Source organism: Perissodus microlepis, chromosome 16 (assembly GCF_051167445.1).
Source record: "Perissodus microlepis isolate ML-2025 ecotype Zambia chromosome 16, ASM5116744v1, whole genome shotgun sequence".
In the NCBI taxonomy this organism is placed as follows: domain Eukaryota; kingdom Metazoa; phylum Chordata; class Actinopteri; order Cichliformes; family Cichlidae; genus Perissodus; species Perissodus microlepis.
Genome location: NC_140476.1, coordinates 550892 through 622980, shown reverse-complemented (window position 1 = coordinate 622980; position 72089 = coordinate 550892). Strand labels below are relative to the sequence as shown.

The window sequence follows — 72089 nt, the reverse complement described above, 5'->3', positions numbered from 1 at the left end:
TGGATAATTATATAAACGATGGTTGCAACCAACACATCACCCAGCTGTTTTTGTAAAGTGATCATAAACTTTTCACAGACAAGTAGTCACAAAGCACTATACAACAAAACAGAGTAAAACAAGTTGGATTAAAATATAATAGAAAATTAATGTGCCGTTAACAGCCATACAAAAGCACAGAATAATGTAAACAAGCATTTTAATAACAGCAACTATCAGTAAAAGTCTCAACTGAAGACCTGGTTAAGCAAAGTCTCCAGAGTCAGATAAATGTAATTGTAGAGGCAGACTGCTCCATAACCTTGGTGCCACAAACTACGGAGCTCTGTTGCCCTCAGTCTTTACCCTTGTACAAGGAAGAACTAACAAACACTGAACCTGTGATTGGAAACTGTAAGCAGCAGCGTGCTTAGTAAGAAACTTGGATAGAACATCTTGGTCCTGGCTCAGGTGATCTGTAGTAAATCTACTAGAAAGATCTACTAAGACCAAGTGTAGAGAATTTAAGAAAGGAGTACCTGTGCTTGCTAGGGTTACCAGGGCCCCACCCTGGAGCCAGGCCTGGGGAGGGTGCCAAGCCTTAGTCCATGGGGCCTGGCAGAGGACAGCCCGAAAAAAGGATATCGGCCCATCCTGCTTCAGGTCCACCACCCACAGGAGGCAGCATAGGCGGTGCGTTGTGCTGGGTGGCGGCCACTGGTGGACCGATCCCTGGCTACCAAGGCTGGCAATCAGGACATGGAATGTCACCTCTCTGGTGGGGAAGGAGCCTGAGTCTGTGCGTGAGGTTGAGAGGTACCGAGGTACCTAAACGTATAGTGAGGGTGCGCTGGGAACGCCTTGCAGAGGCCCCGGTCCACAAGATCTTCAATGCACAGCTCCACCAGAGCTTCCACATTCTGAGGGAGACTGGGGATATTGAGTCCGAATGGACCATGTTCAGCACCTTCATTGCAGAAGCTGCTGCACTGAGCTGAGGTGAGGTGGTTGGTGCCTGTCATGGTGATAACCCCCGAACCAAATGGTGGACACCAGAGGTGAAGGGAGCCACCGGGCTGAAGAAGGAGTCCTATCGGGCTTGGTTAGACTGTGGGACTTCAGAGGCAGCTGAGAGGTACCAGGCCAAGCTGAACGCATCTCAGGAGGGGAAAGTGGTGTTCTACCTGCCCTGTGTACAGTGCAGGTGAAGCACTGCTGACTTCGACTGAGAAAATTGTCGGGCGGCGGAAGGAATACTTCAAGGACCTCCTTAATCCCACTGGCATGTCTTCTGTGGTGGAAGAGTCTGGGGACGTGAGGGAAGACCCGCCAATCTCTGGGGGCGAGGTCACTGAGGCAGTTAAACAACTGCTTGGTGGCAGAGCCCCTGGGGTGGTTGAGGTCCGCCCTGAGTTCCTGAAGGCTCAGGATGTTATAGGGCTGTCCTGGTTGACACACCTCTGCAATGTTGCGTGGAGATCAGGGGCAGTACCTCTGGATTGGCAGATCGGAATGGTGGTTGCCATCTTTAAGAAAGGGGACTGGAGGGTGTGTTCCAACTACAGGGGGATCACACTCCTCAGCCTCCCTCCCTGGGAAAGTCTATACCAGGGTGCTGGAAAGGAGAGTCAGTCTGTTAGTCAAACCTCGGATACAGGAGGAATAATGCAGTTTTCGTCCTGGTCGTGGAACAATGGACCAGCTCTTCATCCTCTCGAGGATACTTGAGCTTCATGGGAGTTTTCTGAACCAATCTTACATGTGTTTTGTGGACTCGGAGAAGACATTCGACTGTGTCCCTGAGAGATGTTCTGGGAGTATACGGTGTCTGGCCCATTGCTACGGGGGATACGATCCTTATACAACCGTTGCAAGAGCTTGGTCCGCATAGCCGGCAATAACTCAGACTTGTTCTCGGTGGGTGAGGAAGGAAAAACAGGGGGCCAGAAAGTCCAAAACACAGTTCTAGGGTTCAGCCTAGTCATGGGGAAAGCACAGGGAACCGGACACTTTAGGGGCCAGCCAGGATGCCAGTGACATAGACACAGCACCTCAATGGACAGGTCAAGAGACCAGCAAGCTAGACCCTCTAGCGACTTGCCTGGAGGTTGGTGTTGGCAAAGGTTACAGGAGACTGATGATGATGATGGCAATAAAGACCTTCTGGTGGCATGACCAGCGAGAGATGGCAGAGCGCCTAAGGAGGCCAGACAGGATGCCGCAGCAGTGAGTGGGGTTCTTCAGGAGGTTTGGGAGGTTGGTGACAGATTTGGCCCCTCAGGATGCATGTCAGGATGCAGGCAACGGCATCAAGGGAGGAGACCCTCTGGATGCTTGGATTGAAACTGTTGTAGGTGGAGGTGACAGGACACCACTGGTGGCTTAGCTGGGGGTCAATAACATTGATGAGGGCCCTCAGAAGACTTGGCACCAGGCAGGCAACAACAGAGGAGGTGGATGTAAGTCTATGTAGCAGAGGCCCAGAGGTGACACAGGAGCCATTTGCTCTGATTCAGGCAGGGCGGGAGTCACTCGTTCTGGACTTTTTGGATTGGTTTGGATAAATGCATTTATTTGTCGGTTGCAGTTGTCTGCAACTGAGATGACAAACCTTGCTGACCGTACATACAATACACAACTTCACACTGGGGCATCAGGTCAGGCTAGGTAGCAAAAGGAAAAACAATGAAATGTGTAAAACTGAAGGTCAGATCAGGAGAAAAAAGAATTTCTGCTCATAATGATCCTTAAACGGAGTCAGCATGAGGAGAAGACAAAAACTCCAGCACATATCATCACATCATAACACCCTAAAAACACAAGACAAGCAACATACCAAAGGTAGCCGAATGAAAGATGATGGATATGCTGTCTTGTTGAAAATGTCATTTATTGAAAATACTTTTGGCTAGCAGCAGAAAGGCCATAACCCGAAGATGGCTAAAGGCTGACCCTCCAACTCTGGCCCAGTGGTTTGGGATAGTGAAAGACATTTTTGGAATGGAGAGGCTTACCTTTGCCCTTAGACTTGAGCTCGAGAAATTCAAGAAGCTCTGGGAAAATGGATTGTGTATTCCCTTTGTATTGAATAATTAAATTTTACCATGATGTATGTAGATACTAATGTGGAGACTGTGTACGTCTTCCATGCTGACCTAATGTTTTGTATTCTCATACTGTAAATTAATAAATAAAAAGTTATAAAAAAAAGAAAAAAGGATATGCTGTCTTGTTGAGAAGAGGGTGTCAATTGCATTAAGGGACCAGTTGATCAAATCCATAGTTCTTCTTTAGGTTTTAGCTCTGGTGAAGAGGGACCCAAGAGCTCTGGACCCTCTGGTTCAGGCCCAAGCTGCTCAGCAGGGCCCATGGAAATCTCTGGCCTCTCTGCATTCTCGGGACACTGAAGATTCAGGATGCGGAGGCTGGGACTGCTCAGCACACTCAGGGTGCTCTTGGTGCTCAGAGGACTGTGGTTGCTCAGCAGGGCAAGAAATCTCTCTGATGACTGAGGCTGCTTAGCAGATCTCACAGCTGACTCTGACAACTGGGACTGGCAGAGCTACAACATATACCATATACAAACAGTATCTGAGCCATGTACAGCCTAGGGACCCACCTAGAGGTCTGGGGTGGTGCTTCTGCACTTGCAGACTGGGGTGGTGGTTCCCATCTTTAAGATGGGGGACCGGAGTGTTGTCTCCAACTACAGGGCATAGAAATACAAATAAAATTTAATTCAATTAAAATCTACGTTCCTACCCCTCACTTCTGGAGAGGAAAGGTCATCCATAAGTTGAACCTTGGATATAAGAGGAAGAATGCTGTTTTTATCCTGATCACAAAACACTGAACCAGCTCTTTATATTCCCAACCAGTCTACATTTGTTTTTGTAGCCATTTGATCCTTCAGAGTATCCCGTGGGGGGTACCTCACTGTTAAGAGCCATTTGTTCCCTTTATAGTGCTGGACTCCTCCAGAGCTGCCCTGTGTCACTAACTCATAAGTCTTTGTGCATGCGCAATCATCCAGGTAGCATTTTCAGATGAACAGAATCAACTTTCTGGGACTCTGTTCATAGTTTTTAGGCTTTCACTTTGTTGGCCTAAAAATCACACAGCTGCTTTTTGGAGATGATGTATTTCTGCTAGATTCAAGATTCTTTATTTGTCACATGCATAGTTATACGAGTACAACACGCAGTGAAATGTATCCTGATACGCTCCTCGACTGTGCAAAACCAGATAACATTATATACATTAAGCGAATAGGAGGACATTATATAAGTGAATTATGTACTTTAAGTGAATTAAATAAAATAAGTAAATCTAGAAACAATCTAGAATTTCTAAATGAAAAATCTGAAAAATGTACATTGTGCGGGTGGGATGTACTAATAAGTCCTGTCTCTGACACTTATGGATGCTGTGTGTGTGCGAGTGTGTGTGCGTGTGTGAGTGTGTGTGTGTGCATGCATGCGTGTGTGTGAGTGTGAGTGTGTGTGTGTGTGTGCGTGTGTGTGTGTGTGTGGGGGGGTCTCTTCTCCATAGAGAAGAGACCTCAGGACACACTGGAGAGATTTCATCTCCCGGCTGGCCTGGGAACGCCTTGGTGTTCCTATGGATTAGCTGGAAGAGGTGACCGGAACAGGGAACTCTGGGGTCCTTGATTAGGCTGCTGACCCCGTGACCCGTAAAAGGATAAGTGGAAAAATGGATGGATGTATATCCAACTATGATCACCAGCTTTCCAATGTTATTTTTATGTATCTGTTTTGTTTAAAATACAACTTTTTGCATTGCAGATTCTTTATTTTTCTTCTATATGTTTTATCAAGTGATTTAACATCTTTTAAAGGCAAATAGCAGCAGTTTTAAAGTCCGTAAGTCTAACAGAGACCAGAACTCAGGATCTGGTTCGGTGGGTCAATCAGCTCTCTGGCAGCCCAGCAGCCTCCTCAGCTGAGCCCTGATCTCCGTCACATTTAGGCCATACACCACCGGGTTGAACACAGTCGGGATCATCACCTGGAGGATGGAGGTGAGGACGGAGGCTGTGGGCTGACTGCCGGCCTGTAGGCGGCGCTGCAGCACCTCCACCCCGGAGCTCACGCTGTAGTTACAGAAGACGAGCAGGTGCGGCAGGCACGTGCTCAGTGCTTTGCTGCTGAAGCTGCGCGAGCGCCGCAGGCAGACGGACAGGACGGCGCTGTAAGAGAAGAGCACAAAGATGGCGGGCAGCAGGACAGTAGCTACGGTGACCGAGAGGTTGTAGACTTCGCTCAGCAGTGTCTCACGACCACCACAGCTCAGGCTGACCAGGCTGTAGATGTCGCAGTAGATCCTGCTGAGCTGCGAGCGGCAGAACGGCAGGCGGCTCGCCAGCAGCACCGCAGTGCCGACCAGCCCGACAGGCAGCAGCCAGCAGAGCAGCAGCAGTGCCAGCACTGTGGCTGGAGACAACACAGCGGTGTAGAGCAGCGGGCGGCAGATGGACACATACCGGTCAAAGGACATGGCTGCTAGCAGTAGGAAGCTGGAGGTGCCCAATGAATATAAAAGCCAGGCCTCACACATGCACCCACGCAGGGTCACCTGCACTGAGCGGACCCCTCTCAGCAGGTCCACCAGAAGTTTGGGGTAAAACACCGTGCTGCCCGCCACAGAGTTCATCAGCACAGCCGTCACAAACACAAACATGGGGCGGTGGAGGCTCCGCTGGGAGCAGATCACGTAGACCACCAGGCTGTCGCTGCACAGCATGAACAGGTAGGCGCACAGGAAGAAGAAGAAGAAGAAGAGCCGCTGATTGGACAGCTGCGCCAGGCCGTCCAGGGTCACTGATGTCACCGGGATGGGCAGTGAGGTCACGTTTACCCCTGCTGACATCATCGGGGGAGACACAACAATCTGAGGGAGGTGTCAGCTGACAGAAAGCTCTGGAACAGCTGCACACAAGTTTAAACCATCAAATCAAAAACAGAAGCAGAAAAATATTGTTTCAATATCAGATCATCAATTTACTTATTTGACTCAAAAACATATAAAATGTTACCATTCAAATGATCATTGTTGAAATACTGAAAACTGACACTTAAATCAAAATCATCAGAGTTTAAAATGTGTTTGAATCATTCAGACTGAACTGTTAACATTTTATCATTTACATGATCAGGATCATATAATCATTACAGAGCGAACGATCAACTAAATCAACATTTGATATTGTAATAATAACGTTTACATTTTGAATTTCACATTACTGCTTTTCAAGAAAACATTTAAATCATCAATATTAAAAGATCAACATATAAAATCAGATGCAATGACCCAATTACCATCAACACTTCAAGAATTATTTCTCAGATTTTGGATTAGGAATGTCTGAAGAATAAAAATATAAATTATAGACTTTAAAGAAGCAGAGATGCAATCATCAACATTTTAAATTGTAGTGTTTATATTGTTATCATCAGTATTAAAAAGAATATTTAAAACAATAATCCAACTTTAAATGATCAAAAGTAAAATCATTGTTTTTAGGTGTTTAGGTCGTTAGAATTATCAGTGTTTATATTAAAGTCATCATTTAAATGATCAATGTTCAAAATATTCAAATGATCAGTGTTTAAAGTATCAAAGTGATCAAAGGTTAAATTATTAACATTGAAGTTATCAAGGTTTAAGTCCCTGTTTTAATTATGCAAATGTCTAAATGTCTGTTTAAATGTGTAACAATAATGTAAATCCTTGTTTTAATGATTAAACCTTAAATTATGAAAGTTTGTACAGAAACGATCACTTCAGTCATCATTTATATTCTGAGTGTTTAAAGTATCAACATTAAAATGAGGAACAATTAAATTATCAGCATCATTGTTTCACGACTGTTTAAAGTTTAAATTGTGAGTTAAATAATAACGAACAGAAACATTTGGGTCGTTGTCACGTTCAGCTGAACAGAAACAGACACAGGAGCTCCCACACCTGGATCATGTGGGCTGAACCCTGAGAGCTGTTTTTATCATCCTCTCGCCTCAGTGGAGCTCATTAACTCAGCCTTATCTGCAATGATGCAAATAAAGTTTAAAGTTTGGATTGTAAATTTTTGAAGAATCAAAATACAAAGGATAGAATTTTAAGGAGTGTTTGTTAAAATCATCAATCTCTGAATGATCACAGTTTAATCTGGAACAGATGGATCACAGTTATATAAATGATCCATATGTCATTAATGAAAATATGGGCAGAATCATTATCAGGTACAAACTACATGGAGACATCACACAGATACAAGTACCTGCCAGTGCTCAGTAATTCAATTCAGTTTTATTTATACAGCACCAAATCACATCAACATTCGCCTCAGGGCACTTTAAATTGTAAGGTAGACCCCACAATAATACATACAGCGAAAAACCCAACAATCATATCAGAATCAGAATCGTGTTTATTGGCCAAGTATATGTGCAGACACATACAAGGGATTTGGTTCCGGTAGATGGAGGCTCTCAAGCACAGCAATGTAAATCACACACACACGCACACACACACTCACTCACACACACACACACACACACACACACACACTCACTCACACACACACACACACTCACACATACACACACACGTGTCTATATATACCTTACACATGCGTACACATACATGCACAAAGCTGTGTAAACCAACTATAAATAACTAATCTAAACTTATATACATAAAATACAGAAATGAAATGAGGTGGAATGAATACTACAGAATGTACATAAGGTGCAGTTGCAGTCTGGCAGTGGGAGCAGTGTGACAGGTCAACTGTTTAGGGGGGAGATGGCGAGTTGAAAGAAACTGTTCCTGTGTCGGGTGGTCCTGGTCTGCAGGCGTCTGTACCGTCTGCCAGAGGGCAGCAGATCAAAAAGTCTGTGTCCAGGGTGTGATGGGTCTGTGATGATTTTCCCTGCCCGTTTCCTGGTTCTTGAGAGGTACAGATCCTGGATGGAGGGCAGGGGGGCGCCGATGATCCTTTCTGCTGCCCGTACAGTCCGCTGCAGTCTGCTCCTGTCCTGTTCAGTGGCTGCACCATACCAGACTGTGATGGAGGAGCACAGGACAGACTCAATGACCGCAGTGTAGAACTGGATCAGCAGCTCCTGTGGAAGACTGTACTTCCCCAGTTGTCTCAGGAAGTACATCCTCTGCTGGGTCTTTTTGAGGATGGAGTTGATGTTGGTCTCCCACTTCAGGTCCTGGGAGATGGTGGTACCCAGGAACTTGAAGATCTTCACAGTCGACACAGGGCTGTCTGATATGGTGAGGGGGAGCAGAGTTGAGGGATGTCTCCTGAAGTCCACTGTCATCTCTACAGTTTTAAGAGTGTTCAGCTCCAGATTGTGCTGACTGCACCAGAGTACCAGCCGCTCAACTTCCTGCCGGTATGCAGACTCATCACCATCCTGAATGAGGCCAATGACGGTGGTGTCATCTGCAAACCTTAGGAGTTTAACAGCCGAGTTCTTGGAGGTGCAGTCGTTAGTGTAGAGGGAGAACAGTAGTGGTGAGAGGACACATCCTTGAGGGGCACCGATACTGGGGGACCGAGTTTCAGAGGTGATCTCCCCCAGCCTCACTTGTTGCTTTCTATCTGTCAGGAAGCTGGTGACACGCTGAGCTGGGAGAGTTTGGAGGAGAGAAGTTCAGGCACAATGGTGTTAAAAGCCGAACTAAAGTCCACAAACAGGACCCTGGCATAAGTTCCCGGGCGGTCAAGGTGTTGCAGGATGTAATGCAGCCCCATGTTCACTGCATCATCCACTGACCTGTTTGCCCGGTAGGCAAACTGCAGAGGGTCCAGCTGGTGGCCTGTAATGTCTTTCGGATGGGCTAACACCAGTCGTTCGAAGGATTTCATGACCACAGACGTCAAGGCGACAGGTCTGTAGTCATTCAGTCCTGTGATGGTGGGTTTCTTGGGAACAGGGATGATGGTGGAGCGTTTGAAGCAGGAGGGAACTTCACACAGCTCCAGGGATCTGTTGAAGATGTGAGTAAAGATGGGAGCCAGCTGTTCAGCACAGGTTTTGAGGCAGGAGGGTGAGACGCCGTCTGGTCTGGGGGCTTTCCTAGGCTTCTGTTTCTGGAATAGTCGGCTCACATCCTCAGTGTGTATTCTGAGTTTCAGGGAGGAGGAAAAGGGGGTGAGAGGTGTGGTGGAGGTCGTTGAGTCTGGATTGGGGAGGGTGGGGGTGGTCGTTGAGTCTTGATTGGGAAGGGTGGTGGTGGTCGTTGGGTCTGGATTGGGGAGGGTGGTGGTGGTCGTTGGGTCTGGATTGGGAAGGGTGGGGGTGGTCGTTGAGTCTTGATTGGGAAGGGTGCTGGTGGTCGTTGGGTCTGGATTGGAGAGGGTGGTGGTGGTCGTTGGGTCTGGATTGGGGAGGGTGGGGGTGGTCGTTGAGTCTTGATTGGGAAGGGTGGTGGTGGTCATTGGGTCTGGATTGGAGAGGGTGGTGGTGGTCGTGGGGTCTGGATTGGGGAGGGTGGGGGTGGTCGTTGAGTCTTGATTGAGAAGGGTGGTGGTGGTCGTTGGGTCTGGATTGGGGAGGGTGGGGGTGGTCGTTGAGTCTTGATTGGGGAGGGTGGTGGTGGTCGTTGGGTCTGGATTGGAGAGGGTGGTGGTGGTCGTTGGGTCTGGATTGGGGAGGGTGGGGGTGGTCGTTGAGTCTTGATTGGGAAGGGTGGTGGTGGTCGTTGGGTCTGGATTGGAGAGGGTGGTGGAGGTCGTTGGGTCTGGATTGGGGAGGGTGGGGGTGGTCATTTAGTCTTGATTGGGGAGGGTGGGGGTGGTCGTTGAGACTGGATTGGGGAGGGTGGGGGTGGTCGTTGAGTCTTGATTGGGAAGGGTGGTGGTGGTCGTTGGGTCTGGATTGGAGAGGGTGGTGGTGGTCGTTGGGTCTGGATTGGGGAGGGTGGGGGTGGTCGTTGGGTCTGGATTGGGGAGGGTGGGGGTGGTCGTTGAGTCTTGATTGGGAAGGTTGGTGGTGGTCGTTGGGTCTGGATTGGGGAGGGTGGTGATGGTCGTTGGGTCTGGATTGGGGAGGGTGGTGGTGGTCGTTGGGTCTGGATTGGGGAGGGTGGGGGTGGTCGTTGAGTCTTGATTGAAGAGGGTGGTGGTGGTCGTTGGGTCTGGATTGGGAAGGGTGGGGGTGGTCGTTGAGTCTTGATTGGGAAGGGTGGTGGTGGTCGTTGAGTCTGGATTGGAGAGGGTGGTGGTGGTCGTGGGGTCTGGATTGGGGAGGGTGGGGGTGGTCGTTGAGTCTTGATTGGGAAGGGTGGTGGTGGTCGTGGGGTCTGGATTGGGGAGGGTGGGGGTGGTCGTTGAGTCTTGATTGGGAAGGGTGGTGGTGGTCGTTGGGTCTGGATTGGAGAGGGTGGGGGTGGTCGTTGGGTCTGGATTGGGGAGGGTGGGGGTGGTCGTTGAGTCTTGATTGGGGAGGGGGAGGGTGAAGGGGGGAGAGGTGGAAGGTGTGTTGGGGGTCAGTGTCTGAAGCAATGTCTCTGGGGAGGGGATGATTCAATGCAGAGAGGTCTGTTAACACATAGTGAGTGAAGAAGAAACACCCAATGCATCATGGGAATCAGCAGCCTACACCTATTGCAGCATAAGGGAGGGTCCAGCCCTAACTATATGCTTTAGCAAAAAGGAAAGTTTGAAGCCTGATCTTAAAAGTAGAGATAGTGTCTGTCTCCCCTTCACTAAACTGGAGCTCAGCCTTCTTGGACAGTCTGCTCGTACAGTGACCTTCAGGTAAAGCTAGCAGTCAGCTAGCAGCTACATCCACCTGTGAGTCAAAGAGACCACTCTCCTATTAATGCAAACTGTAAGTCTTAATACTATTTAAACAGGTGAGTTATAAAACTGTAAAGCTGCTGTGAAAGTGAAACTTATCTACACAGACCAAACAGTTTGTGTATCAGGCTGTAAAAATGTTTAGTTCTCCTGTAAAATTTTAACATGGGAGTCTATGGGGACTGATTCACTGCTGCCTCTGGTGGACGTCAGAGGAACTGCAGTTGATGCTTTTTCCTGTGCAATAGACTACTTGCACAATCACTTCCATGTTCTACTGGTCCTGCACAACTGTTTCTGGTGTGGTTAAACAATGGCGACGTTGTCCACCTGCTGCCGACAAGAGTTCCCAAAATTGAACATCACTGATCTTCATTAGATTAACAGGGTGACGACAACCCCCACCAGAAAATTAGATAAAGCATTTAAATTATGTGCTGCATCACACTGTGTATACACAACTATGAAGGTAAGAAAATGGAAATTACCTGACAAAGTAACGTTATGTTACTCCTCTACACAGCAAAGCCGGCATGTCCAAATTAACACTGTCGGATTTGATTTCAACACTATTAAAGTGTCTATATGGGTCCACACCAGAGAGTGTTAATTTAACTCTTTTTGGAGAGTTGGTACGTTAACTCTGATTTAGTGTTAAACACCAAATCTGTCTGGAGTTGATAATTTAACACTTGGTGTTAAGAGTTTATATATTAACTCTCAAAGAGTATTTTAGTTTAACTACATAACAGTTATCTTCTAATTAATTCTAAAAAGCGGGAATTTTCCTGTTCTGAACTTCTAGAAATTTCTTTTGGAAATAAACATTTACTAAAAAGACAATGGTTTTTGAAAAACATTTATTCTGAACTGTGCACCACAATTTCAAAACATTTTCTGAAAGATGTAACAGTGTACATGTTCTCACTTTCATTAGAATTTTGTTTATCAAAAGGTCTGGCATAGGTGAGCTGGTAAATGCAAATAACAGCATTCTCATCACTTATTTCTTCAATACATTATGCTTGTCCTTCATTCATCACTTTGTGGAACTTCAACGCACTTCTGCTCTCCCCCATATTCCATCTTCACGAGCATATCCTTTGTGGAGATTGAATAAAAATTAGTTGACACTAATTAATGGCACAAATAATCCAGTAATCAATTGCAGCAAAGTAAAAAAAAGGAATCCTTTTTGAGCCATTACTTGTGTAAAGTATTTTCCCAAAAGACAAGGACACAGGCAACAGGTAATACTGAACTAAATGTAAAACCTCAACCTTTTTCATGTTTACCTAAACCGTGTGCACAAAACTCTGGAGGGTTCTAAATGCTAACGTAGACCCCAGTCAGGACGTCTGCTACTGCTGTTTGCTCGTTTTTTTTTTCATGGGAGATCGTTTTCAGGCTTCAAGTAGCACCATTATACCAACATTTCACATTCTAGACATTGTTTTAGGTGTATTTGACCAAAAGTTTGACTGAAAATTCACATGCAAGCTTTTTTTCAAGGCTGTGGTATTTGCCCGCAAACAATACCTTTCAGCTAGCTAAAACAGAATATTATGCTATCACCGAGCAACATGGCTAATGCCTTTCACACAGCTTTGTCTCAACTCCAAAGAGCCACAGAAGTAAAAGCTAATAATAATAATAATTGAAACAATCTTTGAAAAAATGACTTACCAAGCATGGCAAACAACTCAAATATGTAGAGCAAAATGTTCTGAAACGGCTTCACTTCAGCTTCGATTGGAGCCTATGGTGCTGGGGGCGGAGTCTGTGAATTTACTCTACTGGTGTCATAGCCCCTGTAGGAGTTCAGAGTTAAGAGATCAAGAGTTAATGTTTCCATTGTAACACCTCCAGATTTGACATAGAAACTCTAATTTTTAACACTCGGTTTTAACTACTATCATTTTACACCTCAGAGTTACATTAAAAGAATGTGACTCTACTTAGAGTAAAATTAACTCTACTTTTGCAAGAAGACTACTAACACCAAAACATTTAACACTTTTGAATTTGCTGTGTATGTACTTATATTACATATTTTCTTAAACAGTGTTTTATGTTGTCCTGAACTATAGCTGGACTTTTCTTAACTAATGTCACTCTTGTTGTTAGACACCTTTAAAGTAGCATTAGTTAGTTTTCTTTTGAGATTGGTTGACATGATAATACAATAATGTAATAATGCGGCTCACTGTGGACTGGTGTATGTTGAATCAATGTGCCAGATCCTGCTCCTTCAAACTAACTGACAGGAAAACCAGGAGAAGAAAGAACTTGGCTGTTGGCTGATTGGCTGTAGCAGCTGCCTCTGGAAGGTTAAAACAAAGGGAAAATGTTACTCTTAATCTAGGAACTAGTAACATTATGCTACTTTCCCTAAATGTTTTGTAATGGTTATGCATACCATACTGTACCATGGGCTAAACAATGAGCTAATGTAGTACACAGGTGTATGTATGTAAATGATGATGAGGAGGTTTCTTCCTGTTAAAAGGGAGTTTTTCCTTCCCACTGTCGCCAAAGTGCTGCTCATAGGGGGTCATATGATTGTTGGGTTTTTCTCTGTTTTCTTTGTATTTTTGTAGGGTTACAAGACCTTACAATGATTTGGTGCTATATAAGTAAAATTAAATTTAATTGAATCTTTTAAAGGCCCATGGTCCTTCAATCGTGCCTCTAAAAATATGAACAATAAAAAATACTAACTCTGAAAGTAATTTGAGCTAAACTGATGGTGAAAAATTTTAAACCAAAGCTATGTTGAAATAAGGAATAAAACACTTCGGGAACTAAGCAAACTCAAAGTTAACCTAAATTTAACATTAAAATGTGAGAAATGCAAATGTGTCTGAAAAAGTTCAGATTTATTCTGTGGCTTCGTCAGCGTAAGGCTACGTTCACACTGCAGGCGAAAGCGCATCAAATCCGATTTTTTTGACCCTGTGCGACCCATATCCGATCATGGTGTGACAGTGTGAACGGCACAAATCCGATATTTTCAAATCCAATCTGGGTCACTTATTTACATTATTATGTAAATAACAAAATAACTTCAAGCAAAAATTGGGAAACGTAAAGTCCGAAGTCTTTATATTAAGGGCCATCAGTCAAACAATACTGTTTGCTCTGGGTCTAAACAGAGCGCGTTGTGTGTGACGTCTTCTTTTGCGCATGCGGCCGCTTTGAGCGTTCACACTAGAGCGCGTTTGCTGTCGCATTTTATTTGTAGTGTGAACAAGCAGACAAAAAAATCGGATTTGATCAAAAAATCGGAATTGAGCATTAAGACCTGCAGAGTGAACGTAGCCTAAGGGAACAGCTGGAGTCATCGTCAGCTCAGAACACTGAGCACAAAACAAAGTCAACGAACATCTGCTGAACTTTATCAGTTTGAGTTTAAACTACAATAGACGGTGTGCGTGCGTGCGTGTGTGTGTGTTTTGGCTGCTGGTCAGTGTTTGTCACAGTTAATGAGGTCACCTGAGAGCACCTGGTTAATGGCCTCTCATTAGGAGCAGCAGCTCGTTAGTCCGTCTCTCAGGACAAACTGCAGCACAAACACTGTTACATCATCATCTGATGTTTATACCTCTTTGACCTCTGACCTTCCCTCTCCTGGGCTCACAGGTACACACGGCAAGTGGATCCATTCAATACAAAAACAAACAGCATTTTTTCATCTAATACTTTATTGTTTCGTGATCATGTTTGACAGTAATAAATGATACAAATCGATTTTGTGTCTGATCTTGTATCTGAGGAACATCTCTGTAGATACAGATCTCTATCTGTCTTCATAGAGATGTCTGACATGTTGTCCACAGCTCCCCTGTCCCTCAGTCCTTTCTGCACTCGCCAGTCAGACTGTTTACTGTTCTGTTATTATTAGAAAAGGAAAAGTGCAAGTATTTAAATAATTATTAAAACTCTTTGCTGATATCTGAAGTTTTGCACATGAGATTTCAATTTCATAATCTTTGAAATGTTTCTTCACCTTAAGTGCAGCCCTAAAGACTCCCAGAAGCACTCTGAGCTCCATCAGACAGGACCACGGTGAGATGGGGGCACTTTATGGTCATTCTAGAAAATGTGAAGCCTCATCTTAAATACTCTAGGAACAACAAGTAAGTAAGATTTTTAGGGCTGAGTAACACAATTTTAGTTTTATCAGAAGTTAGAAGCAAATAAGCCATTCCTCTGCAGATGATCTGTTAGCTGTTTGACAACTACTCTTTCAAGGATGTTTGATATAAAGGAAGGTTGGAGATTGGCCTATAATTAGCTAAGACTGCTGGGTCTAGAGATGCTTTTTGAGTAAAGGTTTAACCACAGCCAGCTTGAAGGCCTGTGGTACATAGCTGATTATTAGAGATAGGTTGATCATATTTAAGATCGAAGAATTAATTAATGGCAGGACTTCTTTGAGCAGTTTTGTAGGAATGGGGTCTAAAAGACGTTGATGGTTTGGAGGAAGTAATTATTGAAGTTAACTCAGAAAGATCAATTGGAGAAAAAGAGTCTAACTTAACATCAATGGTACTAAGAGTAGCTGTAGATAATATTACATCTGTGGGATGATTACTGGTAATTTTTTCTCTAATGATTAAAATGTTATTTGTGAAGAAGTTCATGAAGTCATTACTAGTTAACGTTAAAGGGATGGTTGGCTCAACAGAGCTCTGACTGTTTGTCAGCCTGGCTACAGTGCTGAAGAGAAACCTGGGGTTGTTCTTATTTTCTTCAATCAGTGATGAATAGTAAGATGTTCTGGCTTTGCGGAGGGCTTTCTTATAAAGCAGCAAACTATTTCTCCAGGCTAAATGATGATCCTCTAAATTTGTGACACGCCATTTCCTCTCCAGATTACGAGTCATCTGCTTTAGGCTACGTGTTTGAGAATTATACCACGGAGTCAGGTACTTCTGATTAGAGACCTTAGTTTTCACTGGAGCTACAGTATCCAGAGTCGTACGTAGTGAGGAGGTGAAATTATTAACAAGATAATCGACCTCTGTTGGAGTAGCGTTCAGGTAGCTGCTCTGCTCTGTGTTGGTACAGGGCATTGAAGATGATAACAGTGGGTGGATTATATTCTTAAACTTGGTTACAGTTAAAAACTTGGCTGATGGACTCATTTTGTTAGGCCGGTCACTGCAGTGAACATTCAGCACTGTTCCAAGTTTTCTCTGTGTGGATATCGGCTCTCGCTGTGGTTCTCTGGAGTCCCACAGCCTCAGAAATGTCTCTAACTTTGTCCAGACTGATCGATGTCACTGACTTTGTTCCTCATCACATGATGTGCTGAGATCTTTGTCAGACAGGTCTGGCAGTCATCAGGCTTTGGTGTAACACTGATCTCAAGATTTTCCAAAAAAACTGGAGCTCATTCATGAGGGGTAGCGATAGCTCAGTAGGCAGAGTGGTCGCTAGAATAGGAAGGTCAGTGGTTCCACGAACGGCTACCCTGAGGTACCCTTGACTAAGGTACCGCCTCTACACACCACCCACTGCTTCACTGAGTGAGTGGGTTAAATGCAGAGGACAAAATATCCCACGTGTGGGACTCCAAAGGTTTGGAGATAAAAATGATTTATTCAGAGACTCTGAATCAATCTTCTATGTAACGTGTTCTGTTAAAAGGTTTGGAAAGGGTTCATGCTTTAAACAGTTTTATTTCTGTCTATATGTGCAGATATTTAAAATGTCTTACAGACTCTTGCCTGTATCCATGGAAAGAAACAGTTTTTAATGCAGCAACAAAAGTCTTAACCCTGAACAAATCACAACAATCTGGTTTTGTGATAAAGATTTATTTGGTATCTGTGAGTAACTACAGTCGTAGTGTTCTCATACATGTCATCTGCAGTTCATCAAACTGATATATATTTATAAAAATTAGAGAAATATAATCTACATACATCTAATACAAAAACAATCAGCCTAAGAGTGAAGTCACTGCTGGTCTGAGGTGAGGAGGGTTTAATAACCGTGAACAACATTAAGTGCAGGCGACACCTTTAAGAAGACAGATGCTCGAAAGATAATAATAACAAATCTGTGCATTAAATAATCTAAAAATAAAACATTCTGGAAACAAACCACCAAACACACAAACAGGTCAAAACATCATCGAGACAAAATCACACACAAACACACCGGTGACTTTTCAAAACACGTCTTTGGTTTCAGACTGAAACTTAACGAGGCCGTAAAGCTTAAAGAAGTGGATTCACCAACAAGCAAACAGCTGGAATGTGCAACAAAAGTCACGACTTTGACGCAGAGGCACGAAGATCAGCCGGAGACGGCGCCGCGTGCTCACACGCGTTTATCTGCTGGCTGCTGTCAGGACTGCGCTGCACAATCAAGCCTCGGCAGGTCGGAAAGATATTTCCATCTTTAAGGCGTCTCTGATGTAGACTCTTTCCTTATGTTACTAATCAGAATACTTTATGATGTAGAGATCTTTAACTTTTGCAGATGGAAACAACTAATTTGTAGAAATATTTATATAATCTCATTTTGGCTGAGCTTACAATACGTGGAGATGTATCTGGTCCAAAATCCTGCATTCAGGCAAAAATATGAACATTTACAGGATAAAATGTTTTATTGTGACACAGTGAGATAAGTACGATTATATCTGCAGCTCATGAAAAAGGCTCAAATCTTAAATTGTAAAAAATCAGATTACTGTTGAACTTATGGTTCGATCTTCTCTCATCTGTGGGACTAAATGTTGCTTTCATTGGTTGACACCGAGGTAAAATCCTCTCAGCTCGTTGTCGAAGCTCGCAGCAGGTTTTGTCCCTCGGTACGACAGACGTCAGCAGATAAAAAAATCACTCCGGCTGCTGTTCAGAGTGACGACGCTCTGAGGCTCACAGCGTAAGGCCGAGTCGATTTGAGCCCCCTGATGTCTTTTGTTGAAGCCTGCTGTCAAAGTCGCAAATAGAAAGAAAAGGAAGAAAAGTGCTCGAACAGAAGAAAAGAGCCGAGCTGACAGATTCAGCGTTTCCCAGCTGAACGCATCGGCATCCTCAGCCTCTTACTCACAGAGCTGCTCACGTCAGTGTCGAGGCATCTAATGACACAACTGAAGGACTTCATTACCCAGAAATCCTCTGGGGCAAAGTGTTTACTGAGCTCCGATTAAGTATGAAAAAGTGGACCTTTTCTACTCGTTTCCAGCTTTGTATGATCTGCAAGGTTCACAGTTCATAATAATCCTTCTTTAGCTTACACTGGGCTGCGGCGCAGCTCTGTCACCTGCTGTTTCTTTAAGGCCTCCCTCCCTAAAAGCACTTCTGATTGGCTAACTTCTGGAAGCCTGCAGAGGGGCAGCTGTGTATAGAAATGAGTGATGAGATCAGCTCAGTGTGGCGGCAGAAAAAAAGGACATTGGTTTGTGAACCAGAGCACGCTGAAGTGTTTTTACACGCCTGCTGGTCACAAACCCTGACAGCGCGTCGGTGGAAGGGAAAACCGAGGAGGTCCTCTTTAACACGGATGATTGATCAGTATCATTTTGGCTGGCCAGCTTCAGCACCAACACCTTCAGCTGTCATGCACCAGCAGCTTTTATTCACAGTTCGCCCTCCACTGTGGTGCAGCTCTGTGAGTATTCGGCTCATCTCCGCCTTCCTGCTCTCCACCAACTGCCTCATCTTCTCCCTCCCTTGGACTCCCACAGGGAGTGGGTCTCACATGCACGACCTCATGGTTGACTTCAGCTGCAGGAACTAGAGCTGCCACGAGTCTTTAAAATATAAGCGTGTTTATAAGGACTGGGATTAGAACGCACTCTTGGTCGACGTTTGTGTCAAACAGAGCTGAAACACAGTCCAGGCTTTCTGGCCGTATTCTCACAAATTATTTAGGAAACTGTGAATAATTGTAGCAAACGTCACTGGCAGAGTGTTGCAGTAACACAGCTGCTGTGTGACAGCGAGCATCATGTTTCTGCCTGTTGAACAGCAAGAAACCACCACTGTGTGTGTGTGTGTGTGTGTGTGTGTGTGTGTGGCAATCATCAAACATGAAATCATTTCTCAGAGCAGACAGGAAATCACAGGCATGAGTCCATGTATGCTGAGAGGGCGGAGCCTGTGTTCTGCCTGTCTGAAGGAGGTGTGGTTTAGCACAATATGGTGCGAGGCTGAAGTGGGCAGTTTGAAAAGTATCAACATTCAGTGAGTGTTTACCACAAAGTTCTTATATGGTTCCCCCCACGGATCAATAAGCCACACCCACACAGATTTAACATCCTGAGCCCGAGAAAAATATATAATCTGACATCAGAAACACGCGCAGCGTAAGAACCACGCTGATTATTTATCGTTAAATATTTTTAACGCTCAGGACATTAAATCACTTCATCCATTTACTCCAATGATCCCAGGAGGCTAAAACTTTAAGATCACGACTCGTTACTAAAAAAAAAACAGAAACACAACAAAGCCTCACTAAAAATCTAACCTGGCTGCAGCTCTGCACATGCTCAGTGCTTCAAACCTAAGTGCTGCCCTGCTCACTAAAAACCAAAGGCGAAACCTTCTGCATGTGAGGACAGGTGTGGCAAATATTCCCCACCTGTCCTCCAATCAGAACCTTCTCTGTGGGTAAGTTTCCTGCTCAGGTCCAACAGGTTGAGTGGGAGAGATTGTTGCTCATTGTTGCCTCCTCCTCTCCCTGTGGGAGTCCAGACAGTCGCTCCATTACTCCTCCTCTTCTTCCTCCTCCTCCTCCTCTCCAGCCATCACCTCCACCAGCAGCTCGGCTGTGCAGGTCGCCTCCCCCAGACTGTTAACGGCCTTCACTGTGTACTTGGCATCATCGTCTCCTGAGACCTGCAGATTTATACGACAGATATGAATCACATGCTACCTTAATTATAACCTATCACATTAATTCTGCTTCATGTTTCATGTTAAATGATTTCACTTAAAGACAAAACAGAAGAAAAGTGAGATTTTCAGTATCATCAATATGACGATGCAGATGACACGATTGTTTGAATTCACTGAATTTAATATTGACGTCAGCATGTTTCTGTCTTATGTTGTATTCTAACAGACACTTAAAGGTTTTAATTGCTTTAAATTACATCAGATTTAAGTGAAATAACATCAAATTTCAATAAGACTGCTGATAATTATAAAATATAAAAGGTTGGGCCAGTAAACTACGAGGCACTGCCTGGGGCTGTTAGGTTAGACACTGAATTATTACTGATATTAATGTCTTCACCATGATGATGTCTTGTTTTCATCAAAGCACAGGACAAACTCCACAGTCCTCATCTGCTCGCTGTCCTTCGTTGCAGCCGCCACAAACTCACTCATTCCCATGCAAGCGTAAACATGAAGGTATGCACACGTGCAGAAAAACACGTGACCTCTGCCTCATCCAGCAGATACAGTCCTACAGTTACACGGTGGACGGTATAATCCGCAGAATACTCGATAACTAACCTAAACCAACACCAGGCCCAGTCCATACTTAGACGGAAGTCAGTATATCACCAATCTAATGCATTTCAGTACAAGGCTGCCTAAGATTTACATGACCTCTGACCTCTGAAATGACTAGACTGCAGTTTCCTTCCTCATCGTAGTCGATCTGGAAGTGTCGGGTCTCTTTGATGGGCTGGTCGTCTTTGTACCACACCACCTCTGGATCAGGATAACCTGCAACAGCAACCGTTTCTTTATTAAAAACCACGTTTGCTATTCAGTCGTTACTAGAAGGAAGAATCATTAAGACGAATGCTTAATCAGACCCTCCATCAGGTTTGGGCTACAAAAATCGTTGTACCTTCTATCTTGCAGTCAAAGCGAGCAGCGCTGCCCTCCACCACCTCCACGTCTTTGATGACAGTGCTGAACGTCGGCTTACACTCGGTTTTCTGCTCGTACTCTAAACACTCCAGGAACTGGTTATCCTCTGAAAACACACACATGCTAGTTTCACATCTTAGTGAGGACATTCAGTTGACATGCTGCTTTCCCAGCCCCTTACCATAAAAATGAAAGCCTGACCTTTAACCTAAACATAACCATAACCTAACTGTAACTTTAAAACAACATTCTGAGTCTCAAAAATGCCTCAAGGTTTGTGGGGACCAGCATTTGGACCCCAAAAGTGACTGTTGGTCCCTACTAGGGCTGGGCGATATGGCCCAGATTCATATCGTGATATAATTTGAAGCATGTGCGGTAACGATATATATCACGATATGTTCTTTTCTTCTGTATAACGTATTTTCCACACTTAAAATCCTTTAATTTTCTCAAAAATCGAGAGTGCACCTTATGTATGAATTCTGGTTGTGCTTACTGACCTCGAACCGATTTGGGCAAAAATCTGTTAAAAAATGTTTTAGTACAACTTTGGTAAGCCGCACTGCTTGATGGATTGTCAGAGCATTACGGCTGCCGTAGTGAGGAGCTTCGCGGAGTAATCTGGGTCCAAAACTCCTTCAGGTCCCAAAGTCAAACGAACACTGAGAGTTACAAACTGTCTAAATTCTTTCATCTTTAATTAAATCATCAGTGTTGCTGCTTTACCAGGTGTAACAATTAAGTTTAACATCCAGGCATCCATGAAAACAGAATTTATTAAATTTAACAGAGTTAGAAGTTAGCAGGAAGTTAGCTCGCTAGCTTCCTGCTAAACATGATATAGCATGTTGTGACAGAGAGATTTCTGGAAAATTCAAACGTACAGCTCTGCTATCACTTCCAACATAAATGAAGACAGAAAACTAAACAGCAGTGGCGTTTGCAGGGTTACTGAAGTTGGGCTAGCTGGTATATAATGTTGTGCTACGTGATTGCTAGCTACACAGCTATGTTAGCATAACATTAGCACAGTGAAGCTGGAGGATGAACGGCAACTTTTTTCCACTCGATAAAAGTTAACGTGAGGGATTCTGGTGGTCAGGGACAAATGCAATCGCATAGCAGGATGCTGTACACGGGCCAAACTTCAGTCAGGAGAACAACTGAGATTATTCATCCACAATACGAGGTTAGTCATTAATATACTGCAACAACATGGGAACAGAGCAGCTGCCAGAGAATTCAACATTAATGAATCAATGTTACGGAAGTGGAGGAAGCGCAGTTTTTGGCTTTCCCCATATTTCAAAGGTGCTTCATCTCTTTGCTATGACTGTCGCCCGCCAAAATTTGCAGATGTTAATGGTTGTAGCCGCTGCGATGCTTTCGACCAAAACAAGCGCAGCTTGATGACATCATCAATATGCGCTATTGCGATAGAGCGGTATAGTCAAAATCTCTATCGTTGGCCAAATTTATATCGTTTCTATCGTATATCGTTCATATTGCCCACCCCTGGTCCCTACCCCATGCCAATTTGTGGTACCCACAATCACATTTAAACACACAATCCTTCATCAAGGGCATAATTACTGTGTCTGTGGACAGACTGTGACACAGACACGTAAAGAGCCTGTAGAGAGGAGCAGGAACCTCAGACTGAAGGTCTGAACAATAGACATGGGCAGGCCTGTGTAACTGTTGGCAGTCTGTCTGCGACTAGCACAGAACTGATGCTGCTTTCTGTTCTGGTCTTTCTACCTTCAGTGGGGGAGCCTTTCTTGGCGCTGACTCCAGCCATCATGGCCATGGATGACAATCTGCCGATGGCTCGAACAGCGTGACCCGTTTTCTACGAAGAAGAAGAAGAAAGATTCGCAACACAAATACAAAGACAGATGCAGCGACTGAGGCTATCGGTCTAACTACCAGTGAAAAAAACATAAAAACATCTATTTGGAAATATTTTGGCTTGAAAAGGGCAACAAATGGGAAAATGAAGGACTTTCATGAACATCACCCCAAACAAAAATTAGTTGTACATGTGAACGGAGACCTCTGCACTTCCACGCTACGACACTTTGACCACACAACGCCAAATCTCACTCGATGATGCACGATGTCTGTCTGTGTCTGTGAACAAGCACGTCCAGTTGAAACGTGCGTGCATTCTCCGCATGGTCACTTATACCGATTTGTGAATAGATATATCTTTATTGTCCTGTGAGACTCTTGGGTCTCTGTCTGTCCTCGTGTTTACCTGCCACTTCCTCCTCAGGATGTACTTCTTCATCCTCTCCTTGGAGAGCTTCTTGGCCTTCATGGTGTTCGTGTCCTGTTTCAGCCAGGGGTGTTCGAAACACTGCGCGCAGGACAGCCGAGCCCTGGAGATGGATCGGGAACACTTTACATGAGCTAGACTTCAGGATTATTTATACTGGCACACTTTCTCTTACATAACACTATCAGCTCCTGATTCTCAGTTTTTCCAGCACAGTTTACCTACTAATATGGTTTCATGTAACACACTGATGATACACTAGGTCTTACTTCATGTCTTTTTTCAGCAGTTTGGTAATGAAGTCTTTGGCATTGTCAGAAATTTCATCGAAGGCTTCGTCCTCAAAGTCCCAGGTGGCTGAGGTCACATTGGACAGAGTCTCGTTGTCATTGTCGCCCATAAAGGGAGACAGACCACTCAGCCTGAGAGGACAAACCCACGACAACATCAGCCAAACTAAATCAAGCCAAAACAAAGCGTGCACAGATTGTAGCAGGCAGCTCTGCACTAACAGTATATAACAGATGACTCCTATGCTCCACATGTCGGTGGGATAGCTGATGGGTTCGTAGTTGATGACCTCTGGAGCCACAAACTCTGGAGTCCCGAACAAAACCTTCAGAGTTCCTGCGTTTTCTGTGGGAGGAAGCATCGGCCGTGTGATCACAGACAAACTGTTTATCTGCCGGACTGTCATTCCACACCCGCCTAACAGAACTCAATGAAAATCAGCGATTAAGTTTAAGGTTACCTAGCCGTCTGGCGAGGCCGAAGTCAATGAGTTTGATTTTGCTGCCAGTCTTGTTGATGCACATGATGTTCTCTGGTTTGAGGTCGAGGTGCACGATGCCCTGTTTGTGGATGAAGTTGACCCCATCAATGATCTGCAGCATGTATTTGATCACCTCTCTCTCCGTCAGCTCAAAGTCTTCATCGATGATCCGCTCAAACAGCTCCCCGCCTGAGATCCTGTAGACAAAGCAAGGGAGGAGGTCTTTGCTTAAATTACAACAGAACACATGGTGTTAAGTTATTTATCATTTCAAACCTTGTTTTATTTGTCAGTACGTTGCAATACAATCCAAAAAAGTTGCTTTCGTTCGACTGGATGAAGCGTTTATAGTGGGAGAAACGTTTTGTCACTCACCCAAGTGACAGGCGAGTCCTTACCTGGATGACTGAGCATGCATCAAGACATCCACACAGGTATACAGCTGTAACTGCAGAAACACTGACCCCACAGGCAAAGATATTAGCGTTTTAATGCGCTGCTCTGTAACTGTGGACAGAAAGCCTCTGATGTCTTCTCTTTGCTTCTGGGAGGAACTAAACCAGACTGATGTTAAACCTAAAGCATCTCCACATCTAAATTTGACTTAATAACTGTAACAGCTTTGACATCATGTATTTCTCAGAAGTTTTACTTTATTTAATCACAGTAAACTGAATATATTTACGTTAAATATAAACAACTAAATCCAGAGATATTAAACATGGTCCAAAAGCTCTATCTTTCTGTCTACAGCAGGGGTGTCCAACTCCAGGCCTGGAGGGCCGGTGTCCTGCAGGTTTTAGATGTGTCCTTGATCCAGCACAGCTGATTCAAACGGCTAAATTACCTCCTCAACATGTCTTGAAGTTCTCCAGAGGCCTGGGAATGAACTAATGATTTTCATTCAGGTGTGTTGACACAGGGTGATGTCTAAAACCTGCAGGACACCGGCACTCGAGGCCTGGAGTTGCCTACCCCTGGTCTACAGCCTTTAACAGCGCCACCGTGTGGACATGTATGAAAGATGTTTTTCTTTTCTCGAGGGTTAGAAGACAAAACCATATTTCTGTAACGAGGCTGTCGCAGTAATGAAGCTGCTGAGAAAACGTTATCAGATCTCAGAGGGCGGATAAAAAACAAAACCTGACGGTAAATGTCTCGTTTCCTGCGCTCCATCAGTTTGGATCATGGCAGCAGATAGTCGCTGTTTACTTCATTTAGGTTGTTTATCTGAGGAAACATTCTGCAATAAACACTGAACGTTTCCCGTGATTACGACAAATTATGAAGGCCACTACAAATTAGACACTTATGGAAGAGTTCAGCTGAAAATTTCAGCAGCTGAACAGTTTTACGAGAAAACAAGAAGAGTTTGGTGCCGCTGCTCCATCAGCTCTAAAATCAACAGAGGAAATAGCTGCCCTCAAATCCCTCTCATGTCTGCTCACAGACTTATTTTCTGATACTTTGTGAAGCCAAAACATCTCAAGTCCGTTTACAGACCGGTCATGTTTTAAATCTATGTACCGAACAGACATTTACTGCCTTCCATCCATCAGAGGCTGAACTCATCTGTGACTCCTCACCGCCAGCTGCAGTGATGTAAGGAGATGTGATGGATCACTTACATCTCCAGCACCATGACGATGTCAGACTTGCCCTCGAAGGCGTCGACACACTGGACCAGTTTGGGGTGATGGAGGCTGTTCATGATGCCGATCTCCTGCCGGACGTTGTCCTTCTCCTTTGCAGAGTAGGCTTTGATGAACTTTCCGGCCCAAACCTTCTTTGTAGACTTCTCCACCAGCTTGAAGACCTGACCGAACTTCCCCCTTCCATGCAAACACAACACTGTGACAATGTCTACAGAGCTTAAGGTGCATGATGGGAAATGTGAGCGCAGACTTACGTTCCCAGCCTCTCCTCCACGTCGTACAGGTCCTTCACCTTTATGTCTGTTCTGATGGTCACATCTCTGTACTCTGGCTCTTTCTCTGAGTCTGACACACAGACAACACACAGAGGTCAGAGGTCACAGACACGGGAGGACCGAAGATGTGTGAATGCTGTGTGAAGGCTAACGAACATCCGTGTGGGTATACAGTCAGTGTCATACCTTCATCCTCCTCCTCTGGCTCCTCTTGGTTTTCTGTTGGACGAAGCAGAGTTAGTTCAGTCAGTCTGGTTAGTTCATTCCTGATCACTGAGATGCAGTTGAACTGGATGCAGTTTAGTTTGATTGGTTTAGTTGGTTCTGGTTTAGTTACAGGTGAACAGCTGGAGATAGTGGTGGACCAGGTCTTTCATTAGGAATCATCATGGAGCAGCAGACTTGTGATGAAATCAGACCAAATGTTAAGTTTTTTTTAATGACGACCCTCTCGTTCATCTTCTACCTCAGCAGCTCATGATTATGAAGCTTAGCTCAAGGGCACTACCGAGACTTTAGTGGCCTAAAACCAGCAACCACTTAAGTCAGGAACTGGGGTGAGATGATCATGACCACCTAGACCAACAGAAACTCCAAATCTATGATGAGTGACCCTACCAATGACCGGAACATTTGCCCAGGAAACAGTAGATCAGGATTATTTATGCAAATATATAAACACAACATGTACCAACTGTCAGACTGGGTGTTTGTTACACCAGTGAGGCGGTCCTGTCATATGAGGAAAGTACCTCAACTTACAAAGCATCCTGCATCACTATTTATGTTTCTGTTGTTAACAGTGAGATTTGACTCATCCTCCCATTTATCAGATTCCTAAACTTGTGTTTATGGCATTCACATAAACTCAGATTAACTGAGCACAGCAGGTCTGTTTCACTGGACATGAATTTGTAGCAGCTTCCCAATCTCTACAAAGCAGCAGTGGTTCCCAGTACCCACTGGCCTCCCTTCATAACATCCATTTGGAACCAAATGAAGGGAAAACTCGTCTCGGGGTTCTCCATCACTCCAGGTTAAAGACAGCTTTATCCATCCAGATGTTTTGGTGTGAGCTGCACAGTTCTGTAGCTACGAGCTGTCTTCTCTTCAATGTAATGATTTCTGGTGCTCAAAGCATCAAACATTTATTTAAAAAACTGAGCAGGAAGCTTTCAGAAATCCTGAACCGCTTCCTTAAAACATGCAGTGAGCTTGGCTAAGGAAGATGTTTATGCTTACATCCCACCACAAGCCTCTCATCGTGGACACGTCCTTGACTCATTCGTTTGGCAGACGTAGTTTGGCAGATAGAAAGTAGTTGCTGTGTTGATGTGTGATGAATGATCCCTGTAACCATCAGGACTTCAAGAAAGTTCTACATGCATCACCAACAACTCACCATCAGTGTCCACCAGTCCGACAGTCACAGGTTCAGATTCGGCGCTCGGCTCTCCGACTCCGTACATGTTCTCTGCCCGGACACGAAACTTGTACTGCCGATCTGGGAGGAGGTTCTAGAGACAAACAGACACTTTACCGAACCTTAAAACAGTCCTTTAACAGTTTCTGAGCCGTGCTGCGAGAGAACACTCACCTGTACGTTGTAGGAGGTGCTATTGCAGGACACCAGGTGTTTCCACTGCTGCTCCACGGAGTCCCAGATCTCCAGTTTATAGGACTGCACGGCGCTACCTCCATCGTAGGTCGGCCCGTACCACGACAGCGTCAGGCAGGACCGACGGATGTCTGAGGCCGCAGGAACCTTTGCTGGGGGGTCGGGTTTATCTGAGGAGCGGCGGGGATAGATGACGATGTGAATATTGGGCTGAACACAAGCTGAAAATATTAAAGCTGCAAAATAAATGATTTTTTTTTTGCAGCTGATTCTTTCAGGAATCATTAAACAGGAAGTGCAGACGCTGCTGTCTCACCGACGATGGTGAGGTTGAGGGCGGCCTGTCTGAGGCCGTAGCTGTTCTTCAGCTCGATGGTGTAGCAGCCACAGTGTTCCTGCTGCCCGCTGCCGATGGTCAGCCTGCTGCTGCTGTCGTTACTCTCGATGGAGACGTCATCTGACCCCTCCTGGATCTGAACCCGAGACCGGACAGGCAGGAGGACGCTTAGACAAACACTTAGACGTACCATAGCCTCAGCCTCAGCCTTAGTCTCTGTGTATGTATCTCACCGGTTTCCTGAACTTCAGCCAGGTGCAGGCGATGGGCGGAGCTCCAGAAAACTTGCAAAGGATCTCCACTTTCTCCCCCGCCAGAATCTTCATGTCCTCAGGGAACTGCAGGATCTGAGGAGGCAGAGCTACACACACATATCAATAATCTATAATCAATAAAATGAGTCCTGCATTAGAGACCTTTAATAATAATTAAATAATAATTCCTTTAATAATAGTGTGTGAACTGACTGTGATCAATACTCAGTTGTGGAAAGAGGAAGAACAAAGTCGTCACCAGACTCCATGTTCTTTCTGTTTAATCTGACAGGAGCTGAATGAAATCAGCAATCAAAGCAACTTCTGAATGAAAATTTCAGCAACAGCAGCTTTACCATCATCACATTGCTCCAAGGCACTTAGGCAGAGTTTCAGTCAGAACTGCAGCGCCCCCTGCTGTCAGTCAGGCATTAGACTGACTTTGTTATACTTCAAATGCAAAGAAAGAAGTTTTACCTTCATGACTTTGCAGTTTTTGTACATCTCTTTTTTATTATTGATTGATTGTCTGACAGTCCAGCTCTAAAGTGACACTAAAGGATCAATCAAGCTGCTCTTCCCTGCAGGAATAACAGAGACAGACACTAACACATGGGCTGTGTCCCAATTCAGGGTCTGCAGCCTTCAAGGCCGCATTTGAAGGCCGATTACGTCACAGCGACGCGACGAAGGCTGTCCCAATTCAAAGGCTGCTCGAAATGCGGCCCTCAAATGCGTCCTTCATTTCCCTGAATTTTAAGGATGGGTCGGTGTAGCCTCCGTGGCCCAACATATCCCAGACTTCATAGCGCGGCGGTGGGTGAAGAGTAAACTTTAAGTACTATTATGTCACTTATTTATGTGCGAATGTTTAATAATGAAGAACATTAAAACATTCCTGTTGGCCACATGTCAGCAGAGTTATGTGACATTAGTGATGTTTGTACTAACTTGGCTTTAAAGCCTTTACTTTAAAATATACGCCGTTCAATAGTCGACCTTAATCTTACAGAGATGTGATGATTTTATGGATCATTAAAGTCAGTCATATATCCACAAACACAACAAGCTGAAAGTCAGTGATGCTGCTCGGTTTGCAGTCCTGAATATCACGGCACAAGCAGGATTCACTGCACTGTTAATGTGAGCTATGTTATATTGCTGCCTCTGTTCGGTGGTGTCGAGCCAAACGGACTTTAACGTGTGTTTGAACGAGCTGACGGTTCACTCGTTAAGCTGAAAGAAAGATGCTTTAATCACAGCAGTCACACATGTGTCCACTGGACCATCTGGGAACTCTTCTTGTTCAGCACTCGTAATAACACAAACACTAAATCCTCCTTCTCTGTGCTGTTGTGTAGCAGTGTGTACACCTGAGACTGTCACCTGTCGGTCTGTCCTGCACTCTCTCTGTTTCTTTCTCTCTGATTGTGGAATAAAAGTATGAACATGTGTTTATAAGTTACACTTGTGTTTGAATCCTGCAGCTTATCACACATTTGATTTCCATGTGTGACGACTGCAAGTGTCCAGAGTGAGGACAGACTGAGGGACCCACTGCTGCACATCATCTGTGAGGCTTTGCAGCCCTGATGATCCACCAGGACAAACTCAGCAGTGTGTGAGGGAGAGGAGGAGGAAGAGCCAGCAGCAGCTGACAGATGGAGAGAATAGACAGACTGTTCCCTGTTTGTGAAGGACTGCTAGGAAAGTTTAACATCACTGTCTGTCCTGAATCAGTCTTATTAGGTAATGTTCAAATAATGTGATCATCCAGTGTTTTCAGTGTGGGAGAAAGTACTCAGGGCCTTCAAGTCACACTATGAAAGGCAGCAACAAGGTTAATGTTCAGAAACCTAAAGTCTGTATCAGCAGCAGAATGGAGCTAAAATAAATGTTTGTTTCAGTTCTATGAAGCTTTGAGTATTTTGGATCAGTAGCACTGCTGTGTTTGTTGCATCATATTGCTGTAATTGTTTATATGCTTTATATATTCTGAGCTAAGTTGATCTATAGTGTTACATCATATTCTATAAGGATGTTATGTGTTTGTAGACTTTCTGCCCAGTTTGACCCATTTAGCAGAAGTCAGCCTGTTTAAGGCTCTGATATCTATTCTGTGTGACTTAAAGCAGTTATGACATGGTCTGATTTTCTCCCCCAATAAAGGAATATTTCATATATCAGTCTACTCTTCATTCTATCAGACACAGTTATCACAGCTCGTACATTTGCTTTTTACACATGTATGTAAGCATTGAGCCAAATTTAGTAACGCCAGCATATTAAACGAACAATATTTGTCTCTTACATATAATACATCTGTATATACACTGTCACAGATGCTTGTCTTTGAGTGAAGATTTAAGGTGATAAGAAATATAAATAACTGCAACTTGAATCTTTACTGAAGCTCAGTGTTTGGCACAGAGTTCATGTTCACTGCTGTAATAACTAATAATGATTAACATAATAACTGTAATATTGGCCATATTATATTTACATTACCAAAGTGAGATGACTCAGATAGCTCATATAAAAACAAACAAACAAATGAACAAAAGATGTTCTCCTTCATTTCTGTCAAACAAAGCTGTATGAAACGTTTCCAGCTGTTAGTATCATGGTTGCTAGGCAACCTGGGCAGCACGACGGAGGCTAGACCGTCCCATTTCACAAGCCTCGCACTTCCGGCCTTAGCGGTCTTTGAGTATGCGGCCCTTGTGGACCGTTAAGGCTGCAGACCCTGAATTGGGATACAGCCATGTTGTCCAGAAACATGCCCGCCTTTCCCATAATGCACCTGTCTCAGCAGGACCTCCCTGCCTGGTAAACATGATTCACTACAGGTGAGTCTCACCTTGTTTGGGCGGAGTCTTTGGAGTTGGCTTCTTTATTCTGGCTTCACCTGAAACAAGAACACAGCAGGCGGTCAGACACTTGAACCAGACGGTCAGACGAGCTGTGATGAAGAAACGTGTGGCTGTCATTTCACAGCAGAATCAGATCTCCTGGAAAACACGATGACTTATTCATGATGTCTTCTAAGCACCTCAGAGCCTTTTCAAAATCTCTGCAACCATCCACGCAACGAATATTGTTGTACTGCACAAACTGAGCCCTGGACCAGATGATGCAAAGACCCATGAGGGTGCAACAAATTCAATAACCTCATTATGTTACTCTGGAGCTTCCCAATACCTCTGCAACTTCCACAGCGACCTCTAAAACCTGCCTTAACCTATTAAGACCACATGACACGTGGACAGAGAATTTTAAGGTCTAAACATCCTTAAAACAGTTCCTGGCAAGTGTTCAAACAACCTTTCAAGACCCCTGAAACCTCTTTAAGGAACTTTCTTAAACTTTAACAATAAACAGTAAAACCTCTTCCCACAAAACCACCCCTGAGACCTTTAATAGCCCCCCAAAGACCACTCAGACAGGACTACTGACATGTCAAGTTCATTTAGAATATTTTTACCACCTCCACAGAAACCTAGAATGTGTTGGTAAAACAAGGGGATAGCTAACTTCACGGAGACCATTAAACACATTCCTGGTACTTCTGGGAAATTAGTAACCATTCTTTCAAGACCTCTAAAACCTCACTAAGGAGCTTTAATGAACTTTAAAATCTCCACTGGACCCTCTCCATGGTCCTCTGGAGCGTCTTTAAGACCTTGGCCACCTCCAACTTTAAACCCTCCATAAACCTATTCAAGAGCTCTGAAACAAGTGGACAATCTCCTCAGTAATCCTGCAGAGTTCCTCTGGAACCTTTAAAAACTCCAGAGATGCCTCCTCAAGTTTCTACCATGAGACCTCCGAAAACAACTGAGCAGACAGAAACACCTCCCTGCACACACTGTGTCACATTATTCTTCCTACCTGCAGAACAGTAAAGCTTCATTAACACTACGTTTCCCATCAGACACTGCACACAGACCTGGTGACACTGAAACACATCACACTCACAACAAAGATGAAGTGATGACACTGAAGTGAGGACATTTACAGTCAGTGCAGAAATGTTCCTCATTTAGAAACATCACACACAGACTGAATAAAATATGCACGAAATAAAAACGTGAATGTGCAACAAGCAGATCTGAAACTAAGTGAAGCGTGTCATGTAAGTACAGACACGGTTTTCCTGACTGCTTTCACACGTGTGTCTCACATCGTCCTGCTTTGTTGTGTTTTTATGGAAGCAGAAGATTCTGTGTGACAGGAAACACACAGCTTACACGAGCCTCTCTGAGTTTGTGTTCATGAGGCTGTTTGCTGTTTGTCTTCTTCTCTTTTAAATGTTTCTGTCATCAGCTGCTTTTCTTTTTTAGTTTAAGGAACTTTGTCCTCACAGAACATCTAGTAGAGGCAGGAGGAGGAGGAGAAGAATGTGAGACAGACGAAGAGCGTCTCTGATGACCGTACATGGACAATCTAAAAATAGTTCCGCTGGATGCAGGAAATAGTTCCTGGAGTTTGTTTTTCTTGAGATGGCTGCAGATGAAGAGGATAGAAGAATCTGTTCACGCCGTCTTCTTTCTTTGTTTCCTGCTTCAGATGTTTAAGACTTTCCACCTGACCACACCACAAAGTCTGCTGTTACCATCAGTCTGGAGCTCAGGCTCCGTCCTTCCAGCCTCGCTGCTTTGGCTCTGGGAAGTTTTCCTTTGGAAACACAAACACGAGGATTTTCCAGCACAAAGTTATTTTTGCTCTCACAGAAACTCGCAAAACAAACTTGAAGCTGCTACAGTCGAAAAAAGCAGCTGCTCGCTTCACGCCCCAAATAAAAATGGTGGATGTCATCAAGTCGCTCATGGCGCTGTGACGTCCTTAACACCGGCCACTCAGGTCCCAGTGACGTAGTGACATCATCAGAAGGTCAGCACAAGTTGCACGCTTGGCTGGTTTTTGTTACTTGTCTGCAGAGAAAACACACACACGCACACGCGCGCACGCACACGTGCACACACACACACACGCACACAAGCATACGTTCACACCTGCTTTGGAAGCAGGAGGGTTTGTGTCTCCTGTCAGTAAAGCTTTAAAACGAACCGCCTGGTGAGCCGAGCCTCTCTCTGACCGACACTCCGACTTCCACTTTCATGTGTGAAGCTCTGACCTTTGAACCGCGGTGACTGTCTGAGCTGCAGAATCAGACACTGAACCTTAGTAAGAAGCTGATGAATGTGTCGCAGGAAACACATTCAGTCTGAGCACTCGACAGACGTTAACGTGGCCGCTGTGTGCAGACATCAGTGTGTGGCCGCTGTGTGCAGACATCAGTGTGTGACCGCTGTGTGCAGACATCAGTGTGTGGCCGCTGTGTGCAGACATCAGTGTGTGGCCGCTGTGTGCAGACATCAGTGTGTGGCCGCTGTGTGCAGACATCAGTGTGTGGCCGCTGTGTGCAGACATCAGTGTGTGGCCGCTGCGTGCAGACATCAGTGTGTGGCCGCTGCGTGCAGACATCAGTGTGTGGCCGCTGTGTGCAGACATCAGTGTGTGGCCGCTGTGTGCAGACATCAGTGTGTGGCCGCTGTGTGCAGACATCAGTGTGTGGCCGCTGTGTGCAGACATCAGTGTGTGGCCGCTGTGTGCAGACATCAGTGTGTGGCCGCTGCGTGCAGACATCAGTGTGTGGCCGCTGCGTGCAGACATCAGTGTGTGGCCGCTGTGTGCAGACATCAGTGTGTGACCGCTGTGTGCAGACATCAGTGTGTGACCGCTGTGTGCAGACATCAGTGTGTGGCCGCTGTGTGCAGACATCAGTGTGTGGCCGCTGCGTGCAGACATCAGTGTGTGGCCGCTGCGTGCAGACATCAGTGTGTGGCCGCTGCGTGCAGACATCAGTGTGTGGCCGCTGTGTGCAGACATCAGTGTGTGACCGCTGTGTGCAGACATCAGTGTGTGACCGCTGTGTGCAGACATCAGTGTGTGGCCGCTGTGTGCAGACATCAGTGTGTGGCCGCTGCGTGCAGACATCAGTGTGTGGCCGCTGCGTGCAGACATCAGTGTGTGGCCGCTGCGTGCAGACATCAGTGTGTGGCCGCTGCGTGCAGACATCAGTGTGTGACCGCTGCGTGCAGACATCAGTGTGTGACCGCTGTGTGCAGACATCAGTGTGTGACCACGCGACGCTTCAGTATGTACAGCAGCCCCCCCCATCTGTCAGCAGGTTGGTATGAGAAAGCTCATGAATGAGGAAACACAAACAGAAGCTGAGCTCTGAATGTCAAACTGTCCTCACAAAGACAGACGAGCACAGGTCTGCAGCTTTGATATTAATCAGCTGACGGTCAGAGCTGCACTCTGATTGGCTCCTTGCTCTGTCAGTCACAGGAAGCACTTCTGTATTTACTTCTGCACTGAAAGTGAAGAACTCAGTGTTCCTGTACACGCCGTCCCAAAATATCAGCTGCATGCCTGCTGACACGCCGCTGCAATAAGAGCCCCTGAAAACATCCCCCCAACCCCCCGACCACATGGGGTTTTAAAAAGTTTTAACAATGTTTAGCCCCGCCCACTTGTAGCTGCAGACTAAACTGACAGGTGAGAGTGAGCAGCACCTGCAGCAGATGCTTAGGACTCTCCGAACCTCCGTTTGTCTTGTGCTCAGTCTTTACTGTAACTGTGTTTCAGGGTGGAGGCTGACACATGCACACACGCTGCACCGCACAGCCTCCAACCTGCTGCGCGTCTCTAAGCTAACGTGGGCCCAGCAGGCGGACGAACGGCTTCACTCGACACTTCCACGCTTTTAATCAGCACGCAAAGTAAAACAAAGTCTGTCAAAGCACGAGAGTCAGAAACCAGGCCTTAAATGGAAGTGGGAGAGGAGCAGCGCCCCCTCCGCCTCCCCGACATCATCGCCCCCGTCCTTCCTCCCTCTGTCTGCTGCTAAAACTCTGCGGTCTCCGAGAAGTGACTGAAACCAAAGCAGGAGCCGAGCTCCGGTCTGAGAAACTCTCAGCTCATGTTCAGGTAGATTCAACTCTGAGTCTGTTCGCATACATGTGAACAAACAGTTAAAGGTCAGGGGTCAGCGCCGTGGAGAGGGTTTCAGCTATGAACGCAAGAAAAGTGTCTGTGGGCCCGACTCCAGAACTGAACCTCGGAGCTGTGATATGAACCTGATCAGAGCAGAATAGGACATCCATCCACAGCAGTGAGCCCACTGAGGCATGCACACACACACCCACACACACACACACTGAGCAGGAAGGATTTAGAGTTGGATCATAAAGATAAGAGCAGATTTTCCACTGAGGGCTGCAGACAGAAACATGAAGCTGCTGCATGTCAGAGTGTTTTTGTATGAAGTTACTGTTCAAGCACTCACACATTCAGCGCTGTGCAGATACGGAGAGCATGAAAACAACAAGTCGAGAAACGTCTCATCCAATAGGAAATGTTTAACCCTTTCATTTATTTGTATCTCTATTGTGATTGTTTCATGAAAGAAACATTTTGGTCACACAACACAATTTACTCAGAGTGAATAATTATTAATCGTAGCTTTGACTTAAACTGTTAGTACAGCCAGGAACTTTTCTACAATATGTTCCTGTTTAAAACCCCAAATCTTTCATTAAGATGAAACTTTTAAAAGAGCAACAACACTTTCTTTTATTCTGAAGAGTGATCTTAGGATTTCTACCAAAGTAAGACTTTATTCTCCTTGCATACAGAAACATTACGACCAATCAGGACACAGCTACAAACCAAACAAAGTTACTACTTGTAACCACAAAGTTGTTGTTTGTAGCAGACTGTGTGTTTCAGCCCACAGTGTCTGCACAGTTTGTTTCCAGGTGTGACTCATTCATGATGCACAGGTGTGACCCCTGCAAGGAACGTCTCCAGGCTGAACATGTTTATCATCTACAGGGAGAGTGTGTGCGTGTGTGTGTGTGTGCGCGCGCGCATGTGGGTGCGTGCATGTGTGTGTGTGCGCGTGTGGGTGCGTGCATGTGCGTGCACGTGTGGGTGCGTGCATGTGCGTGCGCGTGTGTGTGTGTGTGGGAAGCAGCAGGGCTGATGGGAAACGTAGTGTTAATGAAGGTTTACTGCTCTGGAGGTAGGAATAATAATGTGACAGTGATGAAGGAACTGATGTTTCCAGTGATACACAGAGACTCTTTAAAATAGAAACACCCGCCTGAGTGTGTGTGTGTGTGTGTGTGTGGGAACCAGTGATCCCAGCCTGCAGCTCCTTATTGGGACAAAAGGAAAGAGGCTGCTGCTGCATATTTTGGAAACTCACTCTCTGAGGTTGGAGTCGCCTTCTTGGACTTCTTGTCGGCCGGAGAGTTTTCAGCCGGGTCTGCAGGACACAGAGAGACAGAGAAGGAGGAGTTAACACGTGCACACACTCAGGTGCTCTCTGAGAGCTCCACAGCCGTGAACCCCAACACAAACATCAGAAACCCTCCAGCAAACACTGAGCGTTCACCTGCAGAAAATTCATATTTTATTCAAACTGAAAAACAAAATGTGTGTTTACAGAGCTCAGACATTTCACATTCTGCTCTCCGACATGACGTACATCACTGAGCACATTCACTGAATGCTGCGTGGACCCAGAGACGGTGTTTGGTAACACGCCGCTCAGTGAGACTCAGCGAGACGACAGAAGTTCAAGTCAAGTCGTGTGAGTGCAGAAAAATGCCACCGGCTTTTTGTGGGGGAAACCAGCGCGGTGCTGCATTCAGGGATGAACTATCAAAAAAGTCACTGCTCAGACTCAGAGAACCCAGGTACGTAAATAACAACCAGGAGGCATACACGTGTAAGCGTGCACGGGACTCAGTCCAGCCTGAGTTAAGGTCCTTTCACATCGGACGCAGCACAGCGCTGCGCTCTGAAACCCATTCATGTCTGTTGTTTGCCTCGTGCAGCAACGGTTTTCCAGCTGTGCCAAGTAAAGCGCAGCACAAGCACAGGTGCAGCAGAGCGCAGTACTCGCGTGTGTCGCACCTTCGTGCTACCAATAGAAACTAAGCCTACAGCTGTGGTAAGTTCAACTGCACAATGAAGGAAAGCGTTCTGTCTGAGTTCGGTGAACTGTTTGTCACAGGTTTACGTGCACGTACGGGGAACTGCACAGCTCTGCAGAGGGAAAGCAGCGTTCTGGAAACGACGCATTCTTCACTAGTCAGGACAAAGCTTTCTTCTTTAAGGATTTATTAAAGGTTTGGACATAATACAACACAAACTGTCGTAGAGGACACAAAGTCAAAGACGTTTAGAAGCGACAAGGTGCAGGCGCTTCTCGTATACGTAGAGCAGTCGCAAAAAATGACGTACGAGCAGAGCGCAGCACAACACAAATTTTGGATCCTTCACTCTAGTTTGCAGTGAGACATGCTGCGTCTGATGGGCCGTCAGGCTGCAGTCTCTGGGTGCTGTCTGGACGGACCTGGTGCACAGGCGTGAGACGATCCTGGAGGTCTCAGAACTGAACCACAGTGTTCACACAGCCGGACACTTTCTGTGTTCTCTGGAAGTCACTGCTGTCACTTCCTTGACTTCCTGTCCAAACACTACATCACAGATTCACAGCACATGGTGGAGCACAGTTCATCGTGTTTCCAGCGCGAACTCTGCCTCTGTCCTCGCCACGTTAGCTCACAGCAAAGAAAGAGCCGAGTGTCCTCGTGCTGCTTCAGTCTCAGGTGTCCATGAGCACCACAGGACTGAGACACGCCTGAAACAGCGGCTGCGTCCGTGCTGCAGGCTGGACCACGGCGTCCGTGCTGTTCTGGACACAGCACACAGAGTCTGTGGTGTTCGTGAATCCATCTGTCGTGTTTAAAACCAGCTGACTAAACCCTTTAGAAACAGCTGATGTCCTGACGACCAGCGCTAACCCGTCTGCAAACAGGAGCCGATCTTTGATAAAGTCAAACTGTGTTTGTGTTCGTTGGTTCTAATGACAGGAAACCCAGCTGACAGCGCTGCAGCTTCTGCTGCATCACTCTTCCAGTCCAAACCACTGCAGCGACCATCAAAGAGAGTGGGCGGGGCTAACATGACCCATGAATGCTGATGCTTGTGTGATCTTTCCAAAGAAGCAGAGCTGCACTGCTGAACAGAGTCGTGTGTTCAGGAGGCTCGACTCATCGGTTGGTGTCTGAGAGTCAGTGCTGATGACGGAGTCAACAAATGTTCGTGGACACGGCAGGAAGTAAACAAGCTCTTTGGTTTAGGACAGATTATGACAAACATATCAGATACATTTCAGATCTTCATTCAGACAACAAAAGTACACTTTAAAGTTTCTCTCACAGTTTGAATGCTTTAAACCTGCGTCTACATCAGGATGCAGGAGGAAGAATAACTGTAGAGGAAAGACCAGAAGAACAAAAACAGCAGAAGAAGAAGAACATGCGGCACTGAAGGAAAGATCTGAGACAGGACCAAAGCTTTGTTCTCACCGTCTACCAGAACCGTGCAGGAACACTCGGCTTTGCCTGCCGAGTTCTCGGCTCTGCATTTATACTGGCCTTCATCCTCTGGCAGGGCTTTGTCTATGGTCAGGGAGCACAGGCCGCCTGCAACACACAACACAGCACAATATAACACAACCCACACAGGACACAGTCAGATCAGCACGAGGTCAAGTCTCATTTCTTACATTCCACAAAGTTAATCAATAAAAATGAAGGTATGACTCCACATTTCATTTACTATGAACGAGCTATCAGAGCGTCACGTTCTCCACCCTTTTAGACGTCATGTGAGACTAAAGGCCATCCTCCGCTGCCAGTGCAGCATCCTTCAGAAAGGCTTTCTTCTTCCTTCAACACGTGTTAGGACATTTCTTTGCTTCAGACAGAAGGACAAGCATCACACTCCTCTGCCTCGCCTCTCACTTTGATCAGTGAAAATAAAAGCTTTCCCTGTTAATCCGACTCTGTGACCTGAAAGATGGTTTTAAAAACTTAAATGGAAATCTGTCACTGAGCAACTATTCAGCCTCGTTGTTTTGGTCGCCTCCGTCCTGTTTGCTCCAATCAGAACCGAGATGTTTAAACTCGATCGGCCAGCCGAGAGTTTAGGGAACCTGAAGTTCACAGGACGGGACAAAACTGAAGCGTGAAGTCAAAGAAACCCTCGTAGAGGTCGGCGGGTGATGGACAGTTTCACCAACAACAACACGAGTCTCTAACACTGCCCCCTGGTGACAAAGCACAGCTATCACAGAAACTCACGGATCTGAAGTGACGTTCATACGACCTGCACACGACCAACACTCAACCTCACCCTAACCCTTTTTATTTGTGCTTCGTGATGCTATCGTGGCGCTGAGTTACCATCCATCCATCTTCTTGTCCTTTTCTGGTTCAGGGGAGCAGCAGCCTAGCCAGAGAAGCCCGGACCTCCCTCTGTGAGCCACCTCCTCCAGCTCACCCGGGGGAACAGCGAGGCGTTCCCAGGTCAGCCAAGAGATGCAATCCCTCCAGAGTGCCGCAGGGCTTCCTCCCACTAGGACACGAACACCTCGCAGACGAGGCGTCCAAATTGGATGAACCGCCTCAGCCGGCTGCTCCACTCTGATTCCCTCCTCACCACATCAGTAATGACGAGGCCAAACACCATCTGGAGAAAACTCATTTCCACCTCTTGTTTCTACGATCTCATAATCTCATCTGCAAATTTCATAAAAGAGGAGGATGACAACTAAAGTCAGAGAGGTCCTTACAGCTGACAGGCTCGGACCTGACCGAGGCAACGTCTTAAACATCTGTGGAGAAAACATCTGTCGTCCCTCCACCCTGCTGGAGCTGAGGGGATCTGCACCAAATCCAACAAAGCATGAAGAGAAGGCAGGAAGCTGCTGCGACTCGTTGAATCAACACTCTGAACACTTTCTGTAAAAGGGTCGCTTTGATCTGACGTTTTATCGTCATGACGACCCTTCAGCCAACGATCACATCGTTTTATAACGACGCCTACAAAACCACAAGAGCAGAAAGTGAAGATCTGAGTTCATCATAAACATGCTGCTGCCTTTAAATCTGTACCGACACATGTATGTGACCTCTGACCTTTAACATGTGACACACAGACTCCTCACTCTGCAGGATAAACACACACAACCAGGGGCTGTCCTCCAGACTGAAATAACACACTGAGGGATTATCACACACACACACACACACACACACACACACACACACACACACACACACACACACACACACACACAGGTCTTTACAGGACATCACAGTGTGTGTTTCTATGCTTGTGAGGACCTTCAGGCTCTTTCTTAAAGGGTGAGTCTGCCTATTTTTATAAATGTGAGCCATCAGTCTGATTCTGACGGCTGCTGTATTTATTTCACCATCCATGCTGAAAGCTTCCTGTTAATGAAAGTTTCCTGCTGGAGCCGCTGATAACGGCACAGAGAAGAAAAGATTGTGACAGCTGCTCCAGCTGCTGAAAGTGAAAGTAAACTCAAAGTGTCCCTCGACCATCAGGAGGAGGAGAAGCAGTGAGGGTGACTTCTGCAGCAGAGCGGCGAGCCCGACAAAATCCAAGCACGGCGTGGCTCTACACAACATGCAGCATGCTCATTGGCTAATGACTCAATCATCTCCTGCTTCCTGTTTCTTTGTCGCTATCCGGTCGTTCAGTCTTACGTCACTAGCCGTGTCTGGGCCTAAACTCCTCTGCAGGTCCATATATCAAACGATCACTGTGGCATTACTGAGAGTTAAAAACTGTCTAAAGTCTTTCATCTTTAATGAAATGATCAGCGTTCTGCTCTACCAGGTGTAACAATTGAGTTTAACATCCAGGCATCCATGAAAACGGAATTTATGACATTTAACGGAGTTAGAAGTTAGCAGGAAGTTAGCTCGCTAGCTTCTATCTAAAGACAATATAGCATGTCCTGACTGCGGGGTTTTGGAAACAAATTCAAACGTACAGCTTTCTTATCACTTCCAACATAAATGAAGACAGAAAACTAAACAGCAGTGACGTTTGTAGGGTTACTGAAGTTGGGCTAGCTGGTATATAATGATGTGCTACGTGACCGCTAGCGACACAGCTATGTTAGCATAATATAAACAAGCTAACTTTTTTTCCACTCGATAAAAGTTAACGTGAGTGTTCTCGGTGGTCAGGAACAAATGTAATCGCATGGCAGGATGCTGTAAAAGGACCAAACTTCAGCCAGGAGAACAACTGAGATAATCCATCCACAATACGAGGTTAGTCATTCATGTACTGCTGCATGGGCTGGGCTGTAGTTACATCCTAAGGTTTTAAAAACTGAGCTTAAATAAATGATTAGCGCTAATAAAAGCCGAGGGAGGTCAACAGTGATCACTGACTGTTTTAGGAGCTTTTTGAGATTAAATAGAAGAAAATACAAAACATTAAACATGTTAACAACACAAAAGCCATATTAAACGCAGACTACTTTAGGCCCGCAAGTAGGATTCGTCACGTCATCACTTAACGACCGGATAATAAGGTCCTCATTTGCAAAGTAAACATGAGGCGGGCAGCAGGCTCATGCACTCCGACTTTTACACAACTGCCAGAGGAGTCGCCCCCTACTGGAGATTAGAAAGAATACAGGTTTAAAGTAGCTGAGCACCGGCTGCGTCCATCTTTGATAACCACGCCCTCTCTCGTTTTTACTTGATCAGCTGATGTTACATTCCTGCAGTGCGGCTAACTGTCACTGCCTTCTTAATGTTACTGCTAGAACAATCACGCTAACTCAATTTTAGCAAAGTCGTGTCTAAAGTAAGTAAAACTATCACCATCACTGCTAAACACAAAAAAGTCCAGACTGAATTTAAAGTAAACTTTGTTTTGTACATTTTTGTCTTCACAATCAAATCCATGAACGACAGTTCTGCTCCAGCATGTTCAAAATTACTGAACAAGTTTTAAAGATTAGCTTCAGGGAGACGTAACTAAACATCATGAAGACAGAGTGTCCCTTCAACTGATGAATGAATCCCTGCCGGACCTCACAAGTACAGTAATACGTGTGTGTGTGTGTGTGTGTGTGTGTGTGTGTGTGTGTGTAGTGATCTGCTTCCATATGAAATTCCAGTGACGGTCACACATCACATCCTGCTTCTATTGTTTCACATCTGCGTTCTATTATTAGAGTCTCAATCCTCAGACCTCCATCAGCAGCTGCTTCAGCTCCTCCACCAACGCTGCTCCACAGCTTCACCTCCTGAGCTCCGCCTCCCTGTCGCGCTGCTCATTCTGTCGTCTTTAATCTGAGGAGTTTTTCTCTGTTTTCTCAGTCTGAATAAATTCAGTGGCTCTAATCGATTCTGATCACTTCCATTGATGATCGATCGCTGCAAACAAACAGTACTGCTAAATAAAGTTTCTTTGAATTCAAAGAGAGCCTTCGCGGTTGCTGTGAAATGTAAACAAAGCCCTCCTCCTTCCTTTTTAACCAAATCATGTCAGAAAACCTTTCACTTCCTGTTGTGCTGTGTGTGTGACCTCTGACCTTCGTTTGCGAGGATGATGAACTTGGACGCCTTGATGACCTTCCCGTCCAGCGTCCAGGTGACAGTGACATCAGAAGCAGTGGCGAGGCGGCACTGCAGCCGGAGCCGCTGACCGTCCAGCACCGTCATGTCGCTCAGCTTCTCTACAAACTCCGGCGCCGCACCTCCTCCTCCTCCTCTGGTGCTCTTCTTCTCATTAATCCCTCCATCCATGCAGTTGTTCACCTCCGCCTTCTCCCCGTTCTTCTCGGGGCCCGTCGGGTTCTTCTTGTTGGCGAGGACAGAGCGGAAGTCGCCGGCGTTCTTCGTGGGCGTCTCTGCGGCCTTGCTGCTGTTGCTGCTTGCGGTGCCCTTCTTCCCCAGCACGCTGCGGAAGTCGACCTGCGATGGGGAGTTCACCTTCTCCTCGCTCTTGGGTTTGACACCCTTGAGGTTGGCCTTAAAATCCATGTGGTGGCGCTGGTTGTGCTCGGTGGTGGCGGTGGCGGGGCCGGCCTCCCTCTGCTCGTCTCCCTCTTGGATGTTTTTGCCTTGAACGGCTCGGCGTCCAAGCAGCGAGCGGAAGTCCAGCTGCTGCGCCTCCCTCTGCCGCAGCTCCTCTTCACCCCGCTCCCTGGTTTCCACACAGCGTTTGAGGAGGCCTCTGGGAGCAGTGGTCTGGTCCTCCTCTTTCTTCTTCTTCTCTTCCCTGTGCAGGTGCGGGAGCTGCCGGTTCTCCTTCTGCTCCTCGTTGGCCTCCTGCCACTGCCGACTGACACCACTGCTGCTGCTTCTCTGCTCCACGCCTCCTCCTCCTTTGCCACCTCCTCTCAGCACCACGCTCCCACCAGCTGCTCCTCCTCCTGCTCCTCCTGCTGCTGCTGCCAGGCTGGATGAACAAGCACAGAGACAGATGGAGGGACAGAGAGAGAGCAAGAGGACAAGCTCCGCCCCCCAGATCTTAGCTGGTGGGGTGGGAGGTGGGGGGGGACCTCGACTCAAATTGTTCATGTTACATCACAAGTGACTCAACTGCCCGAATATGGGCATGAGCAGAGGGAACACACACACACACACACACACACACACACACACACACACACACACACACAGATGTAAACAAAGAAAAAGCAGACTGAGGACACACTCCTCCTCCTCCTCCTCCTCCTCCTCAGTTCTGAAGTTGCTGACTCTTTTTCACAGTTTCACCAAACTAAAGCAAACGGGGTTTCTTCCAGCAAACACTCGCAGCAGAGTAAACACACAGAGGAAATACTGGCTCTGATTGGTCGGGGTGATATGGACGGATTAGAGAAGCTTTAGGGAATTTCTGGATAAATAACAGAAGGATGGAGGGAATGGTGGGTGGGTGTGAGGAGGGGGTGGAAACAGGAACAGAGAGCTGGGAATAGTGGGGGGGGGACTGACGAAGGCTGACGGAGTCAGACTCTATGCTGATGATGCAGAGGTCTGTTTAGGGAATGAGACGTTTTAAAAATTCGTCAGGTTCAACCAATCACGCTCATGCGGCACAGAAATCTGACTCCGCCCTGTTCAGCCAGCTGCAGGTGTCCAGGTGAGTGAGGTCTCACCTGCTGCCGTCCCGTCCTCTCCTGTCCTTTTCTCGTCTTTCGGTGACCGACAGCGTGGCCACAGCGCTGCACTCGCCCACGCTGTTCCTGAAACACAAAGTTTATCTTCTACATGCAGCACACTCTCTCATCTTCTCACAGGCATTAAGACCATCTCCCACTTCCACGCCACTGATTCATCACAGCGGTGTTTTCATTCAGGCACTGCTGCACTGTGCTATTTGCAACGTCAGACTTCATATGAGAAACTCATCCTTTTATCTCTCATTAATGGCACATAGCACTTGTTTTCAATGTTTTTTCCCTTTAGGAGAGGAAAAGACACCAGGTAGGCTCCACTGGTCCTGATCAACAATGTTCATAAACATTTGACTGAAATTACCCTGGAAGTTGTTGTCTTTGTTAGCACTAATCACATTATGTCTTGATGCTCAATCATCCCTTCAGTCTCTGAAGAAGTCACATTATGATGTGGAAAATCTGATATTTACTTTTATAGATCAACTGTTTGTCTTTTTCAGTCCGAAGCTCTCCTGTATTCACATCTGTGGAAAAACGGCCTCTGTGCCATCAGAGACGTCTTCAGTTCATCTGTTGATTGTAAAAGTCGTTTTTATATAGAATGACCTCTGCACTTGATTTGCTCTGCATCGACCTTTGAACGTCTAAGACTTCACAGACAGCAACCCTACACTCGCCCTACGATCTGAAGAAAACACAGGAAACCTTCTCGTGAAAAATGCAATCAGGTTTGATGTTTGTTAGAACGATTATGTTATGTTAGCTGTTCCAGCTGAGGACAGGTTTTCAGTAGGTTTCACACATAACAATCCATCCTTCTTTTGCACTGTCAAAGCTGTTACTGCTCACAGTGTGATGTTTGAAACCATCCAAATACCGACTTGGTTTGTAAATGACTTTCGGGACATTCAGAATTTGTTCTGACAGATCCAACAGTTTCCTGATTTAGTAAATGGGAAATGATCCATTATTATGAAGTGTGTATTTCAGTAATAATGTTTGATTGACAGTAAATCGTTAGGCTCACAATGGTGTCACTCATGGCTCAATGACTCTGAGGTTTAAAGCTGCATTTCCACCGTAGGAACTTTCTACAGGTTCGGGACCATTTGGATAAAATTAGGTCTGAACTAAGTTCTGGGGATGTTCTCTTTACCTCCAAGGGTGTAGTACTTCAGAAAGGACAGGAACTTGGTCCAAAATATCTGAACTTTGGAGTTCGTGAAATATCAAAAGATCCTGAACTTCTCAGAGATCTGGAGCTCTGAAATTTCAGGACCTTGGATGGTCCAGATCAAGAACCTGACCATCCAAGGTCCCCAATACACCTGAACCAGAACTGTTCAGGAACCAACCAACATGACCAAGTGTTTGATTGGTTAAGCACTTGTTCTCAGTATTACTGTCACTTAAAAACACCCAGAGGACCTCGTCTGTGCGGCATAAGGCACCTTTAAATTCCTTGATGTTGGTTTGTGTTTCGGGTGAAGTGCAGCTTTACCGTCTCTCACAGTTTCTTCATGTTCACTGGCACCAGCACATCACGTATGATTTTCATGAGCAGAAGGAGATTTCTCTTCTATTCTCATGTTACATAGTCATGCTTTGAATATGATGCAGACTGCTGTATGTGCTGGGGTGGATGATGAGGTTATCGTTTATGTCCCAGAAACAATGTGGGCTTCATAGATAACTGGCAAACCTTCTGGAGGAAACCTGGTCTTGTTAGGAGAGACGGCATCCATCCCACTTTGGATGGAGCAGCTCTCATTTCTAGAAATATGGACAAATTTATTAAACCCCCCAAAATATGACTATCCAGAGTTGGGACCAGGAAGCAGAGTTGCAGTCTTACACGCCTCTCTGCAGCTTCTCTCCTCCTGCTACCCCCCCAAAAACCCATCTCCATAGAGACTGTGTCAGCTTCCAAAAAGACAAAAAACAAACTAAAAACCAGCAACAAACAACTTAAACATAAACAATCACAAAGAAAGAACAGTACAGTATCCACATCTGAACCAAAGAGTAAAACAGTGAAATGTGGATTATTAAATATTAGGTCTCTCTCCTCCAAGTCTCTGTTAGTACATGACTTAATAATTGATCAACAAATTGATTTACTCTGCCTTACAGAAACCTGGTTGCAGCAGGATGATTATGTTAGTTTAAATGAATCAACACCCCCGAGTCATTCTAACTACCAGAAATCTCGAAGCACAGGCCGAGGGGGCGGTGTGGCAGCAATTTTTCACACCAGCCTATTAATCAACCAAAGACCCAGACAGACTTTTAATTCATTTGAAAGCCTGATGCTTAACATTGTCCACCCCAGCTGTGAAACTCAGAAACCAGTCTTACTTGTTATCATCTATCGTCCACCTGGGCCTTACACAGAGTTTCTGTCTGATTTCTCAGACTTTATATCTAATTTAGTTCTGAGCTCAAATAAAATAATTATTGTGGGTGATTTTAACATCCATGTAGATGCTAAAAATGACAGCCTCAACATGGCATTTAGTCTGTTATTAGACTCAATTGGCTTCTCTCAAAATGTAAAAGAACCCACCCACCACTTTAATCACACTCTAGATCTTGTTTTAACATATGGCATAGAAACTGAACATTTAACAGTGTTTCCTGAAAACCCTCTCCTGTCTGATCATTTCCTGATAACATTTACATTTACAATAATTGATTACACAGCAGTGGAGAGTAGATTTTATCAAAGTAGATGTCTTTCTGAAAGCGCTGTAGCTAAGTTTAAGAATATAATCCACCCACTGTTATCATCTTCAATGCCCTGTACCAACACAGAGCAGAGCAGCTATCTGAACGCTACCCCAACAGAGGTCGATCATCTTGTTAATAATTTCACCTCCTCACTACGTACGACTCTGGATACTGTAGCTCCAGTGAAAACTAAGGTCTCTAATCAGAAGTACCTGACTCCGTGGTATAATTCTCAAACACGTACCCTAAAGCAGATGACTCGTAAGCTGGAGAGGAAATGGCGTGTCACAAATTTAGAGGATCATCATTTAGCCTGGAGAAATAGTTTGCTGCTTTATAAGAAAGCCCTCCGCAAAGCCAGAACATCTTACTATTCATCACTGATTGAAGAAAATAAGAACAACCCCAGGTTTCTCTTCAGCTCTGTAGCCAGGCTGACAAAGAGTCAGAGCTCTGTTGAGCCAACCATCCCTTTAACGTTAACTAGTAATGACTTCATGAACTTCTTCACAAATAACATTTTTATCATTAGAGAAAAAATTACCAGTAATCATCCCACAGATGTAATATTATCTACAGCTACTCTTTGTACCATTGATGTTAAGTTAGACTCTTTTTCTCCAATTGATCTTTCTGAGTTAACTTCAATAATTACTTCCTCCAAACCATCAACGTGTCTTTTAGACCCCATTCCTACAAAACTGCTCAAAGAAGTCCTGCCATTGATTAATTCTTCGATCTTAAATATGATCAACCTATCTCTAATAATCAGCTATGTACCACAGGCTTTCAAGCTGGCTGTAGTTAAACCTTTACTCAAAAAGCATCTCTAGACCCAGCAGTCTTAGCTAATTATAGGCCAATCTCCAACCTTCCTTTATATCAAACATCCTTGAAAGAGTAGTTGTCAAACAGCTAACAGATCATCTGCAGAGGAATGGTTTATTTGAAGAGTTTCAGTCAGGTTTCAGAGCTCATCACAGCACAGAAACAGCTTTAGTGAAGGTTACAAATGATCTTCTTATGGCCTCTGACAGTGGACTCATCTCTGTGCTTGTCCTGCTAGACCTCAGTGCAGCGTTCGATACTGTCGACCATAATATCCTATTAGAGCGATTAGAACATGCTGTAGGTATTACAGGTACTGCACTGCAGTGGTTTGTATCATATCTATCTAATAGACTCCAGTTTGTGCATGTAAATGGAGAGTCCTCTTCACACACTGAGGTTAATTATGGAGTTCCACAGGGTTCAGTGCTAGGACCAATTCTGTTTACATTATACATGCTTCCCTTAGGCAGCATCATTAGAAGACATAGCATACATTTTCACTGCTATGCAGATGACACCCAGCTCTATCTGTCCATGAAGCCAGATAACACACACCAATGAGTTAAACTGCAGGAATGTCTTAAAGACATAAAGACCTGGATGGCCGCTAACTTTCTGCTTCTTAATTCAGATCAAACTGAGGTTATTGTACTCGGCCCTGAAAATCTTAGAAATATGGTATCTAAGCAGATTCATACTCTGGATGGCATTACCTTGGCCTCCAGTAACGCTGTGAGGAACCTTGGAGTCATTTTTGACCAGGACATGTCCTTCAACGCACATATTAAACAAATATGTAAGACTGCTTTCTTCCATTTGCGCAACATCTCTAAAATTAGAAATATCCTGTCTCAGAGTGACGCTGAAAAACTAGTTCATGCATTTATTACTTCCAGGCTGGACGACTGTAATTCATTATTATCAGGAAGTCCTAAAAACTCCCTGAAAAGCCTTCAGCTAATCCAAAATGCTGCAGCAAGAGTCCTGACAGGGACTAGAAAGAGAGAGCAGATTTCTCCTGTTTTGGCTTCCCTTCATTGGCTTCCTGTTAAGTCCAGAATTGAATTCAAAATCCTGCTCCTCACATACAAGGTCTTCAATAATCAGGCCCCATCTTATCTTAATGACCTTGTAGTACCATATCACCCTATTAGAGCACTTCGCTCTCGCTCTGCAGGCCTACTTGTTGTTCATAGAGTATTTAAAAGTAGAATGGGAGGCAGAGCCTTCAGTTTTCAGGCCCCTCTTCTGTGGAACCAGCTTCCAGTTTGGATTCAGGAGACAGAAACTATCTCTACTTTCAAGATTAGGCTTAAAACTTTCCTTTTTGCTAAAGCATATAGTTAGGGCTGGACCAGCTGACCCTGAATCCTCCCTTAGTTATGCTGCAATAGACGTAGGCTGCCGGGGGATTCCCATGATGCATTGAGTTTTTCCTTTCCAGTCACCTTTCTCACTCACTATGTATTAATAGACCTCTCTGCATTGAATCATATCTGTTATTAACTTCTGTCTCTCTTCCACAGCATGTCTTTTATCCTGTCTTCCTTCTCTCACCCCAACCGGTCGCAGCAGATGGCCCCGCCCCTCCCTGAGCCTGGTTCTGCTGGAGGTTTCTTCCTGTTAAAAGGGAGTTTTTCCTTCCCACTGTCGCCAAAGTGCTTGCTCATAGGGGGTCATATGATTGTTGGGTTTTTCTCTGTATCTATGAAGCGCCTTGAGGCGACTTTTGTTGTGATTTGGCGCTATATAAATAAAATTGAATTGAATTGAATAGATTATGGAGGGGGAGGGTTGGTGGATCCTCTGTGAGTGTAATCCTCACTGCAGCTCTGTACTGTAGATCATCTGGGATTATTTTAGCATGTCTGCAGAATCTGTGTCTTTTTATGACATGTGAGTGTTTACAGTATCTGCGCCTGTCGATCTGTTACCTCAGGCTGATCAGGTACTCTCCGCCATGTTCCTTCTTCACCCGTCTGAAGAAGAAAACAAAGTTAGGTGTATCAGGTGTGGTTAGCTGCAGAGCGTGTGGTTTGTGTGTAACTGTAAACCTTATGAGCAGGGAGACGACGTCCTCTTTCTGCAGAAGTTCATAGTCGCCTCCGGAGGTCAGAGATCGGCTCGGGTCGGTTCTGGTCCAGGTGTACTGGGGAAACGGATCTCCGGCGATGGCACAGGACAGGAGAACGTGCTGACCAACAGCAGCGCTCACCTCTTTGGGCTTGGTGATGAACCAGGGCTGGACGCCGTCCTGAGGCTCTGCAGAAAACCACAATAATAAATCTGGGTTTATACGGAGGTCGTGTGGTTGAGCCTCACATAGGAAACCCAACATATACACTGTATATAGTGTCTGAACACAATGACACCAAAGTTGATCGGTCAGTGGTTGAGCTGCAGCACAGACATCCTCAGTTACAGCTGGAGGGTTGATGTCTTCTCCCTCGCAATCCTGATGGACACTAATCAGATCATCCCGGGAGTTTGGATGGATAAACATCGTATCCACAGACCGTTCAACCTCTCCATGAACTATAAGTTACCATTCAGACTCTGACAATAAAGAAGCATGTAATGCATGAACAAAGCAACAATCGCACTGAACACCCGACACCGGCTGACAGGACTGGAGTTTTCTTTGGCTTTTTTGTCATGTAGAGGCTGTGTGCAGGCAGGAGCGGTGATGTGGACCCAAAGTGCAGACACTCGGAGGCAGAAAGTAAACTCGGATTTATTGCTATATGGCAAACAGAGACCTAGCAAAACTGAGAGTACAAATACTAAACTGAAAATAACAATAACCTGAACACACAGCAAGATGAGGGTAGATCGCGACACAGAGAAACACAGAAACACAGCTGGGACAAATCAGGGCTGACGAGACAAAGGATGCAAAACCTGACGCATTAACATGAGACACGGACTTTCAAAGTAAAACAGGAAACACAGACTGAACGTATAGACACAGACTCATAAGCAGGCACTGCAACAGAGACGTGGGAACAGGGCAGACACAGACACTGACTGGACACAGAATAGAGTATGGAAACCAAAACCTGAGAACTACATAATCAAACACCAAGAATAACGGGGGGAAATAGAAATGCAAAACAGAAACCAAAAGCTTCACAAAAATAAACTAAGAGAACACAAATAAAGGGTACAAAACAGAAACCACATTTTAGGCCAAGGTGGATTTGGTATCAGGATCAGAAAGGCTGTGGGTTTGTAATTGTTGTGTTTGTGAACATTGCAAAAATCCCCACATTGGTGTCACTCAGGTCTCAGTGCAACTGCAGCATACCCTCCACAGTGAGCCGGGCCTGGGTCTGGTCCTCTCCATACTGGTTCCAGGCCTGGCAGCTGTAGGTCCCGGTGTCCTCGGGGAAAACCTCGTGGATCAGCAGAGTGCAGCGGGTTCCCTCTCTGAGGAGCTGGAAGTCCTCTGACTCGGTCACCTCCTGCCCATCGTGGAGCCACACCACCTCTGGAGGAGGGTGACCTGAGGACCACACACAGCTTCATTCAAACATCAGGACACATCAGTGAAGATCAGTAGACACCAAAGATCCTTTTACTTAATATTATAATTATTATATGCAGTATTTTTGAGAATTAAAGGAGTGGCAATATTTTGTTTATTTAATTTACATTTTAGTGTTGTTGAATCAAAAGTACTTTAAAAAAAAAAGGCAAACTGGAAGCGCAGTTCCTCTGAAATCCAGCAGAGGCAGCAGTGAGTCAGTCCTCATAGATGTTAGCCTCATACACTAACTGATTGGTCTTTATGGATAATTATTCACCTTCATAACCCCTGTACAGGGGTGGGTGGTCTTTATAACTCACCTGTTTATTTGTTATTAGGGGCGTGGCCTCTTTGACTGACAGGTGGATGGTGACACAGGCGGCTGTAGCTGCTAACTGTTTGCTAGTTTCACCTGAACTGGACCTCTGGGCTGTGTTTGTGCAGTTGGAGCATTATTAATGACATCATCTGACCAATAACATGGCTGCTGTGAGGTCACTGTACCAACAGACCATCCAAGAAGGTGGAGCTTCAGTTTTGATGCACAGTGAAATTCAAGGATTGTGATTGGACGTTGAGCACTGATCAGCAGGTATCTGTGTCTGCACTCCATCACCTCATCCAGATACGTCTGGCTGCAGGACGTGGACTCATTATGTCAAGTACTGTCACAGCCGCCATTATTTAGAGACAGTCAGTGATTCAAAGCTAAATTCACTGTTATTTGATTCATTTCATGGATGCTTCAGTAAAGCTGCTTTAACTCTAGCTGTGGATGTAAAATTAGTTTAAAACTTTTCACATTTAGTAAGTACAATTATTTATTAATACGTCAGTATGACCTTTAGTGGAGTTCAGTGTAATGATTGGGTAAGAAAAACATCCAGAGGTCAGAGGTCAGAGGTGTGCGTGTGTGTGCGTGCGTGCGTGCGTGTGTGTGTGCGTGCTTGTGCGTGCTTGTGCGTGTGCGTGCGTGCGTGTGTGTGCATGTGTGTGTGCGTGTGTGTGTGTGCATGTGTGTGTGCGTGCGTGCGTGTGGCTCTATAAATTTCAGTTTCGTGTGGCAATGAAGCTCGTGCAGAGAAGCAACAGCACCTCTGATCCTCACACAGCTTATATGGAGAAGAAAACCCAGTGTGGAAAATCATTATGTAACACACACACACACACACACACACGCACACACACACTGCGGGGTTAATAATGTGGGGACTCATAATGAACTCATAATTCAGAAACAATACGTGCTGTCATATCAGAGCAACAACAACACTCAGAGGAAACGAAGAAGACTCGTCCAAAGTAAATCTGCCCTCATCGCATCTCCTCCATCTCCCCAGAGATCAGACAGGAAATACCACAGCTCACACACACACTTACCGCTCAGCTCCACCGTCATGGTGACTCTGCTGCCGTCCATCACCTTCAGATCGCTCAGGCGACCAATGAAGCGAGGAGCTTCACACGCAGCTCTGACCTCTGTGACCTCTGACCTCCCGCCTCTCTGTCTGCCTGCAGGGCGGAAACACATAAAGAAGAAAAAGGAGCAGTTACTAATGTAATCAAGTACATTTACTCCAGTACACGAGAGTACTCCAGTCTACTGATACTTCAAATGTCAAAGGGAAATAATGCACGTTTGACTTCCTGTTTTTATTTACAGTGTAACAGCCAATCACATTAAACTACCATAATCCAAACCCAGAGCTCAGTGTGTTAGCCTGAGGCAGAGAGAGAGCACAGAGAGCACCAGCCTGAGCCTCACTCGTCCTCTTCCTTATAAGGAGCGAGGGTTTCCTTTTCTCTCTCCCTCCATCAGACACACACACACACACACACACACACACACTAAAGTCCATTAAACATGCCTGTGTATGTGTGTGCGCTCATGTGAGGAGGAACAAATGTGTGTGTGCGTGTTTTGTTCTGTGTACATATCAGAAATACCAGAGAGGACACACACTGCTTCACTGGCTGTGTGTGCGTCACATTAACTGATGAACACACACACACACACACACACACACACACACACACACACACACAAACACACTGTAACAACAGTTAGTGTAATCATATTTCCATGCTGGGGTGTTTCCAGGGTTGATGAGACGAGCGGGGGCAGAGGAGGTGAAGAAACAGAAATCTGAATATCTGAAACGCCGGCTTTGGTTTCATCTTTCCTTCTTACACCAGTGACAAATAAATCCATCCACCTATCCATCCTTCATCACTCCATCTATCATTCCATCCATGCATTCATCCATCAATCATCCCTCCCTTCATCCATCCACCCATCCATCACCCTTCCATCTGTCCTTCATCACTTCATCCATCCGTCCATCCATTCCTTCATCCATCCCTCCATCCATCCTTCATCACTATCCATTTCTCCATCATCCATCCATCTATCCATGCATCCATTCCTTCATCCATCCACCCATCCGTCATCCTTTCATCTGTCCTTCATCACTTCATCCCTCCATCCAACCATCCATCATCCATCCATCCATCCATTCCTTCAGCTCTCCACCCATCAATACTTCATCCCTCCATCCATCCTTCATCACTCTATCCATTTCTCCATCCATCACTTCACCCATCTACCCACCCATCCATCCATTGCTGGTAAAGTAATTTGGTAAAGTTCTGCACAACAGCTGCAGCAGACCCAGCCTCTCTAGTTTGGGAGTTTCAGAATGCCCTCCTCTGCTTTTACAAAGAAAATTAAAGTTTGTGAATATTGCTCTCCTTCAGCTGAGGTTATGAACCATGGTGCTGTGACCTTCACGTTAAACAGAAAAACATAAAACTGCTGTTTCCAGCGCAGGAATTCAAACTCTGATGGATCGATGCACGCTGTAGTTTGGCAGTTCTTTATTTTGAAAGGATATGAACACTTCCTCCTACACTGTGAGGAGTCATGTGACCTGCAGATACAAACTCACTGAGTGAAACGACTTCAGCAGCCGAGACAGATTCTTCTCAGACTGCAGATGAGACTTTATTGTCCTCACATGGAAATCTGCTGTCTGTGGGAACCTGCTGGTATTTCACTGTGTGTGTGTGTGTGTGTGTGTGTGTGTGTGTGTGTGTGTACTGAGTGGGGGATTTCCTGCTGCATGCCTGATTGTCCTTATAAAGCTGCGATGAAGGTTCCTCTCCAACACGCTGATCAGTGATTGGCTGACTGATGCTGCTCTCACTCATCCCTCTAATAAAATGAAATTCTGCACTATTCAGCAAATTACATTCAAAATAAAGTCCAGAAACCATCAGGGCAGTAAATCTTCCTGCAGCAGCTTCTTTGATTTCTGCTTAACTTCACAGAGCTGGTGTTGCGACAGCGGGTTATTATATTTTATCACGCAGGTCTTAGATTAATGATAAAATTTACGTGAGTAGTCCTGGTGGGAGTTTTTTATTGTGAGTGATGAAAAATAAACATTACCAAATAATTTTCACATTCACAGAGCTGCATCTGCAGGACCCAGACTGAGGTCTGTGTGCTACATTCATCCACAGGAGCTGTGATACCAGCAGCGTTCTGGTTTCTATTATTTCATCACATCTGATCAGCTAAACAGTCTGAAATCAGAAAGTTAGACATCCTGATAATAATGAATTACAGTCGTCCAGCCTGGAAGTAATAAATGCATGAACTAGTTTTTCAGCGTCACTCTGAGACAGGATATTTCTAACTTTAGAGATGTTGCACAAATGGAAGAAAGCAGTCTTACATATTTGTTTAATATGTGCGTTGAAGGACATGTCCTGGTCAAAAATGACTCCAAGGTTCCTCACAGCGTTACTGGAGGCCAAGGTAATGCCATCCAGAGGAAGAATCTGCTTAGATGCCATATTTCTAAGATTTTCAGGGCCGAGTACAATAACCTCAGTTTGATCTGAATGAAGAAGCAGAAAGTTAGCGGCCATCCAGGTCTTTATGTCTTTAAGACATTCCTGCAGTTTAAGTCATTGGTGTGTGTTATCTGGCTTCATGGACAGATAGAGCTGGGTGTCATCTGCATAGCAGTGTAAATGTATGCTATGTCTTCTAATGATGCTGCCTAAGGGAAGCATGTATAATGTAAACAGAATTGGTCCTAGCACTGAACCCTGTGGAACTCCATAATTAACCTCAGTGTGTGAAGAGGACTCTCCATTTACATGCACAAACTGGAGTCTATTAGATAGATATGATACAAACCACTGCAGTGCAGTACCTGTAACACCTACAGCATGTTCTAATCGCTCTAATAGGATATTATGGTCGACAGTATCGAACGCTGCACTGAGGTCTAGCAGGACAAGCACAGAGATGAGTCCACTGTCAGAGGCCATAAGAAGATCATTTGTAACCTTCACTAAAGCTGTTTCTGTGCTGTGATGAGCTCTGAAACCTGACTGAAACTCTTCAAATAAACCATTCCTCTGCAGATGATCTGTTAGCTGTTTGACAACTACTCTTTCAAGGATGTTTGATATAAAGGAAGGTTGGAGATTGGCCTATAATTAGCTAAGACTGCTGGGTCTAGAGATGCTTTTTGAGTAAAGGTTTAACCACAGCCAGCTTGAAGGCCTGTGGTACATAGCCGACCATTAGAGATAGGTTGATCATATTTAAGATCGAAGAATTAATCAATGGCAGGACTTCTTTGAGCAGTTTTGTAGGAATGGGGTCTAAAAGACACGTTGATGGTTTGGAGGAAGTAATTATTGAAGTTAACTCAGAAAGATCAATTGGAGAAAAAGAGTCTAACTTAACATCAATGGTACTAAGAGTAGCTGTAGATAATATTACATCTGTGGGATGATTACTGGTCATTTTTTCTCTAATGATAAAAATGTTATTTGTGAAGAAGTTCATGAAGTCATTACTAGTTAACGTTAAAGGGATGGTTGGCTCAACAGAGCTCTGACTGTTCATGTTTCTACAGTGGAATCACTGGTGACCACTTTAAAGTCACACTGTGCTGGAAACTGTGAGCCTCGCCTGCTCCTGACCAGGTGAGATGTTCAGTATCAGTTACCATGGTGACTGAACAAGGTAAGACACTGAAAACTGTGACTTTAAGCTCAGCAGATCTCCTTCTGGTCTGCAAACATTTATCAGAGGCAGGAGTTTTATAAGATTTGCTTCCCACGACTGTCTCCACGTTCCTGTTGTTTGCAATAATATCAGTGAAATAAATCAGTTCCGTCACGTGGAAGAAAATGTATAAAAACAAGGAAACGATATGATGAAAGAAACGAAAACAGTCTCATCATAAACAAACTTGTTATGTGGCTGAGCATTGAATCAGATGAATTGAGGCTCCTGAGCTGAGAGGTTCAGGCTGCAAACATCAGCACACACGAGTCACTTCCTCACAGGTGGTAATCTGTTTTCAATCATCTTAAATCTGCTGATAGCGGCCGACCTTTCATTTCATCCATCTTCATGTCCACAGAGCAGTTTAAAGAGGGCCGAGTGTGAACGCGAGAGCAGAAGATCAGGAAAAACAGACGACAGGAAGAGGAGAAAGTGACAGTCAGGATGGGAGAGGGACAGAAGCACGCTGTCAGTCTCTGGGCCAAATTTACCAAAGTGTTTCATATTTCACTGCAGTGTCTACTCAGCACTTATTTATGAAACCATGTTCTTACAAACCTGAGCCGCAAACTAAAGCAGCAAATATAACCAGACCAAAGAGTTTCTGAGTCAGCATCACTCTGTAGCTGCTGTCCAGCCGAGGCAGACCTGGGATCAGCTGCAGAGCTGAGAGGAGTCCCCACCGCGTGATGAAGCTGTGGACTCCCTCTGCATGCCCTTCTTGGGTCGGCTTCAGTCTTACTGTGTGTGTGTGTGTGTGTGTGTGTGTGTGTGCTGCAGCGTGTTTTGTCTTTATATGGTTCTCGGCTCTCTGCTGCCTCTGCTCAGCGGTTTAACGACACGGCGCTGAAAAACCTGAGCTGTGACTCCAGCTGATCCACGTGGTTACATCAGCTTCATGAGCCTGACCAATCGAAACGACAGGAACAGAGCAGGTAACGAGACGGCGTGAGTAACCTCACCACACACACACACACACACGCTCTGATAATCAGCTAATCTGCTTCATGCTGATGAATGAGTCACGGTGACTGTAGGTGATCTGTATGAGTGGATGGAGGAGGTGGAGGTGTTTGCAGGTCTGCAGAGATAATAAAACTAAAGCCGCTCGTGGGTTTAACAGCTGAACACTTTTCCCAGCAGCAGCTCTGCAGGTGGTTTCATCCCTCTTGAAGACGACCTCTGACCTCTGTGGAGGTGCTGTGTGTTGGCAGGATTCCAGTAAGGATGGAGGAGCCCACTACACTCTGGTGTGAATGCTGTGGGTGTGGGTGCTCTGTGACGACTCTTCTTCTGTTTGAAAGTAAAGATTTGAAACCCTGACTCTATTTTCAGACTTTATTTCATTGCTACAGTTATGATGGACCATAAACTGGTGTTTGCTCACTGCAGCCTGTTCCTGTCATGAAGGTGAGCAGGTTCACGGTGTCCACATGTTTCAGGGGAGCTGATGAAACACTTCCTGTGAGTTCAGAGTGCACTTCTTCCTGCTTCACTCCAAACGTCTCAGATTCTCCCACACAAACATTTCTGTCCTGTGTGTGTTTGTTTTTCTCTCTCTGATCAGAAGGTCAGGTCAAAGGTCAGGATGGAGTATGTCCTCAGTTTCCTGTTGGACCACGATTGTGTTTCTGTGTGAGAGTCAGTGCTGCCCTCTGCTGGAGGACTCGGTCCATCACACTCTGAGCCTCAGAGTGAAGCTGTTCCTCTGCTCTGCGTTACAACATCTATGCATCCACACAGGGCCAGTGGACCGACTCTTACACAGCACCTTTCTGCTCTCCCACAGTACTCAAAGCACAGCTCTCCCACAGTACTCCCACAGTACTCAAACACGCCACATTCACCCAGTCACACTCACTCATACACGCATGTCTTCTAAGATTGTTGTGCTTCCTTACTAACATTCATACATTCATTCTCTGATGGATGCATCTGAGAGCAATTTGGGGTTAGTATCTTGCCCAAGGACGGAGCCAGGGATCGAACCACTAACCTTCCAAATAGTAGATGGCCACCCCCCCATCCATCCATCCACCCCCCCATCCATCCATCCATCCATCCACCCACCCATCATGAAGCAGCTCTGAGGAGATGGTTTAAATAAAGGTTTCATTTCAGGTCCTTTAGTCTAGGTGAGGAGGAACTCACTGTGCACGAGGAGCGTCCACGCTGCAGAGTCCACCGTCAGCCCGTCAGCGTTGGTCAGCTGACACCTGTACGCGCCCCGGTCCACCCGTCTCACCCTCTCCACGGTGAGAGTGAGACGGGTGCCGTCTCGTCTCTGCCGCAGACCTGATCCCGTCCTCACGGGCCCCCCGTCCTTCAGCCAGGTGACCACGGCCCCGGCAGCAGAGGAGGACACTGTGAGGAAGAGGAGAGGCGGCTCACACTCACAGGATCTTAAAGTCACAGTAAAGCTGTGGAGGAGCTGAGACCTGAAATGAAACCTTTATTTAAATCATCATTAACCATCTCCTCAGAGCTGCCTCGTGTCAGTGATTCCACCTTCACAGTCTGAGGCGTTTCTCACCTTGGCAGGTGAACGTGACCTGAGCTCCCTCTGTGGCCTCCTGGTCCAGGGGGACGGCCTGGAACCGCAGGTTGGAACCCGCCTTGGACGTCCTCACCGGCCTGAAACACACAGGTGATCCTGAACACACCTGAAAGTGGACGTGACTTCACATTTAAATAAAAGTGAATTGATCCACGTTCTGACCTGCTATCTGAGCCGGGTCCTGACTGCTGGACCGAGCAGGTCTGATCTGGATCAGGAGCGTCGATGGACCGGACCTGCAGGGGAGCAGGAGCTCTTTCACTTCAAGTCATTTATTCTGCTTTAGATGGCATGAGTTTCAGAAACATTATTATTAGTAGTAAAATAACCTGATTAGGTGCAGTTCTCCTCTCAGCCAGCAGAGGGAGCTGTGCAGGTGGTTTGCTCCTCCAGGAGGCGGCCTGTCTGGGCTCTTGCTCCTCGGGCTGGGAGCTGGGAGCAGCTCTGCCCTCCTTCTGGCTCCTGGTTCTGGTCTGTGGGTCATCAGTGGGCCGGCCGGTCCTGCAGGAGGAACCAGAGTGGATGATTCTGAACATGCCGTCCTCGTTACCGCGGTGACTGTCCCCGTGTGACAGCATGTTTTTAATTCTTTGCAGTCTGGAAATATTTGATTTACTGGTGGATTTATTTTTATGACGTCTCTTTTCGGTCAGACAGTAAGAAACCTCAGACGGATTATTTGCAGCAGGTTCTGAAAGGTGAAACCTGCCGGTTAGCGTCCCCACAGGAGTTCAGATTGATGAGGAATCTCCTCTGCTTCCTTCAGCTGCCTCTAACCTGCTGCTGTAAACACTCAAGCAGTTTTCCAGGACAAGTTTCCAGCTCGTGAAGCCAAAAGATCTCAAACTCAGCTGGAAAACTTTAGCAGCAGCAAAGGAAAGAGGAGCCACGTTTTCCAGGAGCTGACGAAGCTCTGAGAGGGACGCTGCTGTCCGTCCACCAGAGCTTTAGACAGGAAACAGCTCTGAGGGATTCTTACTGTTAACACCTGCATCAGACAAGCTGCTCCAGACATGACAGCACTCACCTGGAGGAGTCGTCAGGAGCACCTGGAGAAGAGAGGGGGGGACACGTGAGAGAGAGAACGTCCACATCATCAGCATCCACACAGTCACACGCTCAGAGCGCCTCACCGCCACCAGCTGCTCAACATCAGGCTGTAAACATGTTTGTTTTAACCTGGGGCTGACTCACTGCTGCCTCTGCTGGACAGCAGAGGAACTGCAGCGTTTGGTTTGCAGTTTTAAATAATGACAAATGAGTGCGTGCAGCAGCTGAACGACTCTGATTGGCTGCCTCACCCTGGACGGTAAGCTCGGCGCAGGCAGTCGCTGTTCCGGAACCGTTGCTGATCAAACACTTGTAACTTCCTGCATCCTGGACAATCACATCCTTTATCTCCAGGAAGTGAAGGCCTGAGCGCTCGTACATGCTGACCCGCCCACCAGACTGAAGCTCCGCCTCCCCCTGAGAGACAAACAGTAAATACTGAGTTAATCAGTAAAAGCGGACAAAGAATCTGTCCTCCAGCCGCCGCTGCGAGTGAGACTGAGATCCCACAGCTTCTCAGCTGTTCCTCTGCAGCTCTGATCTGAAGCTCCTCTTACCTTGTACCAGGTGACCCTGGGCTGTGGGCGTCCTGTGGTTTTGGCGGAGAACTTGGCGCTCTGTCCCGGCTCGGCAAACACTCGGCTCGGTTTGTTGATGAACTTTGGGGGACTCTCACTCCAAATGCTCGGCCTGTTCTCCACAGCAGGAGCTGCAGAGCGACACCTGGAATCGTGAGAGATGGAGTTCTGGGATCAGCACTTAGCAGTTACTTCTTTATAAGCACGGAGTGCAACCCTGTGCAGCAGCGCCCCCTGGTGTTTGGATGCTGGTGTTTACACACTGCTGAAAAAATGAAAGGAGCACTTTTTAATCTGAGTTTAACATCAAGTCAGTGAACTTTGGGATACTGATCTGATTGGTTCAGTATCAGAGGAGGTGTTAATCAGGTTCAGCTGCTTTGGTGTTAATGAAACTAACAACAAGGACACAGCCCCCAGCGCAGGTGGAGGACACTCACATGTTTCCTTCCTCTTCTCTTCTGACTGTTTTTCACTAGTTTTGCATTCGGCTGGTCTCCATGCTGGTAGCATGAGGTGAGGACTGGACCCTGCAGAGGCTGCTTAGGTAGCTCAACTCCTCCAGGATGATGCCTGAATGTGTGTGAGGCTTATTCATGGAGGGACACACAGCCCCCCCACAGGCAGACATGGATAAGTGAGCACCGTTTTGACTGATTCCAATGAAATGTTAATTTAAACTCTTTGATATGACCCGGTCCATATCAGTGCTGATGTCCAGCACCAGGTTTTACCATCGAGCCTGATGAGTTTTCAAAGTGTTCCTTTCATTTTTGTGAGCAGTGTTTTTTGTTTGGGAGGAAAACGTTTAGCCAAACTCAGAGCTGTGTGAAAGTAGTGTCCTCTGAGACGTCGCTCTCATAGCTGTTTGCACGGCTCACCCTGCTTTCATGGACGGCGGCACGACGTATTTCTTCCCAGAATTCTCTGCAGGTGGAAAAACATGAGAGCATCAGATCGAGCTTTCGTTAAACCTTTAAAAAACTTTATGAGTGTTTTTATTTGAACCAACAAGGCAGCAAACAGAAGTAAAATGAGGGCATAGAGAGTGTGGGTGTCACATGTCCACAGAGGAAAACCAGCCGAACACGTTTTCCTCACAGTGACTGTTTCCTGTCAGAGCTGCTCGCGCTCTTACCTTCCAGAAGGATCTCCACGGTAACCTGACGGCTCCCCGCCTGATTGGTTGCCTGACAGGTGTAACTGCCCAGGTCCTCCTCCGTGACCCCTCTCACCAAAAGGCTGAAGTTGCCCCGCCCACCCCGTTCCACAATGTAGTGCTCTCCACCAATCATGGCCCTTCCCTCTCTGTACCATGTGACCTGTGGCTCAGGATGGCCGCGCACCTGAACGATTCAGACAATGGAGAAAAGCAATCAGCTGATTTCACACAGACTCGTCCAGCTGACTCAGCATCATCCGGCATAACGGAGGCTGTGTCCATCTTTTATATACAGTGTGTGTTTGGTCTGAGGTCAGTGTGACAGAAGCAGACAAGTCCAGACCGGATCTGCAGGACTCTGAACGAAGAGGACTAAAGACCTCACAGAACTAGGAAAGCAAGCGTGTGTGTGTGTGTGTCTGTGTGTGTGTGTCTGTCTCTGTGAGTGTGTGTGTGTGTGTGTGTGTGTCTGTGTGTGTGTGTCTCTGTGAGTGTTTGTGTGTCTGTGTGTGTGTGTGTGTCTGTCTCTGTGAGTTTGTGTTTGTGTGTGTGCAGCATGTGGTGGACAGATGTGTTTGAGGACTTTCAGCTGCCATCAGGCTTTGCAGATCCATCCATCATGTTTGGGGATTTGTGGTGCATTCAGGTGTCCTGGGATTCTTCACATGCAGTCAGCAGACAGCCAGAGGAGCTGAGGCAGAAATGAAGAGCGCTGCCTTCAGGTGAAACTTGTCCAGTTTGGCTGTGATTGGGTCTTTAAGTGGTTAAACTGGTGTAAAACCACAGGGAAACCAGAGCAGCGTAAGAGCTGCTGATTAAAGTCGGGCCAAACACAGAAAATGACTTCAGAGAGCAAATAAAGCAGAAACAGAGCGTTTGGTGTGCTGGGATTGTTGGGAGGCTTCACATCAGGATGCAGCCGGTCACAAGACTGAAGAAATGTTAATCCGTCCGCTCTCACATCCTTCCAGCCTTTCAGACCTGACCTGTGATGAAGGTTCAGCCTGATCCTCCTCACTCTTATTTCTGTGGCTGGCAGCGAACCGCCTTAAACGTGTTCTTCAAAGTTGGGATGTTTGTTCTGTCTCAGTCCTGCTTTTATGATCTGCTGCTGTGAGCTTTGTTTTTATGGTCTCTCAGATCGGTGAAGCACTTTATTCTGGAAAAAGATCCAGACACAAATCGTGTCATTCCTCCCACACCGAGTGTCTGTCCTCAAGTCCTGCTTCACTGTTATGTTGAAGAATAGAATAGAATAGAATAGAATAGCCCTTTATTGTTATTGCACATGTGCAACAGAATTGTAGGTGCTCCACACCAACTGTGACCTCAGGAATTCGCATGATAAGGTGGGGCCAGGTTTCACAGTGAGCTCACCCGAAACGCTGGCTGATTGTGACCCACACCCAGTTTCACACCTCGGCTCAGGCGATTAGAGGATCATCAGGGGGTCCTTTTGTCCCCCTGTGGGGGGAAACTCCCACTAGGTTTAAATCTGGGACTCTCCACCATTTGACCTTAGAACTGAAGAAGCTTCTCGGATGAGAGGTGAAACGTCTTCAAGCAACTCAAACAAGTCCAGACGCTTTTCTTTCTAAGCTCCTTTGACTGTGCAGGAATAAATAATAATGAAGAGGAATATATATACAAAAATAAGAGGAAGGCACACAGGTTGCAAAGTGCTCAGAAAAGAGGAAATGATAAATATTAACACGTATAAATCATCATGAAGTTTTAACAATTAATTTTCTGCATTAAAGTGAGTCGTTTAAAAATGAGCCAGACTGACTTTGATCTTCAGTCTGTTGTGAGTCTGTGAGGGCGTCAGCGTCTCCTGAGGCTTTCCTCATACACAGAGCCTCATTTCTAGCCTCCATGTTTATATTTGGTCAAACTGTGGTGATTACAGCTTCCTGATGCACGCTGGCACCGCTCGCTCAGGTCACAGGAACACAACTATTTATACAAAGCCAGAGTTTAAAGTGGGCTGAAACCTCCGTCTGATAAGAAAGGCTGCATGTCTGAACAGCTCAGCTGCTGCTGCTGCCATCGGCTCTGATGAACCTCCAGAGACTGAAGGTCGGCTTCATCCAGAGTTCAGAGTGCCGGGACGTCTCATTCTCCGCTCGTCCCAACTCAGAGCAGGTGGAAATATCTCACATCTTAGTTATCTTCACGGTGTCGAGTCCACCTTAAACCACCTCAGAGGTGTAAACGCTGTTCACTGTTTCAGGTTTAGAGGTAAAAAGAACCAATCAGAGTCTCACCTTGCCCTCCAGTCGAGCTTCTCCCCCCAGCGTGACCCGGGCATTACGGGGAGGAAGGACGAAAGCTGGAGGCTCGTTGCCGTGGGAACCGCATCCTTGTGACAGGCTTGTAACCTTGGAGACGGTGGAAACTGAAGCCAACCGTACGTCAGTCATTCTCCTATCAGAGGAAACAGAAACAACCATCAGAGAGTGACATCACAAACATGCTCTGAGCATGTGCACGCCTCAGAGGCATCATGTGATCAGCTGATCATGTGACTCTGAGGAAACTGAGGAAAACGTATTTTCATCTGCAGCTAAGTCCTTGTTCTGATGACCTGTAACACCCGACACGGCTGTGAGTGTCAGTAGCATCTGTAGTTGTTCAGCATCAGATGAGTGCGGTGGTTCCTGACACACCTACCTGTGAATCACCTTCATGGTGGTGGTTACCACACCAGCATGAACCCAGGAGCTACTGGCTCCTGCTGGGGTCTCCCAAGGCAAACTGGTCCTGGGTGAGGACAGAGCAGTATACATGCCTGCCCTCCAGTGGGCTCCGGTGGGCCTTCACTTGCAAGAGGGGCTGTCGGATGGTTACTGCTGTGATGTCAGCTCAGAGCGTGCTCACTGCTGGCTTCACAGTCGTATGTTGGTGATATTTTTGGCTTTTGGCTGGACGTTGGCTCAGTGTTTGCCGGCTGGTCGCTGTGTGTCTGCTGGATGTTTTGTGTGTTTTCAGAGCAAACAGCAGCAGTCTGCAGCTCTGACCCGCTCTCTGCTGCTGCCTTATAAGGTCTAACAGTTACGAAACACACTCAACTCTGTTTGAAATAACAGTTTTATCAACATGTCAGCTTTTGTTTCCTGTCTCGTCCTGATCGTGTGTTTTTCTCTCCAGCTCAGAGCTCAGACACAAACCTCCATCTGACCGAACACGAGCTGCAGCTCAGCCTGAATGAAAAACACTGAGAACAGGTTCAAAGTTCACGCTAAGCTTCTGACAGCACGTCGGTGCTCATTCTCTCAAGGAGTGAACACAGGTTAGATGCTGCAGTTTCTGGATACATCGATCAGGAACAAGAACGTGAAGATGAAAGATCAGTGAGACTGCTGTGTGAAGATATTTGGGTTTGAGTTGATGACAATGAAGGTTAAAGATGTCCAATGAGCCGCCACAGTCCCATGAACGGGATTAAATGTGCAGAAACCTGCAGAGGAGAACGTGCTGGAAATGCTGCTGAGCACCAACAACCAGAGATGGGTAACGCGTTACTGTAATCTGATTACTTTTTTCAAGTAACGAGTAAAGTAAGGGATTACTATTGCAAAAACGGTAATTAGATTACCGTTACTTTCCCGTAGGAACGCTGCGTTACTGCGTTACTAAAACCGTGATTTTATTGCAAGAATGTCTCATGACAGTGACGTAAGCGAGTGCGACGTTCGTGACAACAGCTGTGTGCAGATCAACAATGGATCATATATCGAGTGCGGAGAGAGTATGAGCGTGCAGCGTTTAAAGCGTGGAAGTACTGACCTTACTTTGAGTTTAATTCCATAAAAAGTGACAAAAACATCAGCGTCCGTTGTGCGTGGGAAGAAAACTTCTTTTTACAGCGAAAAAACCCCTAAACTTCCGAGCAAGCACCGAGTAGCTACGACGTAATGGGAAACTCACAGAGAAACTCGCGGATTCTTCCACTGACCGCTGCGGCACACCTGCACCAGGGTAAACCTCCGCCTGCCCCACTCCTGCTTTACTTGCATCTATTTGAAAGACTGAGTGTAAACACAAAAAATATTTTATTTTATGTGCTGGAATGTGCAGAAAATAGGTTTAAATGTTAAACTAATTTCTTCCAGTCAGAGAATGTTGCAGATAATTTAATGTTTGTTTGATGCATAAAGTTAAAAGATTAAAACTAATAAAACAAGTTTTAAAAAGAGACTTTTCCATTTGATTACATTTTGTATGATGGATTATGCAGAAAAAGTAGAATTGGGCTGAAAGATCTATCACTTTATCACCTATTCAGGTTGTAAATCGTGTTTTTAAAAAGTAACTAAGTAACTAAGTAATTAATTACTTTTGAAAATAAGTAATCAGTAGAGTAACAGGATTACTTTTTGGGGGAAGTAATCAGTAATTAGTTACTAATTACTTTTTTCAAGTAACTTGACCAACACTGCCAACAAAGATACAGAAGAAGAAGACAGCATTCAAACAGGAAGGCCTGCGAGAGCTCTGAAGGTCACAGAGAGCCTGAGTGAAGCTTTTCTCACAGATGGTGTCACGTCGGTGGAGCGACACAAACAGCAGGAAAACAAAGAGAAGCTGACAGAAGATCAATAACACAGAGATAACAGAGATAACAGAGATAACAGAGATAACAGAGAGCAGCGACACATGAATGTTTGCAGTCAGCAGCTCAGCTCCACCCTGAGTGGCAGAGAGAGAGAAAGACTGAGCGGAGCTCACTCGCCCATCTGCGCTTGTCATTAGCAGAGTTCATTATCAGGAGGAAAAACTGTTTCCTGTTTGTCACGCTGAACCAACGCAGCCAAATAACACAGAAGCCTCCCCTCAGTCGGAGCTGCTAACTCACTTTCTAAAGTTCAAAGTTCAAACTCTGACTTTAAACAGCTGCACTGTGCTGCTGGGTCACATGACCTGATGCAACATCAGCTCTACCAACAGAGCTGTGAGGAGGAAGTCCTGAGACCTCGCAGCTGAATACCAGCTCTGTGATTCTGTCAGCAGGTCAGCCCTCACTACCTGTGAGCAGCTTGTTTTACACAAAGCCTGCAAATATTTCACTAAATATGGAGAACATGATCCAAACAGCAGATATTTTCACCGAGTAGAAATGTTTTCACAGTCTGACCCCGCCCACCCCACCATGACCTCATCAATTCAAATCCAAACATTTCCCGGAGTGGTCTGTAAATAAGCTTCAAGTCTTTTCTCACTGTACGTGTGTGTGTGTGTGTGTGTGTGTGTGTGTGTGTGTGTGTGTTCATGTGAAAGTTTGATTTTGCCGTTTCTGTGTAGCGGACGATGAAGCCTGAAAGCATTTGTGGTGATGAACGTGTGTTTGAACAGACAGGTGAGCTGCAGCGTTTACAGCCAGCGTGCACTCAGAGACAGGAATCAGCTGCTCACTGCGATCACGCAGACTTCTTCTCACAGTGAAAACCTTTATGAACAGTCAGAGAGTTAGCACTCATCCAAAACTTGCTGTAGGAAGACAGCTGCTACCATCGGTCATATTTAAAGTCAGTTTGCATTTAATGTGAGGAACGAGATGAGTGAGGCTCAGACACGACGAAACGTCAGCCTGAGACAGGAAGCAGCAGAAGTTAAGAAGAGATCAGATCAGGCATCAGGCTGTGAAATCAGAGCTGCAGGTGAGCTCACGGTGCTCTGAAACTTCCCAGCAAACTCCGGTCGGTCTGAGGTCGGCTGTTTAATCAGAGGAGATTCCTTCATGTCAGTCAACCGTTTCACAAACATCCTCTACAACTAAGCAGCAGCAGGCCGAGCTTCTGTTTCCCACATTCACACTGTAATATCACAAACTATGCAGCAGCATCAGCACTGCATCTCCACTGAGACACAGAGGCGTGAAACATCAAGCAAACACCAGACATACATCAACATCCCAAGAACGTCCCAACAACATCCCAACTACGTCCCAACAACGTCCAAACACGTCCCAACACGTCCCAACAACATCCCAAACACGTCCCAACAACATCCCAAACACGTCCCAACAACATCCCAAACACGTCCCAACAACATCCCAAACACGTCCCAACAACGTTCAAACACGTCCCAACAACATCCCAAACACGTCCCAACAACGTCCCAACAACATCCCAACAACATCCCAAACACGTCCCAACAACGTCCCAACAACATCCCAAACACGTCCCAACAACGTTCAAACACGTCCCAACAACATCCCAAACACGTCCCAACAACGTCCCAACAACATCCCAACAACATCCCAAACACGTCCCAACAACGTTCAAACACGTCCCAACAACATCCCAACACCGTCCCAACAACGTCCAAACACGTCCCAACAACATCCCAAACACGTCCCAACAATGTTCAAACACGTCCCAACAACATCCCAACACCGTCCCAACAACGTCCAAACACGTCCCAACAACATCCCAAACACGTCCCAACAACATCCCAACAACATCCCAAACACGTCCCAACAACATCCCAAACACGTCCCAACAACATCCCAAACACGTCCCAACAACGTTCAAACACGTCCCAACAACATCCCAAACACGTCCCAACAACGTCCCAACAACATCCCAACAACATCCCAAACACGTCCCAACAACGTCCCAACAACATCCCAACAACATCCCAAACACGTCCCAACAACGTTCAAACACGTCCCAACAACATCCCAAACACGTCCCAACAACGTCCCAACAACATCCCAACAACATCCCAAACACGTCCCAACAACGTTCAAACACGTCCCAACAACATCCCAACACCGTCCCAACAACGTCCAAACACGTCCCAACAACATCCCAAACACGTCCCAACAATGTTCAAACACGTCCCAACAACATCCCAACACCGTCCCAACAACGTCCAAACACGTCCCAACAACATCCCAAACACGTCCCAACAACGTCCAAACACGTCCCAACAACATCCCAAACACGTCCCAACAACGTTCAAACACGTCCCAACAACATCCCAAACACGTCCCAACAACGTTCAAACACATCCCAACAACATCCCAAACACGTCCCAACAACGTCCCAACAACATCTCAACAACAACCCAACGACATCCTAACAACATTCCAACAACATCTAAACAACGTCCCAACAACATCCCAACAACGTTCAAACAACTTCGCAACAAACATCCCAATAACATCCCAACAACGTCCTGACAATGTCCCAACAACAACCCAACGACATCCTAACAACATCCCAATAACATCCAAACAACGTCCTGACAACGTCCCAACAACGTCCCAACAACATGCAAACAACATACGCACAACGTCCCAATAATTTCCCAACAACATCTCAACAACAACCCAACGACATCCCAATAACATCCAAACAATGTCCTGACAACGTCCCAACAACATGCAAACAACATCTAAACAACATCCGACAACGTCCCAAAAACATGCAGACATGGATCTGTGCCTGGGATTTAGATACTTTGCCCTGAAATGCAGGAAGTCTCACAGTGACTGAGTCTGAAATCCTTCATGGAGCTTTAAAAAGACATCCGAGTTTGATGGTGAGGATTAACTAATGATTTTAGATGTCGTGTTCAAACAACTTCGCAACAACATTCCCAATAACATCCCAATACCATCCCAACAACGTCCTGACAACGTCCCAACAACATGCAAACAACATCCAAACAACTTCTCAACAACATCCCAAACACGTCTAAAACAACATCCCAATAACATCCAAACAACTTCCCAACAACATCCCAATAACATCCAAACAACTTCCCAACAACATCCCAATAACATCCAAACAATGTCCTGACAACGTCACAACAACATGCAAACAACATACGCACAACGTCCCAATAACATCCCAACAACCCAACAACATTCCTACAACTTCCCAACAACATCCCAACAATGTCCCAACAACATCTCAACAACATCCCAACAACATCTAAACAACGTCCCAACAACATCTCAACAACATCCAAATAACATCTAAACAACGTCCCAACAACATCTCAAAAACAACCCAACGACATCCCAATACAATCCCAACAACGTCCTGACAACGTCCCAACAACATGCAAACAACATCCAAACAACTTCCCAACAACATCCCAATAACATCCAAACAATGTCCTGACAACGTCACAACAACATGCAAACAACATACGCACAACGTCCCAATAACATCCCAACAACCCAACAACATCCCAACAACATTCCTACAACTTCCCAACAACATCCCAACAATGTCCCAACAACATCTCAACAACGTCCAAATAACATCTAAACAACGTCCCAACAACATCTCAACAACAACCCAACGACATCCCAACAACATCCTAACAACATCCAAATAACATCTAAACAACGTCCCAACAACATCTCAACAACAACCCAACAACATCTCAACAACATCCTAACAACATCCAAATAACATCTAAACAATGTCCCAACAACATCTCAACAACAACCCAACGACATCCCAACAACATTCCTACAACATCCCGACAACATCCCAACAACATCCCAAACACGTCCCAACAACATCCCAATAACATCCAAACAACATCCCAACACCATCCTAACAACATCCCAACAACATCCCAACAACATCTAAACAACATCCCGACAACGTCCCAAAAACATGCAGACATGGATCTGTGCCTGGGATTTAGATACTCTGCCCTGAAATGCAGGAAGTCTCACAGTGACTGAGTCTGAAATCCTTGATGGAGCTTTAAAAAGACATCCGAGTTTGATGGTGAGGATTAACTGATGATTTTAGATGTCGTGTTCAGTTTTGATTGTGTGAAGGAAACCTCCACCAGTGCTGAGGAACATCTACAGGTGGAGGAGCAACACCTGCTGACCCGAGCTGCTGGCAGCTCCCTGCCTGAAGAGGCTTCAGCGTCTCTACTGGATTTTCTCTCAGATTTGATTTTGTTCTTGTTTAAACTCTGCTCGAGGTTCAGACGCAGGCTCCACTCTGATCTGATATCCTTTTGTTATTGACACTCTGATATTCATTAACATTAAAAACCTGCAGCATGAGGTCTGAAAGGTTTGAGAGGTCCTTACAGTCGCATCAAGCTGGCTTCATTCTGTAGGACTCAGTGCTGTAGTGACACCACAGCAGTAACACAGCACTGTAAAGTATAAAAGTCTGTGACTATGATGAAGTATTTCTTACATCAGAGGGTAAAATGATTATTACTGCAGGATTAATGTGGAGCTGCTTGGTTTCATCATCAGTCTGTGGCTGAGGGGTCGTTCACCTGCTCATCGTCTTCATAACCGACCGCTTTGTATAAATTCAGAAACCATAGCCCACCACACTAACTGCACTTTGATTCATCTTAAAACACTGTGCACAGAGATATCACAGAGGTCAGAGGTCACCACACTGATGATACAGACAGAAGAAAGCAGAGACTCAACAACACAAGGAGTGAAAATAACATGAGATAACAACTGAGGTCAACTTTAGTGCCAAACATGAAGAAAAGCTAAAGATGAAAGTGAATGAGGGACGAGGTGATCGTTCCGAGGATGGTTTCAAACTGTGACGCAGCTCCTCTGAACTGATTTAGTTTACAAAGTAAAAACATTAAAATCATCAAAGAGAAAAACATCAAAGTGTCACATCTGCACAGAGTTTAACATCTGGCCTGAAACATGTTTGCAAACCTCAAACTAATCGCTCTGATTAATCGACTGATCATTAAACTGTTGGAGAGAGAGCAGAGAAGAAGAAGCAGCTCTTCAGCTGCTCTTTATCTCTGATGGACGTTTCAGTATTAAACACTAATAAACTGATCTGGGCTCAGTGTTTGTTTAACCAGCAGGAGCCTGGTGCAGCGCTGACCCCGCCCACCCCAGAGTCTGGGTGCGTTTGATTAAAACACAGGAAAAAGTCACATTTGAGTCTGAAGAACCACAGAGAGAAGAAGGAGAAGCAGTGAACTCACAGCTCTGATGTTCCTCTGATGGTTCTCCTCCTCTGATGGTTCTCCTCCTCTGATGGTTCTCCTCCTCTGATGGTTCTCCTCCTCTGATGGTTCTCCTCCTCTGCGACTCCTGGAAAACAAACCAGACTGAGGAGCTTGTGTTCCTCAGCAGCAGCTTCACCTGAATAATCCGCTCATTCAGCACCGGGACTCCTCCTCTTCCTCCGGGGCGGTCACTGCTCTGTGCTGCTGTGGGTGGGGGTCTCTGTGGGTTCAGGCTGTGGAGCTCAGGCTGCTGATTTGTGTCAATGTGGCGCCATCTGCAGGTCAGTCTCAGTGCTGCACTCTGTAGCATGTGTGGGATGAGTCCTGCTCTTCAGCCGCCACCCCCTCTGACATCATCCTGGAGTTCGTCATACAGACGTGTCTGAACATGAGAACTCCTCTCAGGTCCTTTACAAACCTCCAAAGAACCGAAGCAACAGGTTAAACAGAGTGTTTGTATCAGCTGTCTGTGCTTCATCAGAGGAACTTCATCATCCTCAGACTTGTTCACATAATGATGTGATGAGAGCACAGTTTGATTGGTTATCCACAGGTTTAGGAATCATCCATCCATCTTCTTCCGCTTAC

At 45.7% G+C, this 72089-nt stretch overlaps 2 protein-coding genes across 3 annotated transcripts; both read right to left on the bottom strand.

Moving 5' to 3' along the window:
* Positions 1 to 4905: 4905 nt before the first annotated feature.
* Positions 4906 to 5871, bottom strand: LOC146370129 (olfactory receptor 10J5-like). Its single transcript, XM_084909034.1, has one exon. It carries the CDS (start codon positions 5869 to 5871, stop codon positions 4906 to 4908), a length of 966 nt encoding a protein of 321 aa, XP_084765160.1.
* A 10757-nt stretch (positions 5872 to 16628) lies between these two features.
* On the bottom strand, positions 16629 to 71804 carry mylka (myosin, light chain kinase a). 2 transcript variants are annotated; one of them, XM_084907550.1, is made up of 35 exons: positions 71478 to 71804; positions 63776 to 63935; positions 61485 to 61692; positions 61228 to 61273; positions 60326 to 60491; positions 60020 to 60185; positions 59746 to 59767; positions 59048 to 59219; positions 58881 to 58954; positions 58695 to 58795; positions 58313 to 58525; positions 52447 to 52578; positions 50845 to 51042; positions 49592 to 49799; positions 49472 to 49516; positions 43956 to 44042; positions 42384 to 43252; positions 38323 to 38439; positions 36150 to 36209; positions 30729 to 30776; positions 27848 to 27975; positions 27594 to 27750; positions 27257 to 27447; positions 27062 to 27176; positions 25846 to 25878; positions 25639 to 25729; positions 25358 to 25561; positions 23709 to 23926; positions 23470 to 23593; positions 23227 to 23379; positions 22937 to 23060; positions 22438 to 22528; positions 20651 to 20779; positions 20411 to 20523; positions 16629 to 19683 (listed from the first exon to the last, which is right to left on the bottom strand). In XM_084907550.1, exons 2-35 carry the CDS (start codon positions 63929 to 63931, stop codon positions 19552 to 19554), a joined length of 5091 nt encoding a protein of 1696 aa, XP_084763676.1. In that variant the 5' UTR covers positions 63932 to 63935; positions 71478 to 71804; the 3' UTR covers positions 16629 to 19551. The 2 variants fall into 2 exon arrangements, with proteins under 2 accessions (XP_084763676.1, XP_084763675.1); XM_084907549.1 differs by lacking the exon at positions 71478 to 71804 and having other exon boundaries at positions 63776 to 63990.
* Between the last annotated feature and the right edge of the window lie 285 nt (positions 71805 to 72089).

Coding starts and splice junctions, on each gene's coding strand:
- mylka (XM_084907549.1), bottom strand. CDS start 63,961: ATGGTTGTTTCTGTTTCCTCTGATAGGAGAATGACTGACGTACGGTTG. Junction 58,796..58,880: donor GGACCCGGCTCAGATAGCAG/GTCAGAACGTGG, acceptor TGTGTGTTTCAG/GCCGGTGAGGACGTCCAAGG. Junction 52,579..58,312: donor GTGGACGCTCCTCGTGCACA/GTGAGTTCCTCC, acceptor TCCGCCCTGCAG/GCAGACAGAGAGGCGGGAGG.
- LOC146370129 (XM_084909034.1), bottom strand. CDS start 5,871: ATGATGTCAGCAGGGGTAAACGTGACCTCACTGCCCATCCCGGTGACA.